The 72,089-nt window shown below is 35.7% G+C and overlaps 1 protein-coding gene and 3 pseudogenes across 4 annotated transcripts; all 4 read right to left on the bottom strand.

Annotated features, from left to right (window-relative positions):
* Positions 1–2,005: 2,005 nt before the first annotated feature.
* Positions 2,006–3,260, bottom strand: LOC308414605 (protein DENND6A-like; annotated as a pseudogene). Its single transcript has one exon. The product of its transcript is annotated as a protein DENND6A-like (transcript).
* Positions 3,261–20,492: 17,232 nt separating this feature from the next.
* Positions 20,493–22,949, bottom strand: LOC308414867 (DDB1- and CUL4-associated factor 8-like; the record flags this gene model as incomplete). Its single annotated transcript, XM_080910066.1, has 2 exons — positions 20,493–21,979; positions 22,106–22,949. The coding sequence occupies 2 exons, from the start codon at positions 22,947–22,949 to the stop codon at positions 20,493–20,495; spliced, it is 2,331 nt and encodes a 776-aa protein (XP_080766192.1).
* Positions 22,950–27,146: 4,197 nt separating this feature from the next.
* Positions 27,147–29,366, bottom strand: LOC308415611 (YTH domain-containing family protein 2-like; annotated as a pseudogene). Its single transcript has 2 exons — positions 28,056–29,366; positions 27,147–27,585 (listed from the first exon to the last, which is right to left on the bottom strand). The product of its transcript is annotated as a YTH domain-containing family protein 2-like (transcript).
* Positions 29,367–53,844: 24,478 nt separating this feature from the next.
* On the bottom strand, positions 53,845–54,562 carry LOC308414868 (5-azacytidine-induced protein 2-like; annotated as a pseudogene). The gene has a single exon. The product of its transcript is annotated as a 5-azacytidine-induced protein 2-like (transcript).
* Between the last annotated feature and the right edge of the window lie 17,527 nt (positions 54,563–72,089).

The raw sequence follows: 72,089 nt of genomic DNA on the forward strand, positions 1-72,089 counted from the left end.
TTTAAAATCCAAGGCCTTTAATTCAGCTTTTGGTAATGACCATAAATGCCTCCACAAAGCCTCTTTCCCACAGTAAATAGAAGGCACTGGCATTACATAACACCCTAAAAGCACTGATTCCTTCTGATGCTGGTGGAGATAACACATTAAACAGCAGGGTTCGAATACTAAACTCTTTAAAAACAAAGAAAGATACAATTTTGAAAAATCACATAAAAATTTAAATTACCATTCAGTCTTCCTTGGGTTTCCAATACAACCTTAAGCTACTCTTGCACATACATAATTTGAAATTAAGAGATAAAGTAGGTGGATATGATTTGGCTTTCAACATGTGTTGAGTTTCTGTTATATGTGGTAAACATAAAGACAGCATTTTCATGCTAATTGACATTTCATGTTTTTCTTTAAGTGTGCAAAATAAACTTCAAATGATATATCCTGTAGAAGTATATCTCAAAATTCCTTACTATAACACTAATGACTTTCATATTCATCTCACAAACTACATATAAATTGTGAAATTATTAAAATACATTTTTTGAAAAATAATAATATGACAATTTCTACCTAAATAAAGTTTCCCAGAAAGTTATGATGTACTTTAGCATATAAAAGTAGTTGCCCCTTTTCTTAAAGATCAGTACTGTTTCACAAAATAACCCATTCAATCCAGACAAATGATTTTATTCAAATGCCATATTCTTTCTAGGACAGTGGTATGCTTTAAGAGACTATCTCCATGACAAAGGGTACACTTTGACATGAGACCACAGTCACAAGGAATGCCCTTAAAAATAACATCAGCAAAGAACAAGAGATGGCTTCTGAAGTCACAGTGTGATAAACACACACACCGAGTTTTGACTGTTTGGAAAGGAGGGTACTTAAGTCACAGCTACTTCACATGTGCCCATCTGACAGTGGCTTCCGAAAACACTCCCATCTAAACACAAACCAAACTATCTTATTCCACTTTTGGCAACGTAGTACAAACAAAATGAAAACAAACAAACAAACGTATGACACTGATTTACACAAAAGGTCCCATGTCAACAATAGGAAGTCTTCTGAAAATCATCCATTTTGGGAAATGGTGTCACCCAACAAATAATGTTGAAAAGTAAATGAAAATTTCTCAAATAATTATTACATGAATGGCTTATGGGTATTTTTGACATAAGAATAATTATTTTAAAAAGCAACTGACTATGATGTTCCTAGTGAGAATGTCTTCAAAACACATTAATGCTAATTAATACATACAGGCCCAGTGAGTAAAAGGGAATGGAGAAGTCAACTCTTCCATAAGCAGAACTACAATTGCCTCCTTCTTTGGAGAAACTCCTAAGTCTTACTTGTGAGAACGGTAGAGAGTTGTGATATGAAAACCTACATGATAATTTAAAACACCAGTTAATAAATGTGAGGGGCAACAAGAAACACTTTTGAGCAAATGATTACTTGACATAATGCCTTAAAGTTATATATCATAATTAAAAAGAAAAAGCTGTAAAATTAGCAGCTGGACCCTGTGAAACATATAGGACAATGGAAGGCACTACATAAGCCTTAGTTATATCTAACTGTAGCTGGAAAGTTCAGTTTTTCCTTCTTAAGAAGACAGCCAGTGTGAACATTATTTTTATATTCCCCTGAGTTTCAACATGATTGGACAAAGCAGCACCAATTTAAAAAAAAAAAAAAATCTGCAATGCTAGCATTGCAGTTTGGAGTCACTTATACTGATGGCCCCATAGGTCACTCATAAGAGCACTTGAGAACGTGATTAAAAATATGGAAATGTCTCTTGGTATTTCAGTATTGTGGAAACACCACAGAATGCACTAAAAATGTCTGTTTGTATGCTCAGTCTTTCCACTGTACCTAGCAATTTCTGCTGGTTTCTGTGCTGCTGCCACTGAGATAGCTCCTGTGTGTGTCTACATGAAATGTCAGTATGCTTCATGGTTCAGTCCTTTGTGGCTGGAAAACTGGGGAAGCATCATGTCATGCCAGTCTTGAGCAGGATGCCTTGTAAATCCTCAGGCAATGCTAGGATAATTGCATCTATATGTGTCCGTAACTTCTCCACAGTGTCAGGTTTCACAGGTAATTCTCTCGGTCAGCCTGAAACAACTTATTTTTCAACTTCTGTGTGTTTCTGGATCCAGAGAAGGAGGTCCTCTTCACAAAGAGCTTCTAGATGAAGTGCATCCAATTTTTGGGCCATTTCTTTCCGCCGGGTCTTGAACCAGCCATCAAAATTTACTTTTTTTAAGAAACTGCCAGTAAAGTCCGATCCAATCGCCCTTGATCCCAGAGGTGAGCTGAGGTCCCGCTTTCTCAAGCGTTTTCATAAATTCTTCTGGAAGGAACAGCCTTAACTGGGGCGGACTCTTCCACGGAGAAATACTTTTCTGCAAAGGCATCAAGCTTGCCACGTATCTTTCTAATGGAATGATGAAACTTTGTGTTAGTTCCAAAATATAGCGGCGGAGAATAACGCTTTGGGCCTCAGAAGGACGTTTCTGCTGTACACTCTTCTGGAGTTGGTTTATGATCTCCTCATCTCTGTTTAGATATGGCTTATAAGAAGTATAAACTCCAGATTTAGAATCCAGAGTCTTTAGGTTCTTCAACTTTTTCATTTTAACTTGCTTAGGAATTTCACCTGCAGGTTTAAGATCTCCTATTCGAATAATGTGTGGCCAGTGCTGTAGTGTTTTAGCAAAAAAAAAAGGGTTGGTTACTCCTAAGATTACAGAAGGCAGAGCTTGAGTACAGGTGGTATATTCTTTGAATTCACTGTCATGAATCGTGAAGTAAGGTCGAAAATCACTACAGTACTTTAGTGGAGAAATACAGTTAACAAGGGCCAGTACAGTTTCTGACGACTCTGACGGTGACGGTGCCATGATCACAAGGGGCTCTCCCAATAGCACCAACTCCCAAAGCATCTGACTGTGAAGAAACACTGGGCAGAAACACCTGAAAAGATCCACCTCATGAACAGTAGGCAAAATAATAGATGTCTGTGTATCTGCCTGCTGAGTTAGCTACACCATCTGCATAGTCCCAGGCTTGTCATGACGTGTGGGAATCCGAACCTTCATCAGTATTCCCATGATAGGCAGATGCAATGTTTTCCCTGGCACTGGGGCAGGCCATCGGTCAACATCATTACAAGCTGCTTCCAAGTAAGGTTCATTTTTTTCAAAATACTCTGGTGCTATCTGTTTGAGTACGGTGTGATAAAAGTGAATATAAGGTAGTTTGCTGATCAAAACCAATGACTGAGGAAAGAAAAGGAACAAAAGCGTTTTTAATGCTTAATGATTATAATTTATGTTTGCCATTTATTTTGCACGAACAATTATTCATGGGCTAAATTTCAGCTTAAAGGTATGGATTATGAAACTGATAATTTTTTTTTAAACTTTATTTTTAAAAACAAAGATAAAAGAAAAAAAAATTAAACATTTTTGCATAATTGTATACAAATACAATTGTGTTAGTGCTTGGCTTTTTTTTTTTTTTAGGTTTGATACTCTGCATTAAGGTCTTACTAGTTACAATGAACAAAAAGTACATGTCAAACAGGATGTAACCTGGAAATAGTCAACATTTTCTTGGTATGTAGGGATTGAGCATGACTTTTTTTTTTGTTGTTATGTTTTGTTTTGTTTTGTTTTGTTTTGTTTTTCTTGAACTTCACACAGTCTGTGAGTTGTTTCTAGGGCAGTGTGATACTCTGGGGTTAGCATCCCACTATCAGTGACTGCATATTATGTCTGTTCTTTTGTGACTGGGTTATCTCACTCGGGATGATATTCTCTAGATGCAGCCATTTTCTTAAGAATTTGGTTAAGTCATTGTTTCTGGTAGCTGAGTAGTATTCCATTGTGTAAATGTACCACAATTTTTGTATCCATTCATCTACTGAGGGACATCTGGGTTCTTTCCAGCTTCTGGCTATTATAAATAGAGCTGCTATGAACATTGTGGTGCATGTATCTTTGTTGTAAATTGGAGTGTCTCTAGGGTATATGCCCAGAAGTGGAATGCTGGATCCTCAGGTAGTACTATGTCCAATTTTCTGAGGAATCACCAGACTGATTTCCAGAGTGGTTGTATCAGTTTACAACCCCACCAACAGTGGAGAAGTGTTCCTCTTTCTCCTCAACCTCGCCAGCATCTGCTGTCATCTAAATTTTTTATCTTAGCCATTCAAACTGGTGTGAGATGGAATCTCAGGGTTGTTTTGATTTGCATTTCCCTGATGGCTAATGATGTTGAGCACTTCCTTAGATACTTCTCAGCCATTCAATATCCCTCAATTGAGAACTTTTTTGTTTAGCTCTGTACCCCGTTTTTTAATAAGGTTGTTTGATTCTCTGGTGTCTAACTTCTTGAGTTCTTTGTATACCTTGGATATTAGGCCTCTATCAGATGTGGGGTTGTTAAAATCTTTTCCCAATCTCTTGGCTGCTGTTTTGTTTTCATAACAGTGTCCTTAGCCTTATAGAAACTTTGCAATCTCATTACATCCCATTTGTTAAACTTTGACCTTAGAGCTTGAGCAGTTGGTGTTTTGTTCAGAAAATTTTCTCCTGTGCCTACATGTTCTAAGGTTTTCCCTACTTTCTCATCTAATAGTTTCAGTGTATCTGGTTTAATGTGGAGATCTTTGATCCACTTACTCTTGAGCTTTGTACAAGGAGATAAGATATGGTGTATTTTCATTCTTCTGCATGCTGAATGACAGTTGGACTAACACCATTTGTTGAAGAGGCTGTCCTTTGTCCATTGAATGTTACAGCTCCTTTTTCAAAAATCAAGTGACTATATATATGAGGGCTCATTTCTGGATCTTTTATTCTATTCCATTGATCCATGTGCCTATCTCTGTACCAGTATTTTTAATAGGATTATTTGATTCTTTGGAGTCTAACTTTGTATATACTGGATGCTAGTCCTCTGTCATATTGGTAGACCTTTTCTCAATTCTTTGGTTGCTGTTTTGTCCTTTAGACAGTGTCCCTGGTCTACAGAAGCTTTCCAATTTCATGAGGCCCCATTTGTCAATTCTTGATCTTAGAGCATAAGCCAGTGGCTTTCTGTTCATGGAATTTTCCCCTGTTCCTGTGTGTTCTAAGTTCTTCCCATATTTCTGTTAAAAAAGAACTTTAGATCAATTTCCCTTATGAACATTGATGCAAAAATACTGAATAAAATTATTATTAACAAAATCCAAGAACACACCAAAATGATCCTTCACCATGATCAAGTTGGCTTCATCCTAGGGATGCAAAGAATATTCAATATATGAAAATCCATCAATGTCATCCACTATATACAAACTCAAAGGAAAAAAATCACATTTCTATATAGTTGCTGAGGAAACATTTGACAGAATTTAACACCCCTTTCATGTTAAAAATCTTGGAAAGGTCAAGTATTCAAGGTCATACTAAAACATAGTAAAAGCAATATAAAGCAAACCAGCAACCAGCATCAAAGTAAATGGTGAGAAATTTGAAATAATCCCACTAAAATGAGTGAGTAGACAAGGCTGTCCACTCTCTCCCTACCTGTTCAATATAGGACTTGTAGTACTAGCCAGAGCAATAAGACAACAAAAAGAAATCAAAGGCATACAAATCGTAAAGGAAGAAGTCAAAATATCACTATCTGTAGATCATAAGATAGTATATTTAAGTGACTACAAAAATTCCACCAAAGAAATTTTACCACTGATAAACAACTTCAGCAAACCACCTAGATATAAAATTAACTCAAACAAATCAGTAGCCTTTCTCTACTCAAAAGACAACCAGGCTAAGAAAGAAATTATGGAAAACATAGCCTTCACAATAGCCACAAAGAATATAAAATATCTTTGTGTGGGCCTAACCAAGCAAGTGAATGACCTGTATACAAGAACTTCAAGCCTCTGAGGAAAGAAATTACAGAAAACTTCAGAAGATGGGAAAATCTCCTATGCTCATGGATTGGAAGGATCAGCCTTGTAAAAATGACCATCTTGCCTAAGGCAGTCTACAAATTAAATGCAATCCCCATCAAAATTCCAACTCGATTCTTCATATAGTAAGAAGGAGTAATTTGCAAATTCATTTGGAATAACAAAACAACCCAGGATAGAAAAAAGAATTCTAAAAGAAATAACTTCTAGATATTTATGTATATTTAGGTAACTAGATTCAGTCTTCCAGATTCCAGTATTTTGGGAGTATTGATAACATTTCAAGATTGCCACATACTGTATTATTTCACTGAAAGGCTGATTATAAGGATAGGATTTTGCCTGCCCACTTCAAGACATGCTTATCTGAATGTTTCCTCCAAAGACTCTGTGATATGCAGAAGACAAAGAAAACAAAGCATGCAAATAAAAAGACACCATGTGCTTGAGAACAGCTAAAAGGTTTATAAACTACTTCCAATAAATGATACTTTGGTTTATTTCACAGTATTTAGAACTAACAAAGATGAACTGAAGCTTTCCTTGTATCAATTATCCTCACTGCCTCACCAGCTTTCAAAAAACCTTAAAGAATTTCAGACCAGGTTCACAGCCTTCAGAAACCAAGCAATTATTCTGCTGCTATGGTACTCCAACATTTAAAAAGACTAGAAATAACTACTGCTTAAACATACGATTTGTGTCTTCTATCTCAAACACTGCTGCTACTACATCAAGAAATCTCAACTGGTTTGAGATGAGTCCCAAAGGTACAGGAACCAGACAAATATTCAAACATAAGCCTCCTCCTATGCATATGCTTTTGGTCCAATTTTGGATTCTCATCTTGATTACTTCTTTCCTCCTTGCTAGTCCCTTACTTGTGTTTTCCCTTCTTTTAAACATTTTACTTACTGAACTTCCACCTATATCCAAGCAAAATGTTTCTTGTAAGTTGTCTCAATAGCTATTTCCTTCCAGCTATTTCTGATGCATCTTCAAAAAATATTTTAAGTACTGTAGAGAAACTGGCTGCAAGGGACCTTCATCTCTTTTACTCAAGGCCATCCACAGTTCTTCATATTACTCCTCTATTTTCTCTTGTGTCCCCTTCCTTTGATGCTCTTTATCTCTCTGTTGGTTCTCATAGTTCACTTTGGTGCAATACTCCTGGCAGTGGGATTAGTCACTTCCAACCTGAATCAAATCTATATCTATTTCCTCTCAATGGCTTACTCTGATTCTCCCACTTCTAAACTCTGACTCCCTCTGCCTTCTTGGGAAATCTTTTTCACTCTTAAACTGAATCATTTGTTTATAAGTCTCTAACAAGTATCATTCAAAACTTTTCTTCCAGATAGGCAAGATGACAATCCCATGATCCATTGCAGTCCATAAAGCTAACATTCTTCCTACTAAATAACCTAAGGACTCTCTCATCAACATAAAAGTATTCCCCTCAGACATCACCCATTCTCAGCTTTAAGCAGTTAAGAAATTTCCCAATTCTTGTTCATACCACACTTTTCAATTTTTTACCCCCCCATGACTTTTTGTACCTTTTAGGATTGAAATGATAGAGTGTTTTGTGGTGAAAAAAAATCATATGGATAGTACAAATGACTTGGCTCAGCTTTATAGGTCAGCACATAAAGGAATGACTGAAGGAATAACCTGTCTCCCAAGATAGTCTCTCTACCCTTGAACAAACAATCTAAACTTGGAGAGAAACATGGGTTTTGGCCACAAAAATTTTCTAATGTTCAAGTCCAACAGACAACCCCTATGAATATGTGAAAGACACGATCACCTTTTTCATTTCTTAGACCTTTCACTTTCTCATGTAAGAGAGGCTGGCCCTCCTTGTGTATACTAATCATCACAGTCCCATCTATTGAAGGTCAGACTTTCTGCCTTCCATCTCTTTACACTGCCTCAACAAACTGTAAGCATATGCCTTGGTGTAGGTGTGAAGCTCATAGAAGAACTTTTGGGAGTGAGTTGTCTCCATCTACCATATAGGTTGCAGGAATGCAAATCAGCTGGTCAGGCTTACTGGCAGGTCCATGTATCATGGCTATCTCACTGACACTTCAAAATACTCCTGAAGTGTATTGAAGCATGCTGTTATCCTGTAGTGAGTAGCCTCCAATATAAAGCTAAATGGGGCCTTTCTTTTAACATCTTTGTCTTTGAAACTGTCTTAGGTTTACTAGTTTGTTTTCAGTGCACAGAACATGGTAGAAGTGATAGCCATAGGGACAAGGTTACAAAAGAACTTGGATCCAATTTTGCCTTTTATTCATATGTTTTCTCTGAGGGAGTTCATTTACTATATTGTAAGCTACCCTGTGGAATGGACAGCTTGAAAAGGAACTTTTGTCTGTAACCAGTAGCTAATAAGGAAATAAAATATGTCAATAGATAGATGATTAATTCCAGAATCTTCCCATATCGACTTGAGCCTTGAGCTGCATCTCCAGCTGACACTTGATTTCATTCACATAAGACATGCTAACCAAAGCTAGAAAAATGGCTGAATGCTTAAGAATATATATTAAAGAAGTGAAGCTCAGTTTCTAGTATCCAGCTTTTATATATCACAACCATTTGTAACTGCAGTCCCAGAGGCATCTGACACAATTGGACTCCACTGGAACCTACACACATGTGTACATATACCTGCACCTATCCATGCACATAATTTAAAATATTTAAAAATATATATATTTAACAAGAATTATGTCAGTTGTTAGGCAGAGCCAGGTATTTTTCTATGAGTAAAGGGTAAGTCTGCTTTGCATAGTAAATTATAATGCTAGACAGGAGTACATAGAAAGAATCTTTTTAAAAACATTAAAATAAAAATAAATAAGTAAATTAATTAATTAGTTAATTAATTAATAAAATCTTGTACATATGCACAGACAAAATTTGCCCAAGATCAAGATCAAGTCAGTTTGAATTGGGAGAACTTACAAGTCCCCATTCTACTTGGGAACTATTGATGGCTGATAGGGAAATGAAGGTCACATTTTTTCCAGAGGCGTGACCACAGTTAGATTGACAATTCTCTAGTGGATAACTCTACACACAAGTGAATATGAGCACCACTAATTGGACTTGGCGGGATGAAAAAAAAAAAAATAGAATAAAGTTTCAAAAGAGATATATTCAGAAGAAACCAGGAAAGATTAGAAGGTAGGAATGGGAGGAAAAGGGATATAAGATATGACATATTGATGTAAGAAACTTTCAAGAAACAATAAGAAACATTAAAATAAGATCTAAATTGTAGAAAACAGTTAAATTTTATAAATTAGTGGCCCAGATAAAATTAAAAAAATAATTTGCTCTATTAATCCTCTAGGTTAAAGGTTCATGTGTTACATGTACAGAAACAGATTACTGGTTCAGAAACATTTGCCTTGAAATAGAAAGAAATATATCAGCATACCTACTAAGCATTGCAAAATAGTTGATATTTTCCAACAATACTTATCTCCAACACCCCAAAATGAAGAATCCTGGAATCAATTTTCCTTTTCACGTTTTACATACTTCTAACAGTTTAGGTATTTTATCATACCTGTGGAAGGTATACCATAAAGAGGACAGGGACTCCACAAATAGAGCAAAAAATGTCAACTACTGTGGACCCTTCGGGGCTCTCATAGACTGAACCACCGACCAACATAAATGGGCTGGACCAAGGTCCCCAGCACATATTTGGCAGATGTGTAGCTCAGTCTCTACATGGTTTCAAAAATAACTAGAGTGGGGGCTGTCCCTAAAGTTATGCCCTGACTATGGAATCAGTTCCCCAACAGGGTTGCCTTGTCTGACCTCAGTGGGGGAGGATGTGCTGACTCCTGCAGATGTACCAGGTTTAGAGATAGCCAGGGAGGCTTCACTCTTCGAGGAGAAAATGAGGGGGTAAGGGGCAGGACTCTCTAGAGAGGTAACCAGGGTTGGGGCAGCGATCCAGATATAAAAATGAATAAATAAGTAAATAAATAAATGGAAGAAAAAATAATGATTAGTTAAAGTCATTTTGATTTTAGTGAGAAAATTATGAATAATATCTATAATGCTTAGAAAACAACAAAAGATATAGTAGTGCATACCTTTAAATCCAGCATCTAAGGGATGGAAACAGGCCTATGTCTGAGTTCCTGGAAGTTTGGTCTACCTAGAAAGTTCCAGGATAGCCAGAACTACCTAGAGAGACACTGAACCCAAAACAAACAAAAAGATACAGACAAAAACCAAAAAAAAAAAAAAAAAAGAACACCCCCCTAAAAAAAAAAAAGAGGAGGTCCTGTATGTTTGATCTCAAACACATGAAGGTACTACTGAGTACAAATTATTGAATTTGGTAAAAAACACACAAATAAAAATCTCTTTAAGAAGAATTAAATGTAAACAAGCATGCAAACAAAAAAGACATAAGCCTGGAGAGATGGCATAGTGTTTGAGAAGGTTCACAGGTTCAATTTTAGAAGTACATGACAGCTCAGAACTGTCTATAATTAAAACTCCTGTGGATCTGACACCCTCATATAGACATACATGGAGGCATACGAACATTCTATATTAAATCAAAATAAACACATTTTTAAAAATTAAAAATACTGTTAAAAAGATCCCTAGATCAATTAATTATAGCATGTATAGAAATTGAAGCAGAACTATAGAAACCCCATGAAAAAAAAATCCAGTAATCTTGAATAATAAAACAAATGCCTGATGCTCTGGCAAGTTTGGACATACAAGCACACACACACACACATAAACACACACACACACACACACACACCTATTTTAGTAAATAAGGCACAGCTGTATTGAAATATGGAAAATAATTATCCCCTCACTTCAATTGATACAGACCAGCATCATTTCCATTAAGAAGAGGATATGTAATATAATATTGGCTAACTTCTTCCATAAATCCTTCCCAAGGTACAGCAAGTAAAATACCTATTCATACCCCAAAATACCTTCATAAAAGTTTTGGAAATCAAATGAGTGATTACAGTGTCTTATTTTAGTACAAAAATTAAAAGAATATTTGAATTCAATAAGGAAAGAGTTTCCTAAATCTTCTCTTCTAAAATTCTAAACAGCCCACTTTTGAGAAAGAAGTCCTGAGTAATGGGGACAAAAATCAGTTCCAGCCTGAGACTTGAAACACATTTTAGGCTTGTCATTGAGAGCCCTTATGCTGAGGAAAGTTCCATGATGCTTATTGTGTAAACAACCTAGGTCCGAGACACATGGTCGATACTAGTTCATACAGATTATGATTGCATGAGCCTGATTTGAATTCTGTGTGCTACTGAGACAGATGTGAGCTTCAGACACTTGGAATGGGACTGAGATACACATGAGCTACTCTCAAGTTCATATTGGTTTTATTTCGTTGGGAATCAGGTGATACAGGGCTAAATTCAAGACTTGGTGTCCAAGGAACCCCAGACTTGCGTATCATAGCTAATGTTAGAGATGTACCTATGATAAGGAGCATTAAAAATGAGTTATTTTTACTGCATTTGTAGTTTAAAAAATATGTGCTACGTTCTGCTTCTGTAATCTTGCTTATCTAGTGAATCAGCCAAAATTCTGTTGTTCTTGAGAAACTTGTAAATTAGTGTCATAATATTATCAGTTTTATGTCTGTAAACATGTTACCTATGGAACTCTTGCTTGTGCTATCCAGTTATGTAATGTAAAAGTCGTACCCACAAATAACAGAATAGGTTAAATAAATAAATAGATAGATATATTGATTGATAAATAAATAAGTAAATAAATAAATAAGTAAGTAAGCAAGTTAACAAGCTCAATATCCTATAAATGTGTTTATACATGGATTGGGATCAAACCTTTCAGAAACAGAGCTCACCTAGGCTTTAGAACACATAAACCAGAGTCTTCCAGCTCTCAAAATAGTACTAAGTTTCTCAAAGGTCTATTTTCTACAAAAAATGGGAAGTTATAGCTGCTCTATCACCATGCACACACCTATTTATCAGCAGGGGTGGAAGATGGTGGTGTGGTTTGAGAATGTACCACTGAAATAAGCCTTGGTGCATCCAAAAGAATATAAAGGTCACTGTGACAATGAAGTTCTGGTATAACAGAGCTTACTTACCATCAACTTTGGTGGACAAGGATCTACCCTCTTTTAATAAAATTATTATATTTGGACCACATACTGACAGATAAACAGTATGGTATGATTACCACCACCCCCCAAAAAAAAAATAAGCACAGGAACTGGCATGGAGCCTGTGAAACCTAGCCATGAGCATATACTAACATACTTCTTCATCTAACTTTCCTGGGGACAGAGACTATAGAACATCTGCAGTGCAAGAGGAAGATGTATTATCCGAGTCTTGCTAATTTCAAGTCTGGCTAATATCACTTGTGTATAGATGCAATGATCCTGAGCCATAATGGAAAACTTGCAACAACAAAGGTTACTTACAGCCTCTATCAAATAGATCTACTACATATTTATAGAATTCCATCTAATAGCTTTGGAATATTGTTTTTTAACCTATATAAATATTTTTATCACAAAGAAATAGTCATTATATGAAGACACAATTATATTAATAAGATATAAGCATTATGCTATGTACTACATGTAACATCATAACACATATATGTATTGTAAGTTACATTAAGAACATTCCAGTACTTTCTTTTTGAAAATTTTATTTAGTATTGTGAATTTGTTTGTATGATATATGTGTATGTGGGGGTATTGCCAGATTACATGAGTGTAGGTCAGAAGACAACTTTGTAGAGTCTGTTCTCTTCATCCATCTTAATGCTAATTTCTGGGATTGAGTTTAGGTAATCAGGCTAAGCAATATCATTTATCCACTGAGACAGCTTGCTATCCTTTATTTTATTCTTCAGTGTCCTTGTAACCTAGGCTGACCTCAAACTCATTATGTAGCTGTATGAGTTACTTTTCTGTTACTGTGATAACACATGACAGAAGGCAGTTTTTAAAAAAGGAAGAGGTTATATGGTTTACAGTTTTAGAATGAGTGTTCATAAGTGGCAGAAAGTCATGTTAGAAGATAGCAGAAGAGCAAGTTAAGATGTCTTCAGCTAAGAGCACAAGGCAGGAAAGCAACTGGAAGTAGAGTGAGAGTATAAACTCTTAAATCATACTCCCAGTGATACACTTCTACCATCAAGGTTTTACCTTCTAAAGCTCACCCAGCACCACCAACTGAGGATCTGGTACTCAAATGCTTAAGCGTAAGAGTGACTTTTATTTTTATTTTTTATTTAAACCATCATAGTAGCAAAGTCTAGCATAGAACTCCTGATCCCTCCTGTACCTACTTCAAAAATGCTAGGATGACCATTCTGTCAATTATGCCTGACTTACTTCATTTGATTTCACAGATTAACTTAAAAATGAATTGCTCATAGAAACAAAATGCATTCTTCAGCATATTTCCTTGTGAAAAAAATGCCATGGTTTGGCATTATCTGTTGCAAAAACATAAAATTTAATTAGAAAAGATAAGAAATTTTATTCTGAATTTACTTAAAGTTGGCTTTTATTTTCGCTGCCTGTTATACCAAGTAACACAGATACAGCTTAAGATACAAGACAAACTACAATGTTCTATGTATATTGAGTTCAAGTAGAAGCAAAATTAATCTATAAATAATCCTAGAGGTTGAAAAGTGATCATTTCTTCTCATAATAGGGGCTATTATGAGTAGAAAGGCACATCAGGAATGACACCATGTCTGAATTTGCATTTTTATACTTAAATATATATTTCAAATATCTATATAGTTTTAAGTTTTAAAATTGAATATATGCAAATTGAACCTTGTTATATTCTTTAATTCTGACTTACAATAATGATGCTATTAGATTTCACTTTCATCCTGGAAACACATGTGTAGGCACCTATTTAAGGGCACTACTTTGCTAAGTTTTAGTGTTTGTGTTTTTGTGCATGAGTTCCTAGACTATAAGATCAAATGTAGGTATAGATTTTCTTCCACTATAATAGGGGTCTTGCAGATTAAGGTAAACTGGTGGTGAGGATTCTTACTTTCTCTGCTTCCCAAGCACTAAGATTAGGCACACATGCCACAGCATCCAATGTTTATTTGGATTCTGGTGTCAATTTATGTTTCCACACTTTCAACATAAGGACTTTATTAAGTGATATACCTTCTTCTACCCAGGCTAGCTTCACATTACTCAAACATTATATATAATGGTATGGTAAGTTACAAGAATTATGATGGCTGCAAGTTAAATAATTTCCTTTGAATAATTTGGAAATTAATGGATTTTATTATTTGAAAATAATTTCATGTTTTAAAATATTATTTTGTGTGTTTTAATGTTTTGCCAGACTTTATGTTTGTGCAACACATGCAAATAATACACTCAGAGGCCAGAAGTGGAAATCAGATCACCTGGGGTTTAGAGTTATATATGGTTATAAGCTCTCATGTTGATACTGGGAATCCAGGTTCACTGAAGAGAAGCCAATACTCTTAAATGCTGAGCCATTTCCCCAGCCATTTAAATATAATTTTAGATTTAAAGGTTAACTTACTGTTAAATACTATTTGGGCCCCTTTTTAGTTTAATAATTTTTGACAGGCTATTTACATTTTTAGAACTTATACTTTTCTCAATTTAAACAAGTTTTCTGTGAAGAAAGAGAAAGTGAGAAATTATGGTTGTTTATACATAGGACAGTACGTTTCTGCAGATTAATGTTCAGGAATAGTACTAGTGATAAACAGAGTGGTGAGAATCAAAAGGATTAATGTAAAATGCAATGTAAAACTGCAATTCAAATTATATTTTGAATCAAACAGTGTGTCATAGCTCTTCTAAACCATATTCCAATGAAACCCTCCAAGGAACCTTTAACTCTCCCTAAAACACACCTTTAAAATAGTATGCTGGTAGCTGGAGAGGTGGGTGGGTCAGCTAGTAAGATAACTGGCTGCTCTTCCAGAGGACTTGGGTTTGATTCCCAGCTCCAGCATAGCAGTTAATGACCATATACAATTCCAGTCCCAGGGTGTCTAATGTCTTCTATGGAATCCATGGTCATCAAGTACATCCAGGGTGCACATACATATATACAGGCAAAACACTCATACGCATACAATAAGAATAAATACATACCCATAAATAGTATTATGAGTGTTTTCCATGAAACCTAACAACTTATGTCCAATGCCTGGGAAACATATGGTAGAAAATCAGAACCAACTCTTGCAAGTTATCTCACTTCTGCACTGCAGTTCTATTGTATTTTTTGCCCCCACCTCACTGCCCTCCTACAATTCTCTCCAGCCTGCACTTCCCTTGCACCTGGAGATCACCAAACAAAAACAAACAAACAAATATAAATGTCAGTTAAAAAAATCCTCAGATGCCAACACTGTTCAATAGCCACCATGCAGCATGGCCTCTCACTTACTGACCTCCAATGGAAAGGTTAAATAAGAAGATGCCAATACCATGGCTCATACAAACCCGACTGCCTACAAATATACCCCTGTTAAAGAACTTAGAAAACAACTGGCTACAAAAGCCTCTCTCACAAGAGTGTGCTCTCTACTGGAAGGATGAAGAAACCTCAGCATTATAGATCTGATAATGGGAAACTCCTTGAAATCTCAGGCATATTGCTGTACTGATTTGCAAGGTTCCCTTCCAGCATCTGGTGGGAGAAATGAGCAGGACTTCAAAAGAGATCTGTGCTTTCAGGGAGCAATTATTGGTGGTTTTCAGGAGGCAAGTTAGGCCTATCTGGTTTGCCTTTTTAAAGATATTGACCTTTGTGATATCTATGGCAATTATCTAACAATCGTGTCAAAATATACCCAGCTAGCATGCTGCGCATACATAGCACATGCTTAAGAAATTGGGATCCATCTCCTCATGGGAGGGCACCAAGGCCAGGAATTATTATAGATGCTATGTTGTGTTTACAGATGTGAGCCGGGCATGGCGGTCCCCTAAGATGCCCTACCAGCAGCTGACTGAGATAAATGCAGATACTTAACACCCAACCATTAAATTAAAGTTGAGGATCCCTATGGTTGAATTAGGAGAAGAATTAAAAAAAAGGTGAAAGGGGGAGATATGCCACAGAAAGAACAGCAGTCTCAACTTAACCTAGACCACACAGAGTTCCAAGAGACTGAACCACCAGCCAGGAGCTAATTCAAGACCCCTGGCACATAAATAGCATAGGTCTATCTGGTCAGGCCTTAGTGGGATAAGATCCCTTTAATGTTCTTGTTACTCAAAGCCCCAGGTAATGGGGAGGTCTGGTGGGGTGGGGGAAGGACCCTTTTGGAGAGAGAAACTGTGGGAGAGGGGACCAAGACGGGGGAAATGGCAGGAATGTAAATAAATAAAATAATAAAAATTGGAAAAAAGAGTGTAAAATAAAACAGAATATTCAAATATGTAAAATAAATAAAATTACAGGAACCATTTTAAAATAGAATCCACTATGAAGGGAAACATTTAATTTTTAAAATCTGTTTTCCCTGTTTTTCCTGTTATGAGTAGTTCTGAATCCTAAGTATATTTCAATAGGGTCAAAAGATACTTAAATATATGATCATGAATAAAAACAGAGAGGACAAAAATTGGGGATTGGCAATATTTGTCTTTTCATTTATGCACGATTTTTTATATAAATACATGATGTAGAGCATTAGTGCAAGCAAAATGTTTTATTGAACACATTTCAACAATTCAACATTATAACAATTATGAATAAATCTGTTAAAATATTTTGGTCAATGTATTTTTATCTAGAGTAGACTCCATACTTTCATTATATATATATATATATATATATATATATATATATATATATATATATATATATATATATATAATTTAGCTATCCTACAGGAAAATTGTGTTTTTAATGGTGTCTGTCTTCAAGGCAGTTCCTGCAAGTTTACTTTTAAAATACACTAAACAATATTTAAAAATAAGAATAGTATACTGGTCTTCTTGTGAACTTGCCCTGTCCATCTTTAAATTTTCATGATCCAGAAAAAAAAAAATATATGTATATATTTGTATTTACTGAATGTTCTGTAAGGATATAAAATTAAGTCTGAATTTATTTTCATTAACTTTTGAAACTCAAATTTAGATAATTTAAGATAGTGAGTGTGCTAAGAAGTAAAAGCAGTACTATGATTTATCTGCATTCTGTTTTTGGCTCACCGTATGCTAGAATGAACATCGTTGTCATCATAAACATTAAAACCTCTGGAACTTTTTGGCTGCTAATTAATAACCAACTCTTCTTTATTATATTTTTTAATCTATAGTCTTTTCCACATCTGTCCTTTTTAGGAAATGCTGTCTGTAGATGTCTTTTTAAAAATGGTACAGTTTGGCATCTGTTACAACATTATGCAAGTGAATTCTGTACATAATTAGGAGACTACTGCATGAAGTTCATGGGAATCGATAAAGAACTCTTCTATAGATATTTCAAATTAGAATTAAATTATTGTTCTGGAAAACTATAGCAAAAGTGAAGATTTCTTTGATTATTTATTAAATTGAAGTAACTTTCTCACGAGATATAACTTTGAATGCCTTTTGCTATACACTAACAGAATCAATGTGTGCAAAAATAAAAAAAAATTGTGTGTTATTTCTAACCACTGTACTACCTTTACAATTTATTTATCAATTTATTATCCATCGTGTGTGTGCTATGTACATTAATGCAGATGTGAAGTTAAGCAAGCATCAGCAGTCTTCCTCTACTGTTCTCTACTGTATTTTCTTGATAGCAGTTCTTTCACTGAACCTGAAGCTTGCTGCAGATGGCTAATAGGCTCCAGGGAATCTGCCTCCCCAGACTGTGCTCGCCTTCTAATCCTGTGTTTGCAGTTACATGTACCCTTACCCACCTGGTTGCTGGAGATATGAATTCCAGTTTGACTGTTTGCAAATCCAAGTGCTCTTACCAACTGAGCCCTCTCCTTAGCCCCATTTTTATCTCTATTATCCTAACTGTACTTTTGTTCTGTTTTGCAACAGGGTCTTGCTATATTCCCAGCCTTCCCATGATCTTAGATTGTAGTCCATTCAAGACAGCACTCAACTGAGGGGTAAAGTAAGAAATTTTTGCCTTGTATTTTCTCAGTTTAACTATTACTTTTCCCTCTATAGATGAGAAATATTTCAATAGATACATAGCACACATTATATCTCTATTGGATACATTATGTATATATTTATATATTTATTTAAATTTCTTCCTTTATCACCAATTAATACCCCAAAATGGTAAATATTACAAATGCTACTAACTTAGAAATTTACCTCACATGCTTGAAAGGCAGGAGAGGTTGCAGAGCTTATCACAATAAAACAATCTGAGATCAAATCAGAAAACCTTGAAAGATTTTTGATTAACTTAGTTAATACAGTAAAAATCTATGTAAAGGGCCCTTTTTACAAACAGTAAGTCAGAAAAGAAATGTCAAATTAATCTGTTTTATTGTTTTGATAGTTAATAGAATTTGCCAATATTATATTACTAGCGCACACACTACCCATTTGTAAAGGATGTTCTAAACTCAGGATCTTAGTTAATAACTCTTATGTCCTCTCATTTTTACATATATGTTGTATATTTTGTAAATATAGGCTCTTGCATGTGAAGAACAAGAGTTTGTATCAGGCAACTTCAAAAGCTCTCTACTTCCTAGGGAGACACAGGGTCACTTCATGAACCCAGGAATCCCTGTTTGGACTAGTCTGGCTAGCTAGCTTGCTCCAGAGATTTTACCTAATTTCTCATGCTCAGGATTACACAGGAAACCTATCAAACCCACCCATCTTTTATAAAGGTTCTAGGCATGTGAACTTCAGTATTCCTGCTTGAATGGCCAGTTTACCTACTGAGCCATTTCCTCAGACACTATGACTTACTCTAAACCACAGTGCAAAGTTCAGAATCACAGGTGTTTGGAAATAAAGTTTCCTATGGATTGCTGCTGATCTTAAGGAAACAACAAGTAGGGGCTTTTTCATGCTTTGAAGTCCCCAGGTATTTATACCTAACACTGAATATCAGTGAACAGTGAAAAAAGAGAACTCCAAAGTCTATCTTATTGTGAAAATGTTTCTATATACTCCCATGGAAGAAAATATAATATCCATTTCAGGAAGAATTATTGAAGGATGGCCACTGTTGGCTTGTTCAATCACATCGTTCATTTGAACAAAAGTCTGGAAAAAGAAGGATGTGTTATAATTCATTGAAGTTAAGGGAAGTTGATATTTTTTGGATTCCCTTACCATAAGCAAATACATATATCAAATAGAATTTGTTCATTCACTACCCTAAAATTGCATTGAGACAAAAATAAAGCAACTTAAAATCTTCTGAACTAAATTGCAGTCTTAAACACTGTTAAAATGCCCCAAATAACTTTCTTTTAAAAATTATACCTGCATATGTGCCTGTGGACTAAGTGCATGCCTAATGTCCTTAGAAACCGGAAGAGTTTTGGGTCCTATATATAAGGAGTTACAGCCAGGAGTGAACAACCATGTTGGTGCTGGGGCTGAACCTGGGTTCTTTGGAAGAGCTACCGCTGCTTTTAACCGCTAACCTGTACCTCCAGCCATCAAAAGCACACTGCTAATAGTTTTTATATCATGTAGTTTTATACAATTACAAACCATGTTATTGCAGTTGTTATAGTTTCAACATAAAGTAAAATTTAGTGAGAAACTCATAGGAAAACATCAATCAAGGAAGACTTTTTGGAAGGTAAAAATGATATTTCTCAGTCATGAGATCACATTGAAAGGGCAGGAATTAAATCTAATTTCTTTCCAGATTGAATGTGTTTAAATAATTTCACATTTTAGTGTAGATTCAGAAAATATGAATAAATCAAAGGAATTATATAATTCTTTATCTGATTGGGAACAAACTACTTTATCCTCCTGTCTTTTTCTGTGGCAAAAAGCCAAAGAAGAAAGTGTGGTATGTGTGTAGCCAATGGTCTGCACGAAAAGAACACCATCATAGTTTGTTTTATTTTACTTTACTTTAGAACACAAACATTTCTTAAAATTTTACAACAAACAACCTTAATATTAAGAATCAAGTGACTGAATAATTTAAACTGAACAATTTTTGAGGAACAGAAATAAGATCTTCTACAACTATTAGTGTTTTTCACTAAATTCAGGCAATTCCATAGGTTATCTGTAAGAACACAAAGTAAGCCTCTTACATTTCTATAATTATGTAGTATACAGCATAAAAAGAAATAACAAAAACATGTAATGAAAAAGAGGGCAAGAAATAGAAGTACTTTCACTATAAATCCCTGCAACAAGAGGGAAATAAGACCCTACTACTCAATCTGATTTTTAAAGTTCTCTAAAGTGGTATTTAGCTTCAGGGGTGTCTCAGGACCTCCCTTGGGATGTTTGGAACTGTGAGTTTTCTTGGGTTTCTTCCTCATCAGAGCTGCTGGAAGAGTCACTGAAATTTCTACCTCCAACTTCAATTCTAGTACCTCTCCAATTGCGTTGGTAATTTGACCTTGTCAGATGACTCATGAGGTACCAGAGCATGTGGTTGTCAAACAGGGAAGTGTGGTGCAAGGTAAAATTATCTCGTTTCAGCTTATTAATTCTAACCACATTCTTTAATCCAGGAAGCTTACTAGAAGGTTCAGCTATGGGTGACCAGATCTTGACTTCATGGTCTAGCCCACTGGATGCCAGCACAGGTAGGTAAGGATGGGGATCAATACAGTTTATTGTTCCTCCTTCATCTGCCTCCAAGAACTGAACGATCTGGCAGGATGATTTTTCCCAGATGAAGATGTGCCCACAATCACTACCACTCATCACAAATTCACTTTTTGGGCCATAGAAATGTACACCTTTCACTGTAGCATTATTTCTGTGTCCTTTATATCTCTTAGCATATTGAGCTCCATCACTATCAGAAGAGTTGAAGATATAAATATCTTCATCATTGTAGCTAGCCAGGAGCTCTGTGCCATCATGACTGTACATCAGAGAGGTGATATATGCTGGGTATTTATAGCTAAGAAGGTGACTAGGGCAGAATTTTTTGAGAACTCCATTGTTGACACTCTTATCAATTTTCCTTTGGTCATAAATTCTCACAAACTGATCTTGCCCACCTACAGCAAATTGGTAGACTTTGGCAGGATTCACAAAGACTGTATATAATCCCACTTTCTTATCACCATCTTTGGTTACTACCAACTTTGAAGCTGGCCGGGCTTGTCTGAGGTCAATACTGAAGACAACTGCATCTTCACCTGAAGTTAAGAACCTAAAGGGAGAATCTGGCTCCAAACCCAGTCTATGAGATGCTCCCCCATGCTTTACCAAACGCTTAGTCATGTGGGTGCCTGCCATAGCAGATAGCTGTGCAACTCGTACCTGCCCATCACGACCACACATAGCCAAGAGAGCATCGTTACAATTAGGAAGAAATTTAGTTTGTAAGACATTATTTTTGTGGCCACTGTCAAAATTCAATACTGGTTGCTGACGAAGCCAATCCCACACAATCACTTTTAGATCATCACTGCCACTAGCCAGCAGGGTGCCATGTTGGTTAAAATGAACAGTATTGACACATCCAGCATGGCCTTCAAACACATGCTGTAGGGAGAAACGCTGGACAAATAATCTTGCACCACAGGCTTCATACACAAAGCGACCACTTGAACCCAGCTGCCTGTCCCGAAGGGCACTAAGGACATTCCATCGAGGTTTTGGGAGAGGAGATGTCTCTAAGGCCATCCATTCATCTATTGAACTATCATCTTCCATGTCATATTGCTCACTGCTGTCTTCACTGGTCTCTTCATACACCTCAGAGCCCTCTTCCTGATCATTCACAGCTATACCTTCCTCCAGTGCAGGGTGGTGGAATGGGCTTTCCAGTCCCTGTTCTTCCACAATTTCAGATGCCTCCAACACATGGTGGCGGCGGTAGTGGAGCAAGCTTCCAACTTCATGCTCCACAACCCCACCTTCCTCCAACTCATGGTGCTGGACTAGGCTTTGTACTCCCTGTGCTTCCACAACCTCACCTTCCTCTAAGTCATAATGGTGGAAAAGACCTTGCACTCCCTGTGCTTCCACAACCTCACCTTCCTCTAACTCATAATGGCGGAACAAACCTTGCACTCTCGGTGCTTCCACAACCTCACCTTCCTCTAACTCATAATGGCAGCAAAGACTGTGCACTCCCTGTGTTTCCACAACCTCTCCAGCCTCCAATTCATAGTGGCAGAACATGCTTTGCACACTTGGTACTTCTACAACCTCACCTTCTTCCAACTCATAATGGTGGAACAGGTTTTGAACTTCCTGTGCTTCTACAACCTCTCCAGCTTCCAGCTCATAATGAGAGACGAGGCTTTCCCCTCCCTGCCCTTCCACAATCTCACCAGCCTGCAACTCATAGTGACAAAAAAGCCTTCCCACAGTCTGTTCTTCCACAATCTCACCTTCCTCAAACTCTGGAGGACTGGATGAGCTTTCTGTACTGCTGATAAAGTTGTCAGAGTCTTCCAAGCTGGGAAGATTTGAGTCATAATCATCTTCATCATCGTTGTTAGCATCATCATCACCCTTATAACCCTGGTAACCATCACCAGAATTTTTGTCTGTACCTTGAGGGCTGGAAACACTGCTGTCTATGGTGCCAGTAATATCACTGTTTGATGTCAGGCTTACTTCTGGATCCACTGTTTCGATGTCAGAGATTGTCTCTATGTCCACTAGGGTACTAGAAGTCTCATCCAAGCAGTTGAGTACGCTTACATTCTCAGAGTTCACTGTGACCTTTGTGAAGCTCTCCTGAGATGACATTTTGAATAAATTTACTCTAATGGATGTGATCTGTGGAAATCACTAACCACTCAGACTTGAAGCTGGCAGGTTCAACAAAACAACAGATGGCAGTCTCAAGAAGTGAGAGTCCAGGAGCTGTAAGGTCCTCACGTGTAAGAATAAGAGATCTGTAAAATGGAAGTCCATTAAATACAAAGTTAAATGGCAGAAATGAAACAGCTTGCTGATGTACATTACAGTAGCTGATGAGGTTCAGAAAGATTCATAGCTCACCTTTTAGGATATCTCAGGGAAACTTATTGCTTTTGTTTCTCTTTTCTTCTCTTCTAGAAGACAGACTGAAGAAGCAAAATGAAAGGAGCAGCAAGCATTCCACAGAGTCTCCGCCGGTAATAAGAGATCTGTAAAATTGGAGACCCTTAAATACAAGAGCAAAATGGTGGGTCTGAAACAGCTTAATGACATGATGTACATTATAGTAGCTGTTCCTCACTTCTTGGGTAACATAGAGTAACATACTATTTTATTTATTTTCTTGTTTTCCTTTCTCTCTCTTTTAATTTAATTTTTTTTTTACTCTTGCCTTCTAGAAGACAGAATGGAGGAGGCAAGGAAAAGGAAGCACTCCACACAGTTGTCACAGGTAATAAGAGACACGTAAAACGGGACACCCTTAAATACAAAAGCAAAATAGCAGACTGGAAACAGCATACTCATGTGATATACATTACAGTAGCTGATGAGGTTCAGAAAGCTCCATTTCTTACCTCTTGGGATATCTCGGGGAAACTTATTTTTGTTTCTCTTTTTCAATTGTTATTTTCTTCTCTTCTAGACAACAGACTGGAGAAGCAAGAGGAAAGGAGCAGCTATCACCCCTCACAGTTGCTGCACATAAAACAAGAGAGATGTAAAATGTGAGACCATTAAACGCAAAAGCAAAATGGCAGGCCTGAAAACACTTGCTGATGTGATGTACATTATAGTAGACGTTTCTCACCTCTCCAAGAAACATAGAGCAATTTACTATTTTATTTATCTTCTTTTTTTTTTCTTTTGTTCTCTTTAAGATGACAGACTAGAAAAGCAGGAGGCAAGGAGCAACAAGTATTCTACACAGTCGGTCGTCACGAGTAAAATAAGAGACCTGTAAAATGAGAGTCCTTTAAATACAAAGGCAAAATGACGTACTAGAAACAGCATACTGACGTGATGTACATTATAGTAGCTGATGAGGTTCAGAAAGCTTCATGTCTTACCTCTTCGGATATTTCAGGGAAACTTTCCGGTGTTGTTTCTATTTTCTCTTCTAGAGGACAGACTGAAGAAGCAAAAGGCAAGGAGCAGGAAGAACTCCACAGAGTTGTCGCAAGTAAGAGGAAAGACAAGTAAAACGGGAGACCATTAATCACAAAAGCAAAATGGCAGGCCTGAAAACACTTGCTGATGTGATGTACATTATAGTAGCCGTTTCTCACCTCTCCAAGAAACATAGAACAACTTACTATTTTATTTATCTTCTTTTTTTTTCTCTTGTTCTGTTTAAGATGACAGACTAGAAAAGCAGGAGGCAAGGAGCAACAAGTATTCTACACAGTCGGTCGTCACGAGTAAAATGAGAGACCTGTAAAATGAGAGTCCTTTAAATACAAAGGCAAAATGTCGTACTAGAAACAGCATACTGACGTGATGTACATTATAGTAGCTGATGAGGTTCAGAAAGCTTCATGTCTTACCTCTTCGGATATTTCAGGGAAACTTTCCGGTGTTGTTTCTCTTTTCTCTTCTAGAGGACAGACTGAAGAAGCAAAAGGCAAGGAGCAGGAAGAACTCCACAGGGTCGTCGCAAGTAAGAGGAAAGACAAGTAAAACGGGAGACCATTAAATACAAAAGCAAACTTGCTGGCCTGAAACAGCTTGCGCATGTGAAGTACATTATAATAACAGTTTCTCACCTCTCCGGTAACTTATGGCAACTTACTATTTCTACTCTTCTTTTCCTTTTTGTTTGTTTTTTCTTTTGTTTTCTTCCCTTCTAGTTGTCAGACTGGAATAGCAGGAGGCAAGGAGCAGCAAGTACTCGGCACGGTTGTCGCAACGAAAATGAGAGACCTGTAAGACGGGAGACCGTTAAATACAAAAACAAAATGGCGGACCGCGGAAACAGCTTAGTGACGTGATGTACATTACAGTAGCCAATGAAGTTCAAAAAGCTTTGATTTTCAACTGTCCAGCTACCTCAGGGCAGGCAACTTATTTTTTTTTTTGTTTTTTTGTTTGTTTGTTTGTTTGTTTTTCTCCTTTCAATTCTCTTTTTTCTCTTCTGATTACTAATTCTCATATATTCTCTTTCCTTCTCTTTTTCTTCCTTACCTTCTCTTCTGTTCCCTCCTGCTAACTCGCTCTGCTTCGACAGAGATGAGGATGCTATACATACTGTTTGTTCTTGTTTTTTGTGGGGAGTATGCTGTAGTCCAGTTCTTGTGTGTGAGTTTCGAGGAATGGGATGGTATTGTCAGGATTGGATACAAGCACTTTTACAAACTGTAATATGTATTTGACCACACAACGTTCATTGGAATATTGTACCTTGGTACACTTTTGGAAATAGATTTAGTGGAAAATTATTAGAAAATTAGTGATCCTCTTTAAGTAAAATTATTTCTTAAACCTCTTGGTGCTTTGTCTGAAGTAAATGTTTAATGTGAAATGAAAATAAAAGCAGGTGCAATTGTAGGTCCAGTAGAAGTCTATAGTTACGGCTGGAGATGTCTCATCAGTTCAGACTACTGACTGCTCCTCCAGAGTTCTTGAGTTTAATTCCCCATAACCACATGGTGGCTTACAACTATCTTTAATGGAATCTGATGCCATCTTCTGGTGTGTCTGGAGACAGTGACAATGTACTCATATGCATGAAATAAATTTTAAAAAGTCGAGAGAGAGAGACAGAGACAGAGAGAGACAGAGAGAGAGACAGAGAGAGTGACAGAGAGCATTCTTTCATTTTTTTAAAAAGAAAACTGTAGTTGGTGATTTTGTAACATATAATAAATTTATTTTATTACAAAACATTGAAAATATTCATCTAGAAAAAATTATAGGGGTGAGTCACAAATGAGAGTATAGGTAATGTATAGGTAACTGATTTTTGTTTTCTTTTTCTTTTTTGATGTTCAACAGGATCTCAAGTTTATTGAGAAGTGATTATTGGTAAAAAAAAAAAAAGGCAATGCACTTTTCTCATTGGCTGAACAAGAGACTGAAGAAACATTCACTACATGTTTTAAAATATTTTCTCTTCCAAAATGCAGTTTTTTGAAAATAAGTTTTTACCACTGTTCTTAGCTTTGAGATAAAATTAATCCTGACTTAATCAGTATAATATATGAGAAGAGGACATTTTTTTTTTTTTTTTTTTGAATTATAGGACTTTACTTTGAGTAACAAAGGGTCAGAGAAAATCAAGCACCCTTCCAGACACAATCTTGGGTAATGCTGTGATTAAATTTTCCTAGACAAAAACTCTTCATAAAATTTTGCTTCCAGTTCAGAAGGGAAAAGTCTAATTTCTACTTTCTAGAGTAGACACCCAAAATCTGCACAACTCAAGTGTTCTCCAAGTGCAAAAGTCAAAATGGAAGGAGAAAAGAGTTAAAAATTAGAGAAAATTATATGCATTTGAAGATGTAAAAATAAAAAAAACATAGTTAAAAATAAAACAGAAAACAAAACAAAACAACAACAACAACAACAACAACAACAACAAAAAACATTATGTTCGGAATCACAACCAAAGACAAAATAAAGGGACTTTCTTCTTCTTCTTCTTCTTCTTCTTCTTCTTCTTCTTCTTCTTCTTCTTCTTCTTCTTCTTCTTCTTCTTCTTCTTCTTCTTCTTCTTCTTCTTCTTCTTCTTCTTCTTCTTCTTCTTCTTCTTCTTTGTTCTTTATTTTGTTTTACCTAATCAACCTAGAGGGAATTTTTGTTTAGTTTTTTTTTTCTTTCTTCTTTCTTTTCTTTCTTTCTTTCTTGTATTTTTTTTTTATTTCCAGTCTTATGTCTTTTGTGAAATTCCAGTACCTAAACTCCAAGTTTGCAATTATCTCTAAAGTCCCTGAAATTAGGACAAACGTTATAATTTTCTTACAGGTCATCATGTCCTCTTAGGATAAGTAGATACCACTGTTGCTTCTTTCTGTGCAGAACTACTTTTTATTTCCCATGACCTTGATGTTCCTTTTTAACACTTTCTTCTTCCTCTTGGCATTTCTTATAGTGTGAGAAGTCATCAAAAATGGAAGTGGTGTGTTTGTAGCTGGCTATGATTTTCAACACCTACTTTGCTTTTTCCAGAGGCACTTCCTGAATGTCCCTAGAGTTGGTCACTGGATTATTCTTGTTATTCTCTAAACGAATGTGTCGTAGTTGGGTATTGGGATCCTCCTTCACAAAAATCTATCTGACATCAAAAGGACCCTTCCGTTTGTTCTGGGACTATACACCTGCACATGTGTTGCAGGTCACAGCAGATTTCATCTCTGCAACACTACAGCAGTCTCCACTGCTGTTGACATTGAAAAGTAACTAAACAGGACTCTTCCCACTCATGGAACAATAGGTGGAATCCAGTCTCTTGTTAACATGCTTTATGCTGCAGTAAACATAAAATATAAAATAAAGAATGTGATCTCTTGCCAGAAGTCCTGCAGAGAAATCCACAGGAGCTTCTTCAGAAGTGTGGAGCCGGAGCATAGTCACCTAAGTGGTTAGTTCCCAAGCCTGGTATCCACATATCTCATTTCACAGGCCCAGTTAAAAACATGACTCCACAATCATAAACTTATCAAACAGGTTTATAGGTTAACTCAATCCACAATCCCTATACACAATAAGCTTACAACCAGTATAAACTACCCATCTAGATAAGATAAATTGACCCATAGAAACCCTTAGAAATAATCAGAACAACTTATCTATATGGAAATATGCCCTAGAGAACCATTGACATCTGCTTTTATATAGCCTTCACTCAAATCTCCTCTTTTTCCTCCTCTTCCACTTTACCAACATTATCTCTACCCCACTCTCTACTGTTCAATCATGTATGGACTTGATATCAACCTACAGCACCAGATATCATACTTAATGTAACAGTGAATTTCATCCTCAGAGTAGCTCTTAATGATGAAAACCTGGTCATTTTTCAGATTCCAGTCAAAATCTTTAGGGTTATAATTATTAATGGACCAGAGTTTCTCCAACACTGGGTAAGGCTCTGAAGGAGTAGATCTACTACCTGCCTTAGATTGTCCTACTTTATTACTATCCATACCATTATAACTGAACCCACTGCCATAGTTTCAAGGTTCTACCTAGTAAGTTGGATGAGCTTTCTGTTACTGGACTGAGAGGTGAGCAGGCTGTGGTGGAGGTAGAGGCAATGGTTGATTCTGTTGCCCTACTGATGTCTGAGCGGCTGTGGACTATTATTGGCCTGATGTCTATAAACTGAGGAGATCTCTGGGTTTGTTGACTTATATTTTGAATCAAAGCTTGTGAGGGGGCTTTTGCCATAGGACCCTTGTTATACCAAGTTCCAGTATACATGTTATGACTTATTGGGCATGGTGGAAGACTGGGTCCTGCAATGCCGTTCTTGGTCTTCAGTTTAGGTGGTTGCTGTACAGTCCTGCCAGCAATATGAGCTCAAGATGCTGGTTTTGGAGGAGCAATAGTAGCTGGTAGCAAACTGCTAGAGGTCACAATGTTACTAGTAATGTACCTACTATCAACATCAGAGCATACAACTTTTGAAACACTGCTTGCACATTCTGTGCTACATAGTTTCAGTGCTATCATCACTTGGTCTATAATATTTCTGCCAGGAACTTTATTGAGGGGCTCATTGTCAAAAGCTAATTGTTTATCATTAATGGCTCTACCTAAGGAGCTGGGCGCATAAACATAATTGCTACTATATCCAGAGCTTTGAGTAGACTGTCCCTGAGAATTTTTATTTCCCCTATGCTAAATAGTCAATCCCACTGGGGAAAAAATTAAAACCATGCTGTCCAAGAAATGGAGTGCTATCTAGAGCTTCTGGTTGCCCAAACACTGCCTCTGGTAGAAACAGGGGCTCTCAGTTGCTCAGATGTCCATAAAAAGTTAGATAGGGTATGGCTGTGTCACCTCCAGTAGACCAAGCAGTGTCTTGGTTTCACCCAAAGAATAGGAAAAGCCAATGGAAGGGCTGTAGTAACTGTGTAAGTAGGAGTCTGACATGGTAGTATATGCATTATTCAGCCTTGCCTGTGGGCTCTAGTAAGGTTCGAAGTCAGGATCATTTAGACAATCCTTTTGAAGCACAGAACCATTTTGTATTTTGTTTCCTTGACCTTTTGGTCTCTGCTCCAAGAGGTTGCTGGCTGACATGGCTCTTCGATACTCACTGTTAATGGGCGTGGAAGACTCCTCTTTAGCCCTATGGCAGCACAGGTAGCACCTAATGCTGTGTGAGGAGTGATTGATGCTGTGTATATGCATGTGATTGGGTATATACTTGCATACAAGCATGCGTGCATGTGCATATGGGTGTCCTTACATGTGCATGCATGCTTATAAAAACTAGAGAGTGATATTAAGCATCTTACACTATTTTCTTATCACTTATTTTGAGAAAGGAACTCTTAGTGAACTGGAAAACTTGACTTTTTGACTATATTGGATTTCCAGTGATCCCCTGTATTCTACCTGGTTCTGTTCCTCAGCAGTGGGTTTACAGATGTCCGCTGACATTTCCAGCTCTTTACCAGTTATCTAGAGATCTACACTCAGTGTAGTTTCCTTGCAAAGGAAACACTTTTTCAACTGAACCATCTTCTATTTCTAAGTATTACAGTAATTGCTGGCAGAAATGGTTCTATAATAAGGAAAATAAGAATTTTTGATAGTAATTCTAACAATGAAATGTGATAAAAGCAGTAATATAGAGTCTTCTACTGAGAAAAGTTCTAAGGTTAATGATAACCAAAATAATTACATAAAAGAATACTTATAGCAACTTTTTAAAGAATAGCATAGTTGTATAAACTTCAACAGAAGTACTTCATGATTAATGTGGAAACTAGATTAACATGTATTCCTACAATGAATAGTATAAAAATGAAAATGTGTAAACTAAAATTGACTGCATCAAGCTGGAATGGTGGCTCATACCTGTTATCTTAGCACTTAAGATTTACATGTAGGAATATCAATATTTAAAGGGCAGTGTTGACTGCATAGGGAGTGCAAGGCCAGTCAGGAATGCATAAAACATTTCCTCAAAAGAATCAAAATGTATAAACATGGATGAAAATTAAAAGCACAGTGTTGGGTGAAAAATAGTGGAAGAATGGTAGCTAATAACTTGACTTTTATGCAGGTCTATGCAGTTTTTATCTCTAATATTACTGTTTTAAAAGACAAGGAAACAGGTGTTTTTCAAGTTAGAACAAAAATTATTTTGTAGATTTTTGGAAGTTGGGTGTCTTAGTGCCTGTTCTATTGCTCTGGAATGACACCATAACCAAGGCAATTCTTAACAAAGAAAGCATTTAGTTAGGGGCTTGGTCACAGTTTCAGAGTTTTAGTCCATTATCATCATGGCAGGAAGCATGCTCTCTTTCATGGTGGTGCTGAGGCAGTACATATGAGCTACTTATTTATGTTTTATCTAAGCTGTGAGAATGACTCTGAGCTTGGCATGGACTTGTGACACATCAAAGTTTACTTTCAGTGACACACTTCAACAATGCCACATCTCTTGAAATCCCTTTAATTCTTTCTAATAATGCCACTCTCTGGTGACAAAGCATCCAAATATCTGAGCCCGTGGAGACCATTTTTATTCAAACTTTCATATTCCATTCCTAAGACTATATAGGCTTATATCTATATTACAATGCAAAATTTATTAAATATGACTTTAAAGGTTCCCATAGTCATTCTCAGTCTCAAGACTGTGATTCTGAGATCGAAGGCAATCTTTTTAACTTAGTAACATAAAAATTAAAAAAACATATTATATACTCCCAACATAAAATGCCATAGGATATAAATTACCATTCAAAATGTTAGAGAAAGTGACATAAGAATGAAATACTAGAGCAAAACAAAAACAAAAATTCATGTGGGCAATCCCAAAACTCTGCATCTCTGATATGAAAGTGGTCTTCATTTTTACAACTTCTGGATTTCTTGTCTACAACAGACTTCTATTTCGTGAGCTGGTTCTACTACTTTCTGTTAGCAGCTCCCTTTGTCAGGCATCAGAGGACTCTGGCATCTCCTACACCTTGGGGTTTTTTACAGCTTCACCCAAATGGAGGCTCTGGGCCTCCATGTAGAGACTTCCCTGACACAAGCCTGGAATCAGCAGTTTTCCTAGCCAAAAAGAGAGATTAAACAAACATTTCTTGTTTTTTTTTTTTTATAACCCAGTAGATCCAGGCTGAAACTGCCAAGTTATACTGCTTCATGAAGCTAGAGTTTGACCCCCTCCTTCAATTACATTTTCGAAATCTTTCTGGTTTCGATGGTTTACTTCACTGGTTAAGCTTTCCTTTAATTACTTTTCACAAATGGGAAACTTAGCTGGTTGGAGTATTACCTTGACGTCACCATTCCTTTTATTCGATTTAACATCAAGTTTTTTTTTTTTTTTTTTTTTTTTTTTTTTTTTAATTTTCTGGACCATTGGACTTGGTGCCAATATTATACTTCTTGGTCTTTTGCCTCCTCAAACTATACATTTAATGTTTTTCCTTTCTCAGATTTCTCCATTTCATTATAGATCTCTATAAGAGTAACTACTAATAACGAAGCAACACAGTCAACACTAGGCTATTTTCAGTTCTTCTCAGCCAACACCAATAATACAAAACATTTCATTTTATCTTGAGGCAAAATTTTAGGATGAGGGCAGAAATCATAAGCATTATTTGCCAATATATTACAAGTATTGCTCTTGGGCCATTTATTAATATTCTTCATATTTGAAATTTCTTGAGCTGGGCCCTCAGTTCAAAACACCCACAACACTTTTTTGGGGGGCTTCTATGAAGATAGCTCAGTAAGCTCTGCTTAAAATATTCAACTGTCTATGCAACTGGAGCCATGGGTCAATTAAAAAGTAAGAAAAAAATAAATGATTTTATATTCAAAGGCTTCCATATTCTTCTAACGAATAGCATGACCAGTTCTGTCACAATGATATCCCAATCCCTGGTACCATTTTCTCTCTTAGCCACTGTTCTATTGCTGTGGAGAAACACTAGGACCAAGGCAAGTCTTAAAAAGAAAGCACTTTACTGGGGCCTGCTCACTATTTCAGAGGTCTAGTCTATTATCATCATTACAGGGAGCATGGCAACATGCAGGCAGGTGCTGGAGTAGTACCTGAGAGCTATCTCCTGATTCACAGACTCAGAATGATGCTCTGAGCTTGGCATGGGCAATTGAAACCACAAAGCCCACCTCCAGTGACACACTCCTCCAACAAAGCCATACTTCCTAATTCTTTTAATCCTTTACAATAATAGCACCATTTTTTGTGACTAAGCACTCAAATATATGATTGATAGGAGCCATTCTTATTCAAACCATCACACTAGGAAACAGGGAGTTTAAAAATTCTTCACATATTTGTAGTTTACCTTTGCTATAGATAGGTATTATTAACTTTTTATATTTTCATTTGAATAGGCATACATTCATTTATCCCTTTACAAAATTTCAGTTACTTAGGTGTTTTCACAGGAATACATGTACACATTTCCACCAAGGTTTACATGTGGAGATCAGAAGAGAGTTTAGAAAGTTAATTATCTCCTATTACTATGTGGGTCCCAGACATCAAACGAGGGTCACTGTGCTTATTCACCAATGGTCATTACCTATTGTTCCATCTTGCCTGCCCTATTAATAATTTTATAGGTAAAAAACATAGTTGTCTGTTTGTTTGGAAACAGGGTATCACTATATCAATATGAATAGTCTGGGGTACCCTTTGCTGACCACATTGGCCTTGAACTCACATAGATCCATCTGATTCAGAATTGTGAGTGCTTGGATTAAAGGTGTTTGCCACTATGCATAGAATGCCTAGTAGATTTTAAAAGATAAACAGAGGGTATAAAAATGGGTTGACAGTTAAGAACACTTCTTGTTTGTGTAGAGGCAACTCAAAAACTGTAACCTCAGTTCCAGGGGCTCCAACAGCCTAATTGGTTTTGTTGGGTACCAGGTATACACATGGTAAACATAAATGCATGCATAGAGCACACTCATACACACAAAATAAATAATCCTATAAACCTAAAAGTCAATTTAACAGAGAGAAATTGTTCTCTAAAATGTTTCTAGTTCATATATAAACACAAAAACAGGAAATCTGGAACATCAATCATTCAGAGATTATTCATACCATTAAGAAAAAAAAAGACAAATCAATATAAAGACTAAAATTGGTATGCCATTTAAGTAGACAGATGACTTTAAGAGAAATAGACAGCCATGTGTCTAGGGTTTGTATCTAGAATATTTCCAGTAGTATACTCTCAACATGAATTCTTTAAAAGAGTTACATAATATGTTTCCAGAACTGCAAGAATGGCATTAGAAACAATTATATGTTGTCAGAATGAAAAACGATAAACATAAACATTTGAGGTGTGCTTTAGCCAGGGTGTCAATTCATGTTCAAAAAATCATGACTGAGAAGCAAATTGTGGAGGAAATGATTTATTCAGCTTACACTTCCATATCGCTCTTCATCATCACCAAAGGATGTCAGGACTGGAACTCATGCAAGTCAGGAAACAAGAGCTGAAGCACAGGCTAGGGAGGAATGTTATTAACTGGCTTGCTTCTTCTGGCTTGCTCAGCTTGCTTTCTTATAAAACCTAGGTCTACCAGCCCAAGGATGGCACCACCCACAATGGGCTGCCTCCTCCTGCCATCACTACTTGAGAAAATGCCTTACAGCTGGATCTCATGGAAGCATTTTCTCAACTTTGGCTTCTTGCTTTGTGATAACTCCAGCTCGTGTCAAGTTGACACAAAATCAGCCAGTACAGGTGACACTTGGTATGCCCATTATAATTAGAAGAAGTTACAGAAAATCATGTAGTCTAGGTTGAACATCATGAGGACACTAAAATTTATTTTATTCTAAGTGTTATGAGAATCATTTAGAATATTTTCAGCAGGATAATAAAGTATCTTCCTTGTTGTTTTAAGTAAATTACACTAGTTGTTTGTTATAAAATTAGTGCAGGTTAGGAAGAAGTACTAAACTATTATTTTTAATCTGTATAAGAAATTAGTGAATTTAAATTATTGTTGGAATGGTGCAGTTGGTGGAAAATAGATTCAAACTGAAATTTAAAGGGAAAATTGTAGAATTTGTTGATGACTTTAGTGTAATTTTATGGTGAATTATATAGACTAGTTAAAAGAAATAAACATCAGCTGGACAATTTGAAGTATGTTATTAAAGGAAGATATTCCATCTTTAAATGTTCTGTTGTGTAGCAGAGTAAGAAGTTCACAAAAACTTGAGGTCTGGGACCAGACCTTTATGAACTCTAGGATATGAGAACAGAAAAAATAAATTGATCACATTAAGTTTCCTCATTATTCTCTGTTGATTGTCCTTCTAATAGTGTCATAATAGAAAATAAGAAATATCCAGATGCATAATGATAAATTAGTCAAGCACTGAATGATTTGAAGTATTTGTCAGAGTTCTCAAGTACATGAATTTTGTAAGTAAATAACTAGAATCAAATAAAGTAAAAAATATATTTCTAGAAAATAATAGATAGTTATGGGAAGAAAGATTAAAATTATATAGTTTATGGGATTATAATAATAATAAATATGGCAGGTTGATTCTGAAACTATCAAGAAATAAGTAACTCATCTGTCTAAAATTGTTTAGCTTTCCAAAAGATAGTCATATCTGAAAGGTATTATTATATCTCTCATGTAATAGAATAATCTACTCATATTTCATGTAATAGGACACATTTGTAAATAGAAATTTATGGTATAAATGCATACTAAGATTCATATATGGTGTTTTACAAAGCGTTTCCAAAATTTATATATTTAATATGTTTTATATATTTTGGAAATTGATATTTCATACTTTCAAAAGTCAAGATCAGACTTTACTTGGAATCAAAAAAAAAGGTAAAAAAAATTCTAAAACAAATGTGGTCACAATCAAATTATATTATGTGAGTTATTATATTACATGGGGATCTTGTTAAGACAACTGACAGAATATATTAAGAATTGTATTCGGTTAGTGATAGTATGTATACTAGTTTCCACCAAAAACATTTTCATATAACAATAACGGATGTATAACAGTGCAGTGGAAAGCCACCTAATCTGGATTTTCTTCTGGCCCTTTTTGTACACTCCCATACTTCAAGTGCATCTTCATTTTGCTTCATTCCTTTTCTGGGTAAGATCTAGTAAAGTAGAAAGTAATTAGACATGGACAGGAGAGCATAGAAGAGATTATAGAAAAAAGGATGTTAGGGGTTGAGTGGAGCAAATAGTAAGAGCACACAGCATAAGACAAAGCAAACTCATAACTGTATATGACTTATGGTACAAGTTTTCAAACCTTTACACCTCAAGACTTCATGTATTCTATGTAAGGTTTGTTTATTGGTAGTTTGTCATATTAGTAATAAAATCTAAACAGTGTTTAGCTATGTATTATTGTATTAACAGTAATAGTTAAACCATTGAATATTAACATAGATTGTATATATTTTAAATAATGTTTAACGTGTCTTAAACAAAATAAATTTAGTGAGGAGTTTGGCATTGTTTTTACCATGTTCTGTGCCATTATCTGGTTTATTAGAAGACATCTGGATTCTCATAATCACTTTTCAATGCAGTCTGTTTATACCCAACAAGTTATGTGGTGGTTGGAAAATTTGACTGTAAAATTGTCTGTTTTAACTATAGCTTTCGGCACCAAGTGAAGATTGGTAACAAACAAACAAACAAACAAACAAATAAATAAATAAATAAACACTTATTAAAGCACTAACACAGAATTAAATAAAAACTGTAATCACATAGTTTTAATGACTTTAAAGTAGCATTTTCTGCATATTAGAATGGACCTTTGAGGAAAGGCTAGGACAACAGATTGTTTACTATATATCTGTAGTGTTTGATCTCAGTTCATGGAAAAGAGAAAATGTGAAATTTGATTATGATGAATTTCTTTTGCTTGTGGAATTTGAGCCTTTCATGGCACTTTAGGATTTAAAGTTATTATAACTGTCTTATCTAATAAAGCCAAGATCACACTATATTCGAATATTTGTTTTCAATGCTTTAATATTTTAATGCTTGTTTTTAATACTTTTGATGTCTTAGTGTTTATTTTTAGTGTCTTAATGTCGTAAATATTTAATAAGAATTCTTAGATGGTTCCTAGCCTATATTTCCAGTTCTATTAACAATTGCAGCTTTACTCTAAACAATTGGGATTAATTTGGCTGCAGCTCAGTGGATGCTATTTTGTACTGAGATTCACTTTAATATACTTATAGATTCCATCAAAAATGTGAAAGCTGTATTACGTTTAAAGTCGTGTGAAGAAATTTTTACCTCATTATTACTATTCACACATACTAGAAAATATAAAGGGTGGGAGGCAGAGTACTATGAAATATTTTCTTCTGGGTATAGCTTTACTTTTGCACTCATAAAGTCATATGAAATGTGGTTACCTTAATAAAGATTGCATATATTCAAGCCAGCTAGAATTTCAGCAAAGATGGTATATGTTCTTTTTTTTGTTAGATATATTCTTTATTTGCATTTCAAATATTATCTCCTTTTAGTTTCCACTCTGCAAACCCTCTATCTCATCCCTCCCTGACCTTACCATGTTTCTGTGAGGATTTTCCTCCACCCAGCAACCTACTCTCTCCTGGGATCAGATCCTAACCCTTAAATTCCCTTACACTGGGGCACGGAGACTTTCCATGACCAAGAGCTTTTCTCTTCCCATTGATGCCCAACAAGGTTATCCCCTGCTACATATGTAGCTGTAGCCATGGGTCACTCCATATGTATTATTTGGTTGGTAGTTTAGTCCCTGTGCGCTCTGGGGAGGTCTGTTTGGCTGATGTTGTTCTTCCTATGGGGTTGCAAACCCCTTCAGCTCCTTTAGTCCTTTCTCTAACTCCTCTACTGAAGACTCCTTTCTCTGTCCAGTGGTTGGCTGCAAGCATCTGTCTTTGTATTTGTCAGGCTCTGATAGAGCTTCTCTGGAAACAGCTTATCAGACTCCTGTCAGCATGCACTTCTTGGCATTAGAAATAGTGTCTAGCTTTGGTGACAGTATATGGGATGGATCCCCATGTGGGGCAGTCTCTGGATGGCCTTTTCTTCAGTCTCTCCTCCAATCTTTCGAGGGGATATTTTCTCCTATGGGTATTTTGTCCCCCCTTCTATAAAGACTGAATCATCCACAGTCTAGTCTTACTTTTTGAGCTCCAAGTGGTCTGTGAATTGTATCTTAGATATTCTGAGCTTTGATTTATATGTTCTTATGGCACTTCTACTTACTAAGAAAGTATTAGGAGCTGATAGTTGCTGAGGAAAGCAAAACATTTTTTTTTTTTTTTTTTTATTGAGAGTATGGCTACCTATAATATTCTCATGCTCCAGTTACTGCCCACATGAGAAACAGTTACTTGCCAGATTATTTAAGAGAAAAAGACACAAGTTTTGAAGATAGATATATTTAAAGGGGGAAATAGAAGCTACACTACATCATATTTAAAGGCATATATGTATTAAATTCTCAGAAAAGAACAAAAATAAAGAAAATATGTTTTAAAAGAAAACATACAAAAAATAGCTGGTTGTAGAAAATGATTAAATGTCCTATCACCATCTTCTTACATGTTCCTGTTAGAGTTAATGGATATGAGCAAGCAGGGGTTCACAATTTATTACAAAGATACCATGTGATTATAAATAAGAAAACATGCAGACTATGTTATGTAAACATCTTTAAATGAGTTCAAAAGGTAACAAACAATCTGCCTTCCAATTTTCAAGAGAGTTCTCCCAATGGACAGGACAGAATATTTTAAACACCAAATAGGTATTAGTTTTTATGTCCTTTATTGCTGTAGAATTTTTCCATCTGGTTAGAGTTGTTATTTTATCAAGTACTTGTCTATTTTGCATAAGAACTTTATATTTATTTTGTTTTCACTGCACTCAACAGGCTTAATTATTGTCCCTTCCCAAGAGGATGAGAATCATTTTAAAGTTAAAAAGAGAACCATCTGCATAGCTAGAAAATAGCAGTCATTTCATTCAAATTACTGTATTTTTTGGTTTTAATTATGCCAAAATGTATCACTATGCACAAAAAATATGACTACCACCTGACATAAAGGATAAAGTAAGCCCCTTAACTCATTTTTTTTTTACTTCAAAATAAAAAAAAAATTGTTTTTTTAAGTTTCAGCCTTTGATACATACTGCCTATTTTCCCCCTGAAAAATTTAATGAGTTACAGATTGTGACACTTATAAAGAGTAAAACTTTGAAAAACTATATTTTTGTCTCTTCACAAATTATTAATTATTCATTCAAGTAATCTTATAATGAAAAGAAGTTTTGTGTTTTATGTATCTATTAGTATTTTTATAAGTTAAATGAACAATAACATCACTTCTAAGGGTGTATATAGTAATAGCAATGGTATCCTAGCCTAATCAATTAATGCCAAGAAATTGAGAAGCCATACTTTAAAAATAAGGACAGCCCCAGAAAAACTGAGTATGTTCTCTGGCCTCTCTACACATAGAACACATGCACACACACAAACACACACACACATAGAAACAGAGACATAGAAAGACAGAGATTCAGAGACAGAGAGAGAGAGGAGAGAGAGACAGAGAGACAGAGAGTGAGAGAGAGAGAGTGAGAGAGAGAGAGAGAGAGAGAGAGAGAGAGAGAGAGAGAGAGAGAGAGAGAGAGAGACCATTTACTTGGAAATATTTGAAAATCCAGAAAATTTTGTAAGGGCAAATTTGATTATTTTGGAACAGAGACAGAGACATTTTCATTAGACTGTTCATTCATGTGAAGGAACATAGAAGTCAGCTGAAACTGATGAATATCTGCTAAACACCCATAAGCATTTCATGCACTGTTATCCAACATGGAAGTTGAAATGTGTAACTGTAAAATTCATTTTCACACAAACCTGGAGTATTATGAACTAAAGAAACACCACTTCAAACCCTAAAATATCACTGTATTTATTTCTGGAAAATAAAAATATAGAGCTTAATAGAAGAATGGTTGTTATAAATGTCATTAAAGTTCTTGACAGAAGAATATCTATGTGTTATCAAGTTTGATCTGGATATAATCATTACAGGCTTGCAGCAATGAAAGATGAAAACACAGAGTCAGAAAAATGTGACCATAGAAGGCACGAAAGAATGATGGTATCTGGAAAAGAAAAGTTGTTTTTCTTTTTTCTTTCTTCTCACTGAAAATAGATTTTTTTTTTGTTTGAATGGCATGTGTTTAATGGCTTCAAGACCATGTGTGCAGGCAAGCCCTTATCATCTCAGTACCTTAGCCCACTCTCAGGGAATCCAAGGCCTTCTTACATCAAGTTGGTGGGGCATGCATGCAATCCTGCAACCATGATAAAAATAGGTAAGGCTTATACCGGTTTAGCACCGTCCATACTTTGCACTGTCCTGGAGAAATTGGAGGATCCAAGAAAAAACTTGAATAAAGACTCCTTGCTTTGCATTCAAGTTAGACTCATAGTGTTCTCTGGTAGTCTGTGGGAACTTCAAGATTTGAGGATAACATGCATTAATTATAAAAATAAATAAATAAATAAATAAATAATTGCTGTCTCCTCTAAGCATGGACTTAAGTGGTGAGGGTGTGAACTTGGCCATCTACATTTCTAGAGTCTGGAAAGCTTTTGAGAGGGTAGAGGACTTCCTGTAGCCATGTTTTTGATGGATTCTTGGAATGACTATTTTTAAAAATGTACAATCAAAATACCCAACCATATTGTCAAATGTTGGGGGATGATTGCTCCAGCCAACTGTTGTCACCATCACCTTTCCAGTTTTTAGATTCTGAGTCAAAAGCACCAAAATAAACAAAACCAAAACAAAAAACCAAACACATAAAAACATGTCAACATTGTCTCAGTTTTTGTTTTCTTTTTTTAATTTTCTTTACAAGTTAGAGTTTGTCAATGAAAGTGTGTAAAAACACAGTTCAGTAGCAGTCTGTCTAGAAGCATTTGTAATGCACAATGGAAGGACGAGAATCAAACTCCTGTTTGCTGATCTACATCTTCTAGAAGATGGACAGCGACAAGAAAATGAAGCCATCAATTCACACAGAGTACTTGCAGTCAGGAAGAGGGATCTTCTTGGTGCTGGGAGCCAGAGCAGTGATGTCCTTCTGCATCCAATCAGCATTGACTGGGTACAGGATAGTGTTAAGAACAGCACTGTGATGGTATGGAGTGTTGGCAGATGTCATTGCCCCATTTCAGGATGGTATTCAACGTAGATTCATGGATGCACAGGATTCTATACACTTGACACAGGGCTGAAAATGGGTCTTGAGGACAGTAAATCTGCTCATTACCAATAGAGATGATATGACCATCAGGCATACCACAGCTTTTCTCCAGGGAGGAAGAAGAAGCAGAAGTGGTCATCTCTTGCTCTAAGTTAGGGTAACACAACTTCTCTTTGAAGTTACACATGATTTTCCTCTCTGCTGCGATGGTAAAGATAAAGTCATGCAGTTAGGATTCTCATGAGGTATTTTGTCAGGTCCCAGACATCCAGGGCCAGATGCAGGATGCCAGGAGGGAGAATGTAACCTTCATAGATGGGCACAGTGTTAGTGCCTCCAACTCCAGAGTTTATCATCATGCCAGTGGTATGCCACAGGCATACAGAGAAAGCACAGCCCATGTGACTGGAATGCTAAACATGAAAACATGATCTAAGTTGTCTTTTCACAGTTGGCCTTGGGGTTCATGGGAATGCAGTGATCCACACAATATGTTCTGATGGGGCAAAATGCAGCTCATTGTAGAAGGAATAATTTCATATCTTCTCCATATTGTCTCACATGGTGACAATACTGTGTTCAATTAGGTACATCAACAGTCAATTTTTTTATACAATAAATTCTGATTGTGTTTTCTCCTCCTCAGACAGATCTCACTTCTCCATCCAAATTCACAGCCTTTTCTGTTTTGTCAGAAAACAAAAAGGTGTCTAAAAGAACAAAAATAAACAAAAATAAAACATAACTTAACAGGCCAAAAAAATGAACAGAAAAAAAGGAGCAAAAGAAACATATAAATCCAGAAACATTTATATTTGAATACAGAGAAAGCCTATTAAAACATAAAATTGGAAGCCATACTATGTAACCAAAAGACCTGTAGCAGGAAAAAAGACAGGAATGAAGGAAGAAAGGAAAGAAGGAATGAATGAGGGAGGGAGGAAAGTAGGGAAGAAAAACTGGAAGGAAGAAAGGAAGGAAGGATAGAAGGGAAGAATGAAGACAGTACATGTATCTCTCTTCTTTAAATAAAGTTGTAAAAAAAAAAAGAATAAAAATAGCCCCCGAAAAATCATTAGGAGAAAATAATAAATAACAACAACAACAACAACAACAACAATAAAGTACTTTTATGTTTAATTATGTTGGCCATCTCCTGCCCACTGATCCTCCTTTTGAAAAAAAAAACTGATTCATTCTCAGCAAGAGGTTAGAGATTGCTTCAAGGATAGCCATGGGGACTTGTGTTCAATTCTTATCTCAGCCCTGGTACACAGCCTAGCTTATACATGTTTATGGCAATGGCCTCTCTAGTCTTAGGATATATATACCATACATCCTCCCCAAAATGACCTCTCATTTGCTTTATTTATCCTAGGTTTTCTGACTGATATAAGATATAGTTTTGGATTTCATTTCCTGAATGACTAAGGATATTGAATATTTATTTTAAGTTTTTACCATCTGTTTGTGAGATAGATTTGTTGTTCAAAGTCACTAAATTTGTAGTCATTTACAACAGCAGAAAAAAAAAACAAAATATAGCTCTTACTATATATTAATCTCAGGCACACATTTCTTAGCATCTGTAAAATATTATATTAACTTTAGATAGGAATCAAAACTTTGTACTATGAGTACTAAAAAATTTGATACTGCCATAGTACAGTACATATTCCAAATAACAAGTACCTTACCTTTTGGTTATTATGGCTTTACAAAATAACTTGAACACAACCTTATGCAAATTTGGGTTTGGTTTTGGTTTTAAATACCTTTGGCTATTTGTGTGTCTGTGCTTTCATGCATATTTAGGAACTACATTTTCTTTTTATTTACAAAACTATGTGGATTTGAAAATGAGTTCTGCTGAATGAACACATTGCCATGGGTATTTAAGCAATATTATGTATTCCAGTCTCTGAACTTAAGGCTTCTTTTCATTGATTTAGGTTTTTTTATGAAGTTTTTATTACTTTCAGTGTCAAACTCTTTACTTTTTTCCAAAGAACAACATTCTGATGGTTACCAGTTATGTCTAAAATAATCCAGTATCAACAATTATTATTATTCATTAAAAATAAAACAAAAACCACCATGAATAAAATTCTAAAATTTTAACGTGCATCCCTTAAAATGAACTGGATAATGAGGGAATCTGCTGTGAAATAGTGTCTCTATATATGAAAAGGAAGCTATACCATGAAATTTCACAATATGCTCACCTAAACAAGACCTACATATGAGGTCACATTTGTAGATGCTATGTGCAGGAAATACCATTTTCTTATAGTCATGTTCTGCCTTCTATAGTTTTTCTTGTCCTCTTCTGCAGTGACTCCAGAGACTTGGAAAAAGAAGTGTTGCATAGATGTCTCATTTAGGGCTGAAAATTCCACAATCTCTTTTTCCCTACATCGATAGCAGTTGTAGGTCTCTGTTAACTACTATATAATACAAATAGTATTTTTATGAAGGTTAAGAAACACATTAATCTATGGTTAGATTTTAGTTGTCATTTTACAAAGTATCATTTTCAATATGTATTTCAAAAAATTATTTTACCTTTTAAACATAAGTAGAAAAATTCTTCATATTTAAAATCTTTATACAACAAAGTTTAATAAATGTTTACTAAATACCAGGTAGTATTTTAAAATACCATGAATAAAATAGTTTGGGAAACACAACATATATACTGGTTTTTGAGCTCAGCAGTTAGGAGCATTTGCTTTTGAAGTGGATGGAGGTTGGTTCCAAGCATCTACATGGTGACTTGCTACCATCTGTTACATCCATTCCAGGAGAACTCTTCTGGCCTCTGTGAGCAACAGGCACGTAAGTAATGTAATTACAGGCATACAGGCAAAAACACTTATATGCGTAAAAGAAAATAAATTACCTACAAATACGCTGATGGGAGATAATAGGCAAGTTAAAATGTAAAGTAGTAAATGTGAAAAATGAACATAAGGTTTGAATTATACTGCAATTTGTTTTCAAATTTCCATTGGCATATGTTCACTGTGAACAGTGCTAGATTCCATAAAGATAATTTATTTTATGTATATCATGTATTGTGTATTATGTATCTATGCCCTTCCTTTTCTTTCTCTTCTGTTTTTTCTCCCAAGTTCTCCAGCCTTTCTTTTGCCACAAATGCATTATAATATACACATTTAATATATATGTATTAGATCATATAAATATCATATACATATAAAGTCATATACTTATATGATTTATTTACTATTACATTTATTTATTTAAAGTCTAGGATCTACAAATAAGAGAAGCATACATAATGTGAGTATACATCACTGAAAATTACATGATTTCATTTGTCTTAATTGAGTTGCTGGAATTTTAATTCAGTAACATGGCTGCTCTGGCAAGGGTGTGTGATCAGGTTGGAATATAGGCATACCCTTAATACACACCTTTAATCCATCTGTCTAGAATAAAGAGTCACTTTTAGTGCATGCCTTTAATCCTTAACAATGATATCTAAGTGGTGCACAGTTAAGTGAGGGTAGTTTCTTGAGTTCAGACAATGCAATGAAGTTCGGTTGAGTTCAGTTCAGTGCAAAAGGTTCAGCTGAGTATAACTCAGTTAATTCGAGTCCATGCAGTTTCACTGAGTTTTATTCAATTCATGCTGTCAGTGAATTTCAGATCCTGGAGTTCAGAGGCAGTTTTTATGAGTAGAAAAATTCAGTCAAAAGCTGATAGATAAAAATTTCAATCAATCAGGTTGAAGAGGAATTTGGATCAGAACAGCTGAGTGGAGCCAGCCAGTCAGCGTTCAGAAAGAGCTAGAAACAGTGATTTTATTTTGCTGCAAGCCTTTGAGACTATAATTACCTCTGGCAAATAAAAGTTACTTTTACATGAGTACATAATTCTCCATTATATACACATACCACAATTTATATATCTATTTCTCTGTTTGTCAAACTTACAACTGGTTGCATATCTTGAATATTGGCTTAGATTATTTCTGGTATATACCCAGAAGTATTATTGGATTTCATATAGTACTTCTACTTTTAGATTTTTTTTTATGGGAGGCCACTATATTTATTTTTCACAATGGATGGTATAATTCATCTTCATATCAGTAGTGTTCATGAATTATCTTTCTCTTCATTGTCACAAGACTTGTTGCTATTCATTTTCTTTAGGATAACCAGTCTAATTTGAATGGGATGAAATTTCAATGTGGTTTTAATTTTTATTTTTTACTGTCTAAAATATTTAATATAGTTCATATGTTATTTAAATACTTGTATTTTATGTTTGAGAAACTTCTGTTCATTGATTGGATGGTTAGATTGGGATTCTTTTGAAGTTTTAATAAATTTTTAAAGTATTCCTATGTCAAAAACATAGATAGCAAAGGTTTTCTCTGACTTCGTAGGCTTTCTCTTCTTTTTCCTTTGCTGTTAGCATAGTTTTTTTTTTTTATACTTGTCAGTTCTATTTATTTCTTGAGGTTATTCATGTCTTGCTTATGTGTATAAATTTAAACTTTTTTCTAAAATTTAAGTTTCAGATTTTATATTATGGTCTTTGATTAATGTGTAACTTATTTTTGTTCAGAGTGAGAATTTAGGACATGGTGAGAAATAAACCTAGTCTCACTCTTCTAAATCCTGAAAAAAAATGACATAATAGAGAATTTACTAATGGACATGAACATTAGGGGGTATAAACAGGCATAAAAATGTCACAGGACAATTTTTAAGACTCTGTCAGTCTCTCCTTTCAGCACATGGAACAACAGGATTAAACTCATGTGATCAGACTGGGCAGTAGTCACTTTACTTCACTGAACGCTCTCACCTGCTCACATGAAATGTCTTTATGTTTGTATACAAAACTGAAAAAAATGAAAGTCTTATAAAATATTGTAGCTACATTGATGTGTTCTTATTTACTTACCTATTGTTATTATTATCACTATTGTTTTAGACAGAGGATCTCTGTATAAAACTTGACATTCTGCAACTTACTTTGTGGACCAAGCTGGCCTCAAACTTAGAGAGACTGACCTGTTCAGCCTCTACCTCCAGAGTGCAAGAAACAAAAAGAATGCAGCACCATCACTGGGCTCATTTATTTGTGCTTAAAATATGTGAAATAATGCATATATCATGACTGGCACATACTAGATATGTAATGCATGTTAGCTAGTGTCATGTAAAGAGACTACATACCCATTGGACTAATTATAGGCCTATGAATTAGTCTGAAGAAAGAATTTTAAAAAATGTCTTCCAAATCTCCATTAGGAGTAAGGTTATGAGAATACAAGAAAATGAATATTTTGACATTTCTAAAAAATAGTCCTGTGGGGGCAGGCAGAACAATTGGATTCCCCATAGGACATAGAAAAATTAATTATAGATGCTGGTCGTTGTCTTCATTAGAATATAATATCAATCCGGTGTCATTTTGAAGAGGGTTTGTGGGCAAAGAATGTAAATATAAGATACATAATCCAAAAATATTAATATATATTAATATATAAACAATAATAATATAATGTGATTTAATTCTGTTTGTTATTTTTAAAGATAGATGGACACACTGAATAAGACATTATATTTCAAACATTTTATTGTTAGCCTAGTTTCTGGCTAATATCCAATATATACAAAGAACTCAAGAAGTTAGAGACCAGAGAATCAAAAAATCTTATTAAAAGTAGGGTACAGAGCTAAACAAAAAAAAATTCTCAATTGAGGAATATCTAATGGCTGAGAAGCATCTAAGAAAGTGCTCAACATCAATAGCCATCAGGGAAAGGCAAATCAAAACAACCCTGTGATTCCTCCTCACTCCAGTCAGAATGGCTAAGATCAAAAATTCAGATAACAGCAGATGTTGGCGAGAATGTGGAGAAAGCGGAACAGACCTTCACTGTTGGTGGGGTTGTAAACTGTTACAACCACTCTGGAAATCAATCTGAAGGTTCTTCAGAAAATTGGACATAGTCCTACCTGAAGACCCAGTTATTCCACTTCAGAGCATATACCCCAGAGATGCTTCAACATACAATAAGGACACAGGCACCACCATGTTCATAGCAACCCTATTTATAATAGCCAGAGGCTGGAAAGAACCCAGATGTCCTTCAGTAGACGAAAGGATACAAAAATTGTGGTATACTTAGACAATGGAGTACTACTCAGCTATCAGAAACAATAACTTTATGAAATTCTTAAGAAAATGGATGCATCTAGAGAATATCATCCTGAGTGTGGTAACCCAGTCACAAAAGAACAGACATAATATGCAGTCACTGATAACTGGATACTAACCCCAGAAAGCTCTGAACACCCCAGAAACAACTCACAGGCCATATGAAGCTAAAGAAAAACAAAGGCCAATAAGTGAAAGCCTCAGTCCTTCTCAGGACAAAAATAAATGTATAGCACCCTCTCAGAGTGTGATTCACCTGGACCTTAAACCATTAATAAACCAAGAGCTAAAAATATAGCCTTGTGGCAATTTTTGTTATTCAAAAATCATTATGTTTAATCTATACACAACAAGAAATCTGACTGTTTCCATGTTACATTCTGTTTTAAATGTACTTTATGCTTATGGTAACTAGTAGATTCCAATGCATACTATAAAACTCTAAAAGAATTAAGTACTGACAAAAATATATTCATATAGTATTATGCCAAAATGCATTTAAAAATCTGTACATGTATCTCTCTTTTTTAAAATAAAGTTGAAAGAAAAAAAATAAGGCTGCTATGAACATAGTTAAAAAACATAGTTTCTGACTTTTATTTATTTACATATAACCATTTCATAAATATATTTACATGTTAAATATTAACAAGAGGTTTCTGGTTTTTAGTTCGTTGCTTATTATTTCTTTGAAAATATTTATATTTTGACTTCAAATGTGATGTAGTAATTTTATAATAGCTTTAAATTAGAATCTATTCCACTCTAAATTTAACATGATTCTCTGTCTTCAGTTGCCCTTCAAAATGCAATCAATATGTGTACTTTATCCATGAATTTTGTGATCATACACCTGTTAGAATAATCTAGCCCCTTATAAAAATATAAATTTTGAAAAATAGTTAAATATAAATTTGGTACAATTCTACTTTAAATGTCCCTGTGTATCACATTCTAATTATTACAGATGAGTCTGTCCTTAGAGTAAAACAATTTTCCAATTCTAGCTAAGGTTAACTCTCAAGGGAGTTTCTGATCTGAGCCTCTATCATAAAACTTAAATAGCTTTTGATGTATTTTTGAAGGATAATGCATACCTTAGACTGCATGTTCTTTGGAAATGAGATTAGTACTTGATTGTGCTTTCCTCCATATTACCAATTTATCTATTATTGGGAATAAATCTCACCAAGCTGCAGAATATTGAGCTCAGGATTGTGACTTGACACCTGGAATTCACCCTTGAAGACAGACACTTTTGTTTAGCAATTAACAAGTGCTCCAACTCATTTTATTTAAAGCTGCTACTAAAAATCAATTTATAAATATATCATTGCAAGTGTGGATCAGAATGCACTATTAAGTATGAAACATGCAATGTATTACTATTTTCTTTCCCTTAATAGTTACTTAGAACTACATGTTAAATTGATGAAGTTAATGTTAATTTTTCTCAAAAATCAGGATAACATGATTAGAGTAAAGTCATTCAAGGAATTCTATTTGTTTACCTTTTATTCTATTTACTTATTTATAATATTTATTTATATTATTTTTATGTGAATATGCTTGCTTGTGAGTGTTGGTTTGTGTGCCATGTTCCTGCTGGTGCCTGTCATGATATGTAAAGCTATGAGGTTCCAGTAAATGCAGTTACAAGTTGTTGTGAATCCCCATCCTGGTGCTGAAAACCAAACTCTGGTCCTATACAAGAGTAGTTATAAATCTTAACTGATCTGTCTATTCAGACCCATTTTATTTCAATGGAATTTAAAATATATGTGGACAGACCTTAAAATATACCTAAAAGAAGAATGTAGCTTGACTACATTTAATTAAAATCAGATGTCTATCAAGTTGTCAATAAATGTAAATATGATTTTGTTATTTTGAGGATTATTACTGTAGAAATGAAAACCCATCTTTTGTGTTTAAAGAGATGACAAGTTAGATCTTTATTAGCTTGTGTTCTTTCTGTGTTGGGTGGTGCACTTCAATAATATAAACAGAGGCAGGTACATCTCTGAATTAGAATACAGTCTGACCTATGTAAGGAGTTTCAGGACAGCTATGACCTACATAAGAAGATGCCATTTAATTTACTCTTCTTTTGCCTTATGAATTTAATATGTTCCAGTACAGTTAGTAAATGATCAGCCTACTAAATTACATTGAAATTACTGCTTAAGTACCTACAGTGTTTTTGTTGTTTTGTTGTTGTTCTTCATAGCAGAAAATTAAATAATTTCTACACTTAAAAAATTGTTTACAATAATTTTCCAAGTAGTTTTCCATAGCTTTCAATAGTAGGGAAAGTAAGCAATAGATATCCATACATAAAAACAGAATTATGCAAATGTATTATTCAAATTATATTTGAAAAATATCTAATGGTTTTGTTCCAAATTCATCCAACCCTTCCCCTTTGTTACTGAATAGATAACTATATAACAAAAAAAGAACAGGTAAATTTAAATTATTACTTAAATAATATTGCAAACATGGAAGCTAGGGACATAATGTCATACTTCCTAGCATTATCTTTATGAATATATGTAGATCATTCAAAACACAATAGATACATTTTTGTTAAATTCCCTTGCCTATTTATTACACTCAACAATATATTGATGAAAATTTATATTATACATTTTATCTAAAACATGTAATTTCAAAAATATTCAGTACAATTAACTTTATCTTTTTAGAAAAAAGGATGACATATATAATATGATGCTTTGCCTTTTTAAAAGTGTTATTGGAAACACTTTTTATTGGCACATAAAAACCACATTTTTCTTATAAATCCATAGCATTCCTCTGTATAGATGTAGCCTGAGTTAATCAATTTCCTCTTGACATCACTTAGTTTGGCTTTGATTGCTTATTATTACATTGCTTTGATAAATATTATACCAATTTGTATTTTATTCAGTTTGATCATTTCTAGCAAAGCATATTTTCCTTCATTAAAATTACATCATGGTTTACTAGCAATGTATAGAAATGTTTTGTTTTATTTGTAATAGTTTAATTCCCTGGTTAGATTTTGGCAAGTTGGTAAAAATAGAGTTGTCTTGAAAGAGGGAACTTCAATTAAAAATATGACCCCATAATTGGATACTAACACCAGAATGCTCTGAACACCCCAGAAACAATTCACAGACTATATGAAGTTCAAGAAAAAACAAAGGCCAAAAAAATGAAAAATCATTATGCTTAATCTTTTCACACCAAGAAAACTTTGATTATTTCCAGGTTACATCTTGTTTTACATGTACTTTATGCTCATTGTAACTAGTAAGATTTTAATGTATATGATCAAACCTCTAAAAAAATCAAGTACTGACACAAATGTGTTCTTATACTTTTATGTAAAAATGCTTTTAAAATCTGTACATTTATCTTTGTTTTTTTAAAAATAAAGTTGTTCAATTAATTTAAAAAAAGAAAAAAAAAGGAATATGACCCCATGAAATTGGCCAGTGAGAAAGGCTGTGGGGAATTTTAAAAATTAATGATTGATATTAGTGTGCTCAGCTACCTGTTACCAATGCCAATTCTGAGCAAGTGGTTCTATGTTGTGTACAAAAGCAGTCTCAGCAAGCTAGGAGGTAAACAAGCCTGCAAGTAGCATTGCTTCAGGTTCTTTCGTTGATTTTCTGCCTCCAAGTGTAGGGCAAATACATTCTGTTCCAAGTTGCTTTTGGTCATTCATGGTGTGTTTTATTTAAGCAATAGAAATCCTAAAACTGTTGCCAATTACAATTTTATAAATGTGTGTCTTGTGAATATGAAAAATGAATCTTATACTGGCTAGTATTATGTCAACTTGACTCCTACTCTAGAGCTAACTGAGAACAGGGAGACTCAAAAAAAGTCTCTGTAAGATCTGGCCTTAAGGTGTTTTATTAATTAGTGATCAATTTTGGAGGACCCAGCCCATTGTAGGTGATATTATTTCTAGGCTAATAGTCTTGTGTTCTATAAGAAAGAGGACTGAGCTAGCCAGGAGGAGCAAGCCAGTTGGCAGTAACCCTCTATCAATGGCTGCTTTCAGGTTTATGCCATGTTTGGGATCCTGTCCTTACTTTCCTTACTGATCAACAGAATGTAGAAGTTTAAGCCAAATAAACACCTTTCTCCATAACTTGCTTTTTGGTCATGGTGTTTCATCACAGCAATAGTAACCATAACCAAAATAAATCTGTGTAGTGTACTTGTGAGTTTTTTATTAAATTTCTTCTTTGACAATTTCATGTATGTATATAATATATTGTGATTATTTTAACCTCTCTTATTTCCCTCCTATTTTCATCTACACACTTTCACTACAAGTTTCAAGTAGACTTACTCTCACTAAAATTATAAGTGAAACATCTGAAAATCATTTTTATTATATTATTTATTCGTTCTCAGGGGCTGAACCAAGAGTTAAGCATACTAGACAAGTATTCGACAAACATATATAAATTTCTACTACTCTAATATTTTATTTTTATTATAATAATTTAACTGACACAGAAAAAGTAAACATATTCATATTAATGGGGTACCATGTATATTCTCTAAACATAATATTGATGATGTCTGTATCAGTATAACATAACTATCTCCATGAGCATTTTACTTGTTCATAGTGAACACTTTCAATTTTTTTTAATTTTACAAGCTTTTATTTTTCATTATATCCTCAAGGCTCATAATTTCTCTTTAGGTTCTTAATTTTCAACTAAATGAGCTGGAATCTTCTGCATGCATTCTTGTCTTACTGTACAGTAACACTTGATATAGTCAATACAAGCACTATCAGAGAATGTTACGTGGTGTGAAAAGAAGACTAGGTTTTGTCTATCTCATAAACAGAACTTAAACTTCAAATGGATAACCTTGAAAACTGAGTCTGGTACATAATTATAGAAGCAATAGACATTTAAAAACTAACAGGTCAAATTATGTGAGGTAAAATTTTACCTCTTGATAGAGGTATAATTGTTATCAACAGTACAGCAAACTATTTTGCTTTGGATAAAAATCTAGTATTTTAAATACCTTTCTTTAGCCTTTGGTGTATTTCAGCTGCTCTACTTCAGAGCCAGTAAACACTAAGCTTTTTACAATGACTACTTGATAGTGAGGTCCAGTTTCATGGTATAATTCTGGGCATTCAATGTTTGTCAAAGTGTCACCCATCATAAAGCAGCAGGTGGAAGTGTTGTACACAGGCTACCTCAGGCACACAGGCATGAATCATATAGTTTGGAAATAGTTTATTATTGTTATAAAATGGTGAACCTGTCCCTGACTTACAGGTAATACTTGGGTACTGAAACCTCAAGTACCTGAATGTAGTCACTCAATAGTGAGAATAGAGTATGATGATAAAGGTAGCACTATACATTTTAAAAGTTCAATTTGATGAAGACTGCTTAAAAATTAGGTAAGATAAAATGATGACCTCTTGTCTTCTGCTTAGCGTCACCTGCACTAAAACCACAGGTTAGAAACACAGCTACGATTGGGTGGATAAATGGCTCCGTAGCTCCGACTGCTCACTACTCAGGCAGAGGACGAGGATTCAGTGCCTAGCATCCAACTGCTGTAACTCCACTTCTAGGGATCTAACGCCCTCCTCTGGCGTCCCTGGGCTTCTGCATCCCCATCCCATCAACTCTGCAGGCTCAAACATGCACAGAAAGATGTTTTTCAACACCTTCTAGACTGGCAAGTGACCTGAGTTTTAACTCCTGGAACTGATTTAGAGAAGTGACTCCACTAAGCTGCCTTCTGTCCACCACACAGGCTCTGTGCACATGTCCACATTGCCACCCTGGCATCTAAGATTATTACTAATTACAACTCTTCCTTTAGGGATAACAAAACAATTTTGGTTGCTGTTACCTTAACATCAAAGTGTTATAGTCTTTAAAGTGTGTAAAAATGATCGGTTATTCTCTGCATGTGAATACGTATTTAATCCATTAAAAAAAAAAAAAAAAAGAAACGAAAAGGTAAGTTATTTCTCCAATTCTTAGCAGGGCTCCAACTCCTGTGAGTACTAGGTGCATCCAGTGTTTTTGAGACTATGTGGACTGCATGCATTTTACCCTACTTTCTTAAATGCAATTATAAACCTTAACTTACTGTAAATGATCTAAAAAATGTCATGTATATGGTTGCCTCTAAACAGTATATATAAAAGTTTGAGTACTAAAATTTACATTAATCAAATTGTGAGCCCTGAAAAACAATTATAAAGTATGAAAACATAAGAATAATTATGGTTAAACATTCACTATGTTCTAGGCACTTCACCCATTTTCTGCATCAGCCTGGCAAAATGGCTGTGCTGGCTGGTTTTGTGTCAATTTGACACAGGCTAGAATCATTGGAAAGGAAGGAGCAGCTATTGAGAAAATGCCTTTATAAGACTGGGCTATAGGAAAACCTGTAGAACATTTTCTTAATTAGGGGTTGATTGGGTAGGGCCCACCAATTATGGGTAAAGCCATCCCTGGGCTGGTGGTCCTGGGTTCTATAAGAAAGCAGGTTGAGCAAGCCAGGGGAAGCAAGCCAGTAAGTAACATTCCTCCATGACCTCTGCATCAGCTCCTGCCTTCAAGATTCTGCCATGTTTGAGTTCCTGCCCTCACCTTTGATGCTGAACAGTGATGTGGAAGAGTATGCTGAATGAACTGGTTCCTCCTGGAGTTGTTATGGTTATGGTGTTTCATCACAGCAACAGTGACTAAATAGGACAATGGAAAATTCATTTTGCTCATGCAGACACAGGTTCAGGAGTCAGCTCCACTCTACAAGTTTTCTTTTACATCGTGGTGGTACTTGTCCACTTTTTTTTTTAAATTATTATATGTATATGAGTTTACTGTAGCTGTCTTCAGACACATCAGACATTTGGCAGGCTAGCATAGAAAGTTAGGTTAAGGCTGTCAGCAGTAACTGTTAAATCGTTTTTTTTTATAAATATACAGTGAGCAAGGATTACAGAGTGCATTAAACCACATTAGAAAGGTAGAACGCATGCAGGAGACCTGTGGTGAAGGCCCTGGTGTGGAACATGATCTTCTCTCGACAAGCTCGGCCTGATGACATCTCTGTCCTGTAGAGTGTCTTCCTGAGATGGACCCGTCTGTCTGGCTTTCTGAAGCTCTGTTCTGAGGTCACTACACTCTTTCCTCAGTAGTTCCAGCTCTTGTTCCAAACCATGGATCTTCAAGTCGCAGCTTAGCTTCTCCACCTCCCAGTTGGATGAGGGTGGATTTAAATTCCTCATCACCTGCTGAGTCTCCACCTCTGTTCTTAGCTGCAGAAGTTATACTTCTTTAGACTGTAGCTGCTCATTCAACACTTTCAAAGATTCAGAGTTGTCTTTATTTATTTTTTTCCAATTTGTTCTTCAGATTGTCTCTATCAATGCAAACATCTTGATATGCATGATAAGCCTTATTCACTTGGTCTCGTTCCACAGGACTCATTTCTTCTTCTACTCAAGCTCCAACAAGCTTTTCTTCCAAAGCCCTTATTCTTTTCTTTAAGAAGGAGTTTTCTTTCTCTGAATCCTTAAGTCTCTTCTTGATGTCTTCATAAGCAGTGACCAGGGCAAAATGTGAATCAAAAGACTCATCTCCAGGATAGGCTGAGAGCGGGGTTACTGTCTCTCTTGGGTGGGCCTTTTCATGATTCAGAATGCAGATGTCATCTTCTACTAGTGTGTCCATGGCAGCTTGCAATCCAGCCAGAAAACAGGACCTGAACCCTGGCTACATAGAGCGGTCACCAAGCCCTCAAAAATCTTTTATTCAGCTTTTTATAATATATAGCATATTATTTCAGGATATTAACATACTACTTTCAGCAGCATACCAAAATGGCGTTATTTCCTTCCTTTAGTGTCCAGTCATTGCTCTTTCTCTATACCTTCTACCTGAATTCTTTACCTAGCATCTGGCAGCAATGATTCTACTCTTAAGTTCTACTGTCTTTTCATCCATTAAAAGTAATGTACTAACTATAAAGTTATGTCATTAGCTCTCATCAATCTTTTTGACTTTCCTTGTGATTTGGTTTGGTTAAAAAAAAAAAAAATGAGAACCATCAATTTATTTTCTCTTTGAAACTTCTCAACTCGAGTTTTTGTTGGAAAATACTACTGGCTAACAACTTAATAAACTCAATCAGGTTTGTAATTTTGTGTTTTTTAAAGTTTAAAACAGCTCTGGGGAGATGACTCAGCAGATAAAAGTATGACTTTTCTAGCAGATGAATTGGGTTTGTTTGTAAGAATACATATTGTAGTTTAAAAAAAAATCTGTAACTCCATTTCAGGGTGAGCCTAACATCATCTCATGGACTGTGTGCACACCATACATACATACAGACAAAACATTCATGGGCATTAAAAAATAGTTTAAAGCAACTTGAATTTACCCTAATGTATACTATAATGAATCAAAAAAGAAAATATTTTCTTCCCTCTAAGTAACTTCCAACTATCCAAAAATAACTAATTTTTAAAAAGAATTTAAACAAGAATGCTAGTAAATATAGGACAGCTTTACATGCAATAGGCTGAGGAAGAAGGATTAAGAGTTTGAAACCAGTAATTACTATGTACAGGGGAATACTTTCTCTACTTTTCACTATTATTCTTTAGTCTTTTATTATAGCCCAGTCATTATCCCACCTTGTCTGCCCTCTGACTGTTCCTCATCCCATACCTCCTTTCCTGTCTCAAGATGATGCCCCCCACCCCCACTACACCAGACCTCCCTGCTTTCTAAGGCCTCATATCTCTCTAGGATCCAGCACATCTTCTCTCACTGAGGCTAGACCAGAAAGTCCTCTGCTGTATATATGTTGAGCCTCATATCAGGTGCTGTATGCTGCCTGGTTGGTGTGGTTTCTTTTTTCTCTCTCCCAAGTGATATTGAGGCTTTGTCACTTGGGCCATTTAGCTTGTTAACCTTTTTGAATTCTGTGTATTTTATCCTGGGTATTCTGTACTTTTCTGACTAATATCCACTTATTAATGAGTATATGCCATGCACCACCTTTTGGGTCTGAGTTTCCTCACTCAGGATGATATTTTATACATCCACTGTAAAACTGATGATATCCTCATTTTTGTTATCTTGCTATTGTTCCATTGTGTATATGAACCACATTTTCTATATTCATTCTTTGACTGAGGGACATCTGAGTTGTTTGCAGCTTCTATCACAAATAAGGCCTATATGAACATAATGGAACACCTATTTCCCCTGTGGCATAGTAGGGCATATTTTGGGAATATTCCCTAATAGAGGTATAGCTGGGTCTTCAGGTAGATCTATTTTCAATTTTCTGAGAAACCTCCAGTTAATTTCCAGAGTGGTTGTAACAGTCTGCAATCCCAAGAGAAATGGAGGAATGGAACCCTTTCTCAATCAATTTTAACCAAATATTTTTAATATCACTTTTAAAAAATCATTTTATTTCTTTACATTCAAGCTATTGCTGCCCAGTCCAGGTCCCTATTCTCACAGATCCTCCTCCCCTTGCATCCAGGAGGGTGCTTCTCATTACAACAATCAAGAGGTCCCCCCTCTTTTCTGGTGCCTCAAATCTCTAAAGGACTAGTTTACAATCCCACCAGCAATGGAGGAGTATTTCTTTTATTCCCCATCTTCTCCCACTGAGACCATACCTGGCAATCCTGAGTTTTATATGTGCCAAGGGCCTTGGTCCAGCTTGTGAATGCTGCTCCGTTAGTGACTCAGTCTCTGGGAGCTCTCAGCCTACTGAGTTCGTTGAGACTGCTGGTCTTCCTATGGGGTTGCCCTCCTCACAGAATCTTCAATCCTTCCCCAAATTCAACAATAAGTGTCCCGACTTTAGTCCAATGATTGGCTATATATATCTGCACCTGTCTCAGTCAGCTGCTCCTAGGGTCTGTGAGAGGACAGCCATGCTAGGCTCCTTTTGGTAAGCACACCATAACATCAGTAATAGTGTCAGGCCTTGGTGCCTCCCCCACAACCCCCATGAGATGGGTCCCAAGTCACTGGACCACCTTTTTCTCAGTCTCTTCTCTATATTTGTCCATGTAGTTCTTTTAGACAGGAACAATTCTGGGTCAGAAATTTTGATAGTGAATTGGTCAACCCATTCTTCTACTCCATGCCCTAACTATTGGAGATAGACTCTGAGTTCTGTCTTCACACTATTGGGCATTTTGACTAAGGACATCTTCATTCATTCCTGAGGTCTCTGGTACTTTCAATAGGATCCCCCACCTCCCACGCCCAGAGGCTACATATTTACACAAATTCTCCTGACACTCTGGGATTTTCTCCTGTCCCCACTCCCCCATACGTGGTCATGTTCCCCTTTTCTCCTCCCACTTCTCTCTCCCATCCAGATTCTTCCCTCTCCTTCCCTTCCATGATTATTTTCTTCCCCCTTCTAAGTGGGATTGAAGCATCTTCACTTAGGCCTTCCTGCTTGTTAAATTTCTTACAGTCTGTGAGGTGTATCCTAAGTATTCTGTAATTTTTGGGTTATGTCACTCAAGATAATATTTTCTAGTTCCATTGGTGTGCCCGTAAACTTCATGATGTCCTTGTTTTTAATAGTTAAATAGTATTCCATTTTGTAAATGAACCATATTTTCTGTATCATTCTTGGCTGAAAGACATCTAAATTGTTTGCAGCTTCTGGCTATTATAAATGAGGCTGCTATGAACATAGTAGAGCTTTGTGTTCTTCTGGTATGGTGGTGTATCTTTTGGGTATATGCTCATGAGTGGTATAGCTGGATCCTCAGATGGTACTATATCTGGCAGATTGATTTCTAGAGTAGTGTACCAGTTTATAATTCCACCAGCAATGGAGAAGTGTTCTTCTTATTCACTGGCTTCATACGTTTTTAATATGCATGCATGTTTATATGCATGTATGCCATCTATCTGGAGGTGCTTGTGGAAGAAAGAAGATGATGTCAGATTCCCCAGAGATAGAGTTACATACCTTTATGAATTGCCTGATAGAAGTACCAAGAACTAAACTCAAGTCCTCTGTTAGACTAAACAAAACTGAGTCTTGAAGTCATTTCTCCAGGCCCTTAATTACCACTTTATAACATATAACCTCTACTTATTTTGGTTAATTTTAAATTGTACATGATATTCTATGTCCTAAACTTATTTTACTAAAATAGATATTTTTCATACAATATATTCTTAATACCATTCCCCTCTACCAGCTCCTCCCAGATCCTCTCTACTTCCCCACCCATTTAAATCCATACCATATCTTGCTTTCTCCATTATTGAAAAGTAATACACTAAAGAAAAATAACAAAATGAAATAAAATGAAAGCATGCATATAAACAAAAAGCCAAGGATTAAACACACACACACACACACAAGAAATATGTAAATATGCAAAGACAAAAACATTATAACACACAGAACTTCTATAAAAACACAAAACCAGATTTAATGATATATAAGCAAACACCTGTAAGGTTAAAAATAATGCCTAAACAAGAAAACTTCCAAAAATACTCTGATTTGGCTTTGCATTGGCCATCTACTATTGGGCATAGGGACTTCACTTTGTGGTTTATATACTGAGTGAGACTGATAAAGAAAATTAAATTTTCCTTTGTACATATTTATTAATTGGTGAGAGCTCCTGAGTTAGGGACAGGGGTTTATTTTCGACTTTCTCTCTCAGTGCTGGGTCCCAGAACTCCTCTGTATGTCAGCTTCTGTTATATCTAGAAGGACTTGTTTCTTTACTGTCCTCCATCCCCACTGTTTCTTATAATCTCTCTGCCTAGTCTACCACAGAGTTATGTATGCTAAGGAATTTAATGGAGATACCTCATTTAGTACTGACTGTTCCAAGGTCTCTTCCTCTTTGTACATTGTTCAATTGTGGACCTCTATATTTGTTCCCATCTGCTGCATATAGAAAGTTTCTCTGATGATGTTTGAGTAGAATCCTGATTACTGATTTATAAATATTGAAGAATGCTATTATGGATCCTTTTATTGCTACATTCCTTTAGCAGACCAGTATCATTGCTTTATTTAAAAAAAAAATATATGTATACATATGTACTTGTATGTATGCCTGTGTTTGCATATATGTATATGAGAGTAGGCCAGACAGGAGCATTAAATTCCCTGGTATTGGAGTTGCAGGTAGTTGTAATCTACCAGACTTGGGTGTTGGGAACTGAACTCAGATCATTTGGAAGACCAACAAATACTCTTAACCACTTAGTTATCTCTTTATTTCTAGATTGTTTCCTTGATTTCTAAAAGTCTTACTTAATTTTGTTCACACAGGATGTTGATCATATACTTTCCTTCCCACATCTCCATCTATATCCAATCATCCCCCTACAGAACCCACTTTATATTTGCTCTCTCAAAATACAGCAAATTTAAAAATAAAATTCCAATAGGACAAAATATGCCAATGAAAATGGTGTTATTAACAAGGGAAAAGATAATATTTTTCTTCAAATCTTTCTAATTATTTATAAAAAAGAGCTACTTCAAATTTATCTTCTTGAGATTCTTTCCCTAGATATTAGTTTTCTTGAAAATTATTTTCATTTTATAGGCTGCATAAAAGACATTATTAATTATTTTTTTCAAGTTAACTCAGTGATTTTGAATGATCTTCATTTTGTGTCCAGTCTTTTTTCTTCTTCTATAGAATCTAATGATTTCCATTGAATTTTGATCACTTGCCACTCTATCTCCTCAAAGATACTTTCTACCTCCTGACTCAATCAACTTTGTGATTACTTTCTCTCTTTACTTAGAAAACAAGCAAGTTAACAAACAAACCTGACAAAAATTAAAAAAAAAATCATAAAAAGAATGAGAAACACACCCCACAAAACACACACAGATACATACCCACCTACTCACACACCCACCCTCACACACAAATAAACACATAAACTCAGAAACCATCAAGCGCAAGATCAGTAAGCTTAAAAATGACCAAATAAAGGTGACAAAAAAAAATCCCCCAAAATATCATCATATTCATTGTTTTGGCCATCTATTACTGGTTCTTTAATGGCCAGTTGAATTCATATTTTTTTAATTCTTTTTGTCCATAAATACTTTGTCTTAAATACAGGTTTATATTTTTGCGTGTTTCTATGATTAAATTTGTTTTAGTTTTATTTATACTATTATAGTTGAATGTGCTGTATACTTATGTAGACATATTAAATGCATACATTTCCATTGATGTATAAACTTAAGAGTTAAAGTATTTACATTCTGTGTTTTATCATTAAATTCATTTATTCATATTACATAGCTAGATTTTTTTAAAGATAGAAGGCATCAGAACCTCATGCTTAAGAATAAAAAAAATTAGCTGGCTTTTAATTTCTCCTCTTATATGTCCTCACACATCACACAAAACTCTCTCTCTCTCTCTCCCTCTCTCTCTCTCCCTCTCTCTCTCCCTCCCTCTCTTTCTCTCTCTCTCTCTCTCTCTCTCTCTCTCTCACACACACACACACACACACACACACTCACACAAACACACACACAAACTTAGAAAATAGTTTAAAAATTAACTGTACACTTAAATGTAATATCATACTGATAAAGTTTCTGAAACAATATGAAAACCATGAACAATTAAAATGAAACTAAACCTCATTTCTATTCTCTGAAAAATGTGGTTTAAATTGAAATAGCCAGGAAAAAATTGGTAGAAAACAATTAAAAATCATGTGATTTGACAAATGCCTGTTATTCAAGAAACATAATATTAATAAAACAGTTTAAATTAAAATTTAAAAGAGAAAATAACCAGAAAATTTGAAGATATACTTAACAAAACTATTTAAGGATCTATTTCACTTATATATTTTTTATTTAATGTGTTTTTGTTAAAATAAAACTTTTTGTGGCAAGTTGTTCTTGCAGTTGGGCTCAAAACCCCTATCCATAAAAGTGATTCAAGTTAAAATAGGACTGCAAGGGAGCATTATTGTACAAAATATAAGCACCTACATTTCTTGAAGGTGTTTATACCTAAATACAGTGCTACATAGTTACTTAACCCTTAAAATTTCTACTCTTAACTATTTACCTTCATGTGTTTTTAAGTCATTAATGAGAATTCTCCATATAAACAAATGCAATGAATGCACCTATTATTTTTGTGAGTTGTGCTCATATTTATATGCATATATAAACTAGACATTAGCTCCTGAGATTACTGAGATGAAGAAGAACCAAGGTCTGTAAATGCTACACTGGATGTATAGAGAAACCATAGTAGTTTCAAGTTGAATACAATGGCTTAAGACAACATATCTAATACTTTTAATACTTTTCTCTTGGAAAGCCAGAAATTTGAAATAATAACAGATACTTCAGTCTTAGAGTTAATTCCAGAGAAGGCCTATTTCAAACAGTAAAACAACTGGAATATCCTCTCATTCTCAAGAGGTATTTTATTCTATGTGGACCTTAAAATAACTGAATAATCACTACTTACCTGCTCTGCATCTTTAATTAGCCTACTTGTTCAGCTGATAATCTGAATATCTTCAGACAATAAAGTGGTTGACCAGTATATGGGTGTATAATCCACTATTGAAACTTTTAAATTAGCATTATTCACTTTAAAATAGAAGAAAAAATCCAGCATGTGGTGAATAAAGGAAGAGATGATCTGGCCATATAATTGACCACTGTTCAGTATTAATTAAAAATTAATCAGGCATTAATGACATACAATAGCATGTGTGAATCTGAAATTATATGATTCTGAAGGTTACATATAAGGTGAAACACAAAAAGAGAATATAGTATCTGATTTCATACACATAAAATTCTAAAGAATACTGATGTCTCATGACAGAAAGTCACTGCCAGTGCTGAAAAATAAGACAATACCTAGGGAACATTTAGGATTTATTGAAGAGACTTAAGTCATGTTGGTGGGAATGTATATAAATACGCATAATTCCCCAAACATACCAAACCATATGCTTAAGGTTTTCATAATATGTTAGTATTTCTCAAAAAAAATGACAATCGCAATGTTACCACATTACTTCTGATAGTAAATAGATTTTTTTTATCATAGAAGAAAGGTAAATTGTGACATTTCATTTGAAAGTTGTTGAATTGGAAATGTGATTGTAAATCAAATATGGTCATATATACATTTATGTTATAGTGTGTGTGTGTGTGTGTGTGTGTTTGTATGTGCACCTATATACTAAGGCAGCGACAGAGAGGTCAATGGACAACTTTCAGCAGTCTGTTGTTGTTCTTTGAGACAGATATCTCTTGTTATTTTTTGTGTTGCTGGTAACATCAGGCTAAGTAGTCTAGAAGAGTTAGAAACAAAAAATTTCTGATACATGCCATTATTCCAGCTTTCTTCATGGATTCCAGGGATAAAACTCAAGATGGCAGCACTGAGTGGCAGACACTTTTACCTGCTAAACCATGTCACCTGCCCATGAATCAACAAAGAACATAAATATTTTTAAAAGGTACTTTAAAACAGTGAAAATACTTTTTAAATTTTCATTTAAATTATTTTATTAATAAATACAGTCCTAATAAGAAAGAAATTGTTCACTATCATCACTTCCTAAAATACATCTTGTCTTGGTCTATTTTTGAAAACTGAGTATGACAAAAGATTATGATAAGACTTCAAAATTCAATAATATAGCATCTAGGTATACTACCCTCTTTAAACTGTGAACAATTTATTATATGTGGGGATGATGGAGTCATAAGGAAGTGGATGGTTAGCTTGTATCTGATAGTTGCTGTCTCCTTTTCCAACAAGATTATTTTTGCATGTTTTATATGCACCCAACCAATGAACAGAAGCTGCTTATCCCTGGGATTAAATTAAGGAAAAACTGGAAGTAGCTGAGTAGGGTGACCCTGTAAGAAGATCAGCAGTCTCAATTAACCTGGATCCCTGAGATCTCTCAGACACTGGATCACCAACCAAGCAGCATACGCCAGCTGATATGAGGTCCCCAACACATATACAGCAGAGGACTGCCTGGTCTGGGTAGAGTCATAGAAGATGCACCTAACCTACAGGAGCCTGGAGGCCCAAGGGAGTTGAGAGGTCTGGAGAGGTGTGGGTTGGAGGATATCCTTGTGGAGACGGGGGGGGGGGGGGGGGGGAGGAGGTGTGGGATGTGGATCAGTCAGAGGCTGGACCTGGAAGGGAGTAAAATCTGGAGCATAAATATTTTTTAAAACAATAAAAATCAATTTAAAAAATACATTTGAGAGCCTTTATTAACTAAATTATTATTTCATGGCTAACCATTCATTTAGATAATCCCTGTGTCTAAATCATTCTCTGTTAATGACTTAGTCACTGGAGTCATGCTAAAGCTTTTAGCCACTAAGAAATCACAGGTCCTTTAGGAAATTGCTGCTGCCATGCATAATTTTGTACTAATGGCACGCACCTGTGCCAATAACAATTAGTGATTGCCCCACCAATTTCTACTATCACATTATAGACTTAGTGGACCTCTCTAATAGTGTTCCTACCAGGATCAAATCATTATTTTAGAGAAAGTTGAATCATAATTTCCTTCAAATTTCTTTTTCAATTAATATTGGAACTATACAAATTTATGGAGTATGTCATAGTAATTCTTAATGAAGATAATGTAGCCTAGCCACTGGCATTTCAATTATGCAATATATTGCTCAAAGGTGTTCAGTAATGTGCTACAATCTCTGAAACAGAAAAGTAAAATTATTTTCATTAATTATGTAGATTTACTTGTCAGTAAATAGCATTAGAAAACATAGTAACTCTTATTTTGTCAGTTTATTCTTTATTAATAAGCTTTTCTAGCATTTTACTTTTATGTAATTGGCACATGTATAACTTACTGATCTAAGCTTTCTATGAATATGGACACTCAACTCTTACCAACTTTTTGAAGTGGATAATGGTACTGAAATTTTTATTTTATGAAGAAAAAAAGCTTAGACACTGCAACCCTAAATTTGTGGGTCTAGCTCTTGAAACTGTTTTCACTGTAACCTAAAATATTTTTGAGTACTCCAAATTATGTTCCTTTTACCAAGAATAATTTTAACATCAGTAATATTTTACTATTCTTTCTCCTCAAATGTGTTATTTTCCTTTTTACCAAGAATTATGGAGCATCCTGCTATTTAGAGGGGAAAGGTAATGCTGTAGTAAATGCACTTTCTGTTCCCAGCATGCAGGGAAGATGCCATTTTCAAAATATTCTCTCTGAACTCTAACACACTTGCTTTTAAAGTTTTAAAATCCATCCATCCTGTTTCTTCTTTAAACTCATTTTATAATGTGGCTTCAGGCTTCTTACTCACAAGACAGAATAATATGGTCTCAAACCCAGTATAGTCTAGAAATCTGACATTTGCAATTACTTCGAAATTCAGAGCAGTAGAGAAGATGGGCATGTTGGAAAGCACTTGTCAGTAAATTCAATTGCTCAGAAAACAGGAGTTTCTTACATATCTGTATCCTCCTTGCTATTACTTTTACAATCTCTGTAGTTTGCAGCACTTTCTGTTAATGTGATGTTGGTTTCCAGAAAAGCACACCTTTACGAAATAAATGCTTTCTAAATTGAACTGATGTCAAAATTTAGTCATTTCATACCATGGGGAACAAACATCTCTCTACTGAGCTAAGTATATTTAGAAAAACATTTTTTTAAGTTTGAAACAAATGGCTTTGATATCAATTATCAAGGTGATTTCTTAGCTTTCTTGCTATGACTCAGAAAAAAAAGGAATGAATTAGCATATAGGTAGAACCCAATTTGATATGATAAAAGAGTTAAACAATCCGGACAAACAAAAAATAACTTGACTTCTCATCCCAATCCAGATATTTATTTATTTATTTATTTACTTACTTACTTACTTACTTACTTACACATTTAAAGAATAGAAAGTAGAATTAGGATTATGCAAGAATCCATTAAAAAGACACCTGTATTTTCATACCTTTCCTTCAGAATAAAATGGTTATATTAGTGATAACAGGAAAATGGACAGTGAGAAGATGGTTTAAATAACTGAACTTGATAATTTATGACAGTGCAAGTTTTAATATTTTCTATATTAGGAAACAGAAAAATAAAATATCTTATCACATACTATCACTAGGCTCCATGTTTTCTTTACCTTTGCATTAAAATGACTAATATTGTTTTAGTTTTCAGCAAGTTATGCTCTATATCAATATATATTAGATCTGACCAAGGCTTCCCTATTCAAAAACTTTATTTCTCCTCCTCCTCCTCCTCCTCCTCCTCCTCCTCTTCCTCCTCCTCCTCCTCCTCCTCCTCCTCCTTCTTCTCTCTCTCTCTCTCTCTCTCTCTCTCTCTCTCTCTCTCTCTCTCTCTCTCTCTCTCTCTCTCTCTCTCTCCCTCTGTGTGTGTGTGTGTGTGTGTATGTGTCTGTCTGTCTCTCTCTCTTTCTGTCTGTCTCTCTCCCACACACACACAGATCATTCAAAAGTACCATATTCATAGACTCAATTTCTGCCATAATACTGAGTCCATTAAATGCTTGGGATTCCATAATTACAGAGTCAGCAGGGTGACCAGTAGTGTAGATATGTGCCTTAACTGTCTTTTCTGAACTGGATATGGAGTAGATCATCTGAAAGTATCAGATTTGATTACAACCACAGAATACATGTATGTTAGGTATAGGTGCTATACAAACAGTTCTTAGAAGCAGAGAAAATGGCAGGCAAGGGAAGAAGTGGGTGTCCTGTAAATTGCTGAGACCTTGCTACAAAGGCAATCATGAGCCAAGAAGAAGGCTGGCAGAAAACTGCTAGCTAATAAGCAAGCTGCAAACTTCTCAGCCCTCTTTTCCTAAGGCTGGCTGACCACTACCTGCTCCAATTGGTACAGATGGAGACTTGTGCCAAATCATTTTCTATTTGCTGATACATAGCTGTTAAAGCTAAAAGTAAAGCCTGACTACTTGCTCTCAAATGAGTGCTCAACACTGTGGCAGCAGGAGTCTGCCTCACAGAGTAAGCAGCAAGTTTCAAGGTTTTTAGACACCCAGATACTAAGGATTTCAATAGCTATTTCACTGATCAGAGAAAGTGCCAGGGTCTAGGGCTTGAGCTACAGTGTGGAGCAGGCTATTGGGAAAAGGGTCCTGGAGCAGACAGATACAAAGGAAATAATGCAGACTCAGTGCAAGCACAGCTGCCTGGTGCAAATCCAGCACCAACCTTGCTTCCTATAGGCCTCAGCTGCAGGAAACTTATTCAGTTGGTTACACGCTCAAGGGGCCTCCACAGCCCAGGGAGAGCAGGGAATGAGCTTACACTTGGTCTTAGAGTAAGCAGGAGGAAAGTCATGTGGCCACTGGCATCCAGGTAGTCATTATTTCAGAATGTCCAGATTCTCCTACACCCATCTGACCACACTGTTTGACAGGAGTCTGCTATGCCTGAACAGGATGCTGAAGTAGATAATAGATCCACAACTACAGTAACCTGTCAGGACCAGCAGGCATGTTTTCTTCTTTTAAAGGAAGGCGCCTCCATTTCTGCATGCGCATCCCAGCTGGATTCCAACAAGCTCCAGCTCTTTCCCAGAAGCCAAATCAACACAAAACTCAACATGCAGGTTGGAGAGATGCTCTGAGAAAACGCAGAGAACAGAATGCTTAGAGAATAGCCATGCAGCATAATGGAAAGAAAGAAAGTAAAGAAGGATGAACCACCTCAGCCCACCTTCAACAAGTGACCCATATTCACTCTGCATGAGAAGGAGCAGAAAAAAGCTGGGAGTGAGAGAATAGAGAAAGAAAAAGGAAAGAAAGCACAAAACAGGCACTAGATAGAGATAGTAAGGCCAATAAACCACTTGTCACAGCTGACAAGTATTCATAAGCACTGTATTTTTTTCTTTAAGGAGGACAGTGGCAGGCTGGAATGGAGCCTTTAGGGCCACAGGCTGTCACCAGGTTGTGGTCTTGCTTCAGCGCCTTATGACCCATTCCCTCCTAACCCAAACTCGGTTTTGCTCCTTCTGAACCACTTCATTTCTGGGACTTGCTCCCCGCAAAATGGCTGAGCTTGGTGGGGGGGGGGCAATTTGACTGGGGAGCTGTTGCAACTATATAGGTTTAAGGTGCAACTTTGGTCTCTGTGTTCTTCTGTGTGTTCTCTGACGTCCATGTTGGAGCCACACAGAGAAGGACCATCTCAAGATGTACTTCTCTTCAGAAGCCTGCTTGCCAGTTTCCAGGGTGACTGCCCACCCCTGCCACACCCTACAAAGTCATCCGTCCCTGTCCCTGTAGCCAGAGTTTAATTCATCCCAGAAATCCCATTCACCTCTAGATTCTCAAAAGCCACCCATCCCTCTGTCACTGGGTCTGGCTTTCCTAAATCTAAAGCCACCTTTATATTGTTTTATGCCTTCTGCCACACAAAGTGACTTGTCACAAAAGAATATTCCATCACGAGTCAGAGCCTCCTTCACAGAATCTACCTCATCACATTCTACATAACTGAAACCTTTAAATTTATTTATGTCTTTGTCACTGACTAGCTATACCATTTGCAGGCTGAGATTTTTAAAGGTAGCATCTGTGTCACCCTGAACTATGTTAAAAGATTTCCGCTGTGCCTATGTATTCTTTATTTCTTTTTTAATTAGATACTCTGTATTTACATTTGAGATATTATCCCTTTACCCAGCCCTGCTCCCATTCCCCTCACCCTCCATTTGTATTCACAAAGGTGCACTCCCTCCAGATCTCCCTCTCCACCACGTTGACTTGTTATTCACATACATTGGGAAAACATGATCTCTCAGGAAAAAGTCTCTTCTCACATTGATGCCAGACACTGCTATCTTCAGCTACATATGCAACTGGATCAATAGGTCTCTCAAAGTGTGCACAGAGGTTGTTGTTTTACTCCATAGGAGTTTTGGAGAGTTTTGTTGGTTGAAAATGGTGTTATCTTCCCATGAGGTTGCAACCCCTTTCAGCTCCTTAGATCCTTTCTTTAGCAACCTCATTTGGATTCACAATTTCAGACTGATAGTTAGCTGCAAGCATTGTCAGCTGTGTGTGTGTGTGTGTGTGTGTGTGTGTGTGTGTGTGTATGTGTGTGTGTGTGTGTGTCTAGTCTAGCATAGAACTTGAGGGGGTATCTCTGTCTGGTTCCTGCCAGTAAGTACTTTTGGGGATCAGCTATAGTGCTCAGATTTTGTGACTGCATATGTGGTAGAACCCCAGGTGAGGCAGCTTCTGAGTGATCTTTTCTTCAATACCTGTTTCTCTATTTGACCTTGCATTTCCTCCCATGAGAGTTTTGTTCTCTTTTCTAAGAAGGACTGAGGCCTCCCCATTTTGTCCTTTCTTCTTTTTGAGCTTCATAATGTCTGTGCATTGTTTCTTGGGTATTGGGTATTCAGACTTTTCTGGAGGTAGTATCCACTTATCAGTGAGTGCATATTATGTGTGTTCTTTTGTGTCTGGGTTACCTCACTCAGAATGATAGTCTGTAGTTATGTCCATTTGCCTATGAGTTTCATGAAGTCATTGTTTCTAATAGCTGAGTAGTACTTCATTGTGAAAATTTACAACACTTTCTGTATCCATTTATCTGTTGATGGACATCTGATTTCTTTCTAGCTTCTGGCTATTGTAAATAAGGCTGCTATTAACATATGCATTTTAAGCTCTTCCCCACTTTCTGTTCTATTAGTTTCAGTGGACCTAGTTTTATGTGGAGGCCTTTGATCCACTTGGACATGAGCTTTGCACAAAAAAATAAAAATGGATTAATTTGCATTCTTCTTCATGTTGACTGCAAGTTGAACCAGCACCATTTGTTGAAGAGGCTATCCTTTTTCCACTGAATTTTTTTAGCTACTTTTTCAAAGATCACGTGACCATAGATGGGTAGGTTCATTTATGGGTCTTCAAGTCTATTCCATTGTTGTACCTGTCTCTCTCTGTACAAATGCCATACAGTTTTTATCACAATTGATCTGTAATACAGCTTGAGGTCTAAGATGGAAAATTTTTTATTCTTGACTATTTTTTTGCTATGCCAGAACAGAACACCAATGGCTTATGCTCTATGATCAAGAATAGACAAACGAGATATCATGAAATTGCAAACCTTCTGTAAAGCAAAGGACACTGTCAAAAGGACAAAACAGCAACCAAAATTGAGAAAAGATCTTTAGCAATCCTACGCCTTATAGAGGGATAGTATTCAATATATACAAAGAACTCAAGAAGTTAGACTCTAGAGAATCAAATTATCCTATTAAAATAGGGTACAGAGCTTAACAAGAAATTCTCAACTGAGGAATATCAAATGGCTGGAATGCACCTAAAGAAATGCTCAACATCCTTAGTCATCAGGGAAATGCAAATCAAAACAACCATGAGATTCCACCTCATACCAGTCAGAATGGCTAACATAAAAAACTCAGGTGACAGCAGATGCTGGTGAGGATGTGGAGAAAGAGGAACACTCCTCCACTGTGGTTGGGGTTGTAAGCTGGTACAACCACTCTGGAAATCAGTCTGGTGGTTCCTCAAAATTGGACATAGTACTACCTGAGGACCCAGCTATACCACTCCTGAGTATATATCCAAAATAAGCTCCAAAGTATATGGACACTTACAAAACCATTTTCATAGCTGCCTTACTTATAATAACCAGAACCTGAAAATAACCCAGATGTCCTCCTCAAGCAATGAATACAGAAAGTGTGGTACATTTGCACATCAGAGTATTATTCAGTTATTAAAAACAAGGACTTCACTAAATTCCTAGGCAAATGGATGGAACTGAATCTATTATCTTGAATGAGGTAACTCAGTCAAAAAAAAAAAAAAAAAAAAAAAGAAAGAAAGAAAGAAAGAAAAAGAAACACTTACTGATAAGCAGATACTAGCCCAAAAAGCTCGGAATTCCCAAGAATCAATTCACAGAAATTATGAAGTTCAGTAAGAAGGAAGGCCAGATGGTGGTTGCTTCACTCTTTCTTAGAAGGGGGAACAAAACACTCATGGGAGGAAATAATGGGACAAATACAGAAGCAGAGATTGGAGAAAAAAGGTCATTCAGAGACTGCCTCACCTGGGGTAAATTTGCATTACACTGTGGCTGATGTCATGTAGTGATTACTGGCAGAAATATGATATGATACCTCCTCAGAGGCTCTGCAAAAGAGCCTTACTGGTATATGGAAGGACACCAATGAAAGAACTAGAGAAAGGACTGAGGGAGATGAAAGGGTTTGCAACCCCTTGGGATGAACAAAATGATTAACTAACCAAACCCACCACAGCTCCCAGGGACTAAAACAACAACCAAGGAGTTCACATCAAGAGACCAATGGCCACAAATGCATATGCAGCAGAGGATACCATTTTCTGACATAAATGGAAGGAGAGGACATTGGATCAGTGAGGGCTTATTTTCTAAGTGTAGGGGAATGCCTAAGCACTGAGGTGGGAGAAGGCAGTTGGAAGAAGGAGCACCTTCTTGGAGGCAATGGGACCGAAACGGGAGATGAGATTGACAGAAATGGGGATAACATCTGAAATGTAAATACAGAGAATATCCAAAAAAAAAAAAAAAAAAAAAAGGAAAGGAGATTTTCTATGTAAACTGTGTAGATGGGCTCTGTGGATAGCTTTTTCAAGCTTCCAAAGCCATGGCCACCAGAACTACCATGGGATGCTCTACAGCTGCTCAAGCTCTTGTAGGCTTGATCATCATAGGTATCAACGTCCATAATTTTCTATCTCCTCTCCTTGAGAAACCCTCATGTACCAGCTTACAACCCCACCACCAGTGGAAGAGCTTTCCTCTTTTCCACATCCTTGTCAGCATCTACTATCATCTGAGATTTTGATCTTAGAAATTCTGAGTGTTATGAGATCAAAACTCAGGGTGATTTGATTTGCATCTCCCTGATAACTAGGGATATTGAACATTTAAGTGCTTCTCAACAATTTGGTATTCTTCAGTTGAGAATTATTTATTTGGCTCTTTACCCCATTTTTAATAGGATTTTTTGATTCTCTGAAGTCTAATTTTTTTCAATTATTTGTATATATTGGATAATAGCCTTCTATCAGATGTGAGGTTGGTAAAGATCATTTTTGAGTCTGTTGACTGCCATTTTGTTTTCTTGATAGTGTCCTTAGCCTTACAGAAACTTTGCAATTTCATGAGGTCCCATTTGTTGATTATTGATCTTACAGCATAGGCCATTGGTGTTCTGTTCAGAAAAATTTCTTCTGTGCCTCTGTGTTCTAAGCTCTTCCCCAATTTCTCTTCTAATAGTTTCAGTGTACCTGATTTTATGTGGAGGTATTTGATCCACTTGGACTTTAGTTTTGTACTAGTAGATGAGAAAGAATCAATTTGAATTCTTCTGCATGCTAACTGCCATTTGAACCAGCACCATTTGTTGAAGAGGCTTATCTTTTTCCATTGAATGTTTTTAGCTCCTTTGTCAAAAATCAAGTGACCATAGATGTGAGGGTTTATTTCTGGTTCTTCAGTTCTGTTCCATTGATCTACCTGCCTATCTCTGTACCAATACTGTGTAGCTTTTATCCTGCAGAAGTTTTTTTTTTTTTTTTTTAATTGTTGAAAATAGATTTCACTATCTTAGGTTTTTTGTTATTCTAGATGACTTTTCAAATTGCTATTTCCAACTCTATGAAAATTGAGTTGGAAATTTGATGGGGATTGCATTGAATCTGTAGATTGCTTTTGGTAATATGGCTATTTTTGTAATGTTGGTTTGAAGTTCTTGTCATACAAATCTTTAACTTTCTTAGTTAGGGTCACAGCAAGTTATTTTATATTGTTTGTGACTATTGTGAAGAGTATCTTTTCCAAAACTTTTTTCAGCAAGTTTATCCTTTAATTAGAGGTAGGCTACTTATTTGTTTGAGTTAATTTTTATAACCAGCCATTTTGGTAAAGTTATTTATCAGCTGTAGGATTTCTCTGGTAGATTTTTTTTTTTAGGTCACTTAAGTATACTATCATATCATTTGCAAATAGTGATATTTTGACTTCTTCCTTTGCAAGTAGTATCCCTTTGACTTCCTTTTGTTTTTAAATTGATCTGGCCAGGATTTCCTGTACTATATTGAATAGGTAGGGATAGAGTGGGCAGCCTT

This window comes from Micromys minutus (assembly GCF_963924665.1).
Source record: "Micromys minutus genome assembly, chromosome: X".
NCBI lineage: Eukaryota > Metazoa > Chordata > Mammalia > Rodentia > Muridae > Micromys > Micromys minutus.